The sequence below is a fragment of the Cheilinus undulatus genome, linkage group 13, assembly GCF_018320785.1.
Source record: "Cheilinus undulatus linkage group 13, ASM1832078v1, whole genome shotgun sequence".
Lineage (NCBI taxonomy): Eukaryota > Metazoa > Chordata > Actinopteri > Labriformes > Labridae > Cheilinus > Cheilinus undulatus.
In genome coordinates this window covers 9,810,776-9,872,029 of record NC_054877.1, presented here as the reverse complement: position 1 = coordinate 9,872,029, position 61,254 = coordinate 9,810,776, and the positions used below count along the sequence as shown (strand labels likewise).

At 42.6% G+C, this 61,254-nt stretch overlaps 5 protein-coding genes, 2 long non-coding RNA genes and 4 other non-coding genes across 11 annotated transcripts in view; 9 read left to right on the top strand and 2 right to left on the bottom strand.

Annotated features, from left to right (window-relative positions):
- Positions 1-5,455, bottom strand: part of LOC121519886 (double-stranded RNA-specific editase B2-like) — a 20,373-nt gene extending 14,918 nt beyond the window's left edge. The window contains exon 1 of the mRNA XM_041802985.1: positions 4,697-5,455. Coding sequence (XP_041658919.1) covers positions 4,697-5,455 — 759 coding nt within the window. The remainder of the gene's footprint in view (positions 1-4,696) is intronic.
- A 4,763-nt stretch (positions 5,456-10,218) lies between these two features.
- trnas-uga lies at positions 10,219-10,300 on the bottom strand. Its single transcript has one exon. It is a non-coding gene; the product is annotated as a tRNA-Ser (tRNA).
- A 5,260-nt stretch (positions 10,301-15,560) lies between these two features.
- Positions 15,561-15,642, top strand: trnas-cga. Its single transcript has one exon. It is a non-coding gene; the product is annotated as a tRNA-Ser (tRNA).
- A 939-nt stretch (positions 15,643-16,581) lies between these two features.
- On the top strand, positions 16,582-19,950 carry LOC121520696 (uncharacterized histidine-rich protein DDB_G0274557-like). The gene is made up of 4 exons (XM_041804272.1): positions 16,582-16,643; positions 17,559-17,623; positions 17,812-18,041; positions 18,793-19,950. The coding sequence occupies exons 3-4, from the start codon at positions 17,820-17,822 to the stop codon at positions 19,396-19,398; spliced, it is 828 nt and encodes a 275-aa protein (XP_041660206.1). The 5' UTR covers positions 16,582-16,643; positions 17,559-17,623; positions 17,812-17,819; the 3' UTR covers positions 19,399-19,950.
- LOC121519885 lies at positions 19,623-25,748 on the top strand. The gene is made up of 9 exons (XM_041802984.1): positions 19,623-19,697; positions 19,896-20,192; positions 20,294-20,507; positions 20,670-20,945; positions 21,727-21,989; positions 23,852-23,923; positions 24,118-24,380; positions 24,569-24,826; positions 24,914-25,748. Exons 1-9 carry the CDS (start codon positions 19,623-19,625, stop codon positions 25,746-25,748), a joined length of 2,553 nt encoding a protein of 850 aa, XP_041658918.1.
- Positions 25,749-27,434: 1,686 nt separating this feature from the next.
- LOC121519660 lies at positions 27,435-29,653 on the top strand. Its single transcript, XR_005992728.1, has 4 exons — positions 27,435-27,496; positions 28,410-28,474; positions 28,663-28,892; positions 29,563-29,653. It is a non-coding gene; the product is annotated as an uncharacterized LOC121519660 (long non-coding RNA).
- A 5-nt stretch (positions 29,654-29,658) lies between these two features.
- Positions 29,659-36,033, top strand: LOC121519884. The gene is made up of 10 exons (XM_041802983.1): positions 29,659-30,960; positions 31,063-31,276; positions 31,439-32,023; positions 32,145-32,357; positions 32,507-32,769; positions 34,644-34,715; positions 34,911-35,173; positions 35,362-35,619; positions 35,706-35,878; positions 35,987-36,033. Exons 1-10 carry the CDS (start codon positions 29,659-29,661, stop codon positions 36,031-36,033), a joined length of 3,390 nt encoding a protein of 1,129 aa, XP_041658917.1.
- Positions 36,034-38,210: 2,177 nt separating this feature from the next.
- On the top strand, positions 38,211-40,569 carry LOC121519613. The gene is made up of 4 exons (XR_005992725.1): positions 38,211-38,272; positions 39,186-39,250; positions 39,439-39,668; positions 40,420-40,569. It is a non-coding gene; the product is annotated as an uncharacterized LOC121519613 (long non-coding RNA).
- Positions 40,570-41,248: 679 nt separating this feature from the next.
- On the top strand, positions 41,249-47,276 carry LOC121519883. The gene is made up of 10 exons (XM_041802982.1): positions 41,249-41,323; positions 41,712-41,819; positions 41,921-42,134; positions 42,297-42,492; positions 42,552-42,880; positions 43,002-43,214; positions 43,364-43,626; positions 45,366-45,437; positions 45,632-45,893; positions 47,005-47,276. Exons 1-10 carry the CDS (start codon positions 41,249-41,251, stop codon positions 47,274-47,276), a joined length of 2,004 nt encoding a protein of 667 aa, XP_041658916.1.
- Positions 47,277-48,747: 1,471 nt separating this feature from the next.
- Positions 48,748-48,829, top strand: trnas-uga. The gene has a single exon. It is a non-coding gene; the product is annotated as a tRNA-Ser (tRNA).
- Positions 48,830-60,500: 11,671 nt separating this feature from the next.
- Positions 60,501-60,582, top strand: trnas-cga. The gene has a single exon. It is a non-coding gene; the product is annotated as a tRNA-Ser (tRNA).
- The last annotated feature ends 672 nt before the right edge of the window (positions 60,583-61,254 follow it).

Below are 61,254 nucleotides of genomic sequence, written 5' to 3'. Positions count from 1 at the left end.
GGTTTTGCTCCAGCTGAAGGGGAGCGACCACGCACACTGAAAGCGTGTCTAGAGTGCCACGCTGGGGAGCGCAGCCCTGATCAGCAGGCAGAGATCAGGGGAGATTTGCAAGTTCACGCAGGAAAAGTATGTCAACAGTGGACTATTTTAGGTTTTTGGGGTTAGTTTATCATCCCTCCTGGTATGAGTCCATAATATTATTTCTTACGCCACTGGGTGAGTACATTAGAAGATTAAAAGGTTAATGTTTGCCTAAAGGATCTGTGGTTTTATGTAAAATTCTTTGGTTAAATTTCCTCTAAAGTTAACTCTCTTCTCATCAATGGCGCTGTTGTAGCTCTGTGACCCTCTGAACTCCCGGTGACCCTTTGCTCATGTTCTAGGATGAGTCATAATGTTGATAAAGTGATGATTTAAAATCAGGAGTCCTCTACTTTTTTGACTTCCTGTCTGGAGCTCTCTGATCGATGGTGATAGGCTCTATGCACGCATCACTTACGCATTTCACATTAGGCCCAACCCAAGCTTCCAGCCAGGAGATTGAACTGTGTATGATGGCAGATTTGTTGTGGTTCACCCGTTGTTTGCAGGAGTTACCCTTTCAAACATCATTTCAGCACGTTTGGATCCTATTATGATGAAGAGCAAACCCCAGGGTTAATTTCATCGACTAAAACTATGACTAAAAATGTTCGTCAACAGCCTTTTTTCCATGACAAAAACTAGACTAAGACTTACAAAAATAGATCTGTTATGACTTAAACTGATAAAAACTAAGTTCAGCTTTCGTAAGGTTGACTGAAACTAGACTAAAATGTAATGTAGTTTTTGTCGGACATTCAAAATCAGTGATATTTCTCCACTGTGGCTAAATCTGTCCAAAACTAATGCAGCTGTAGCTATTCTGCCTCTCAGCTGTACAAAGCAGGGACCCCAGGTTTGACAGGGTGCTGAGAACACACTACCATGATTTAGTACTAGATTTAGGCAAGAGAATATGCTTGGACTAAAGGTAAAGACTAAAAAGTGAGGACTTTTTATGGACTAAAACTAGACTACAATGTCTTGAGTAAAAGGGGTAGATTGACTAAAGTGTTACTAAGAGAGATTTTGTCTAAAGACTAAGACTAAAATTAAAAATAGCTGCCAAAAATAACACTGGTAAGCACAAATGACAATCGAAAAGAAACAAAAAAACCCTGACAAAGTAAAGGACGGCTTGCTTTTGGAGAACGAAGACAGTAGGTTCCATTTTGGCAGATTGCGGTGAAGCAGCCGTATGTAGAAATTGCGTGTAAGAGCTTCTGCACATCATAGACCAGGGGTCATCAAGTACATCTGCACAAGGGCCAGATTTATTCTTGACAGAGTTTTTGGGGGCCAGACTTCCAAATAATGAAAAATTAAATCAATATTTTGCTCTAAAAAACATACTTTTTTATAAGTATTTGTATTTACTTTCAAAATGCAGGACATTTTAAGGCATGACCTCTGAGATATATCCTAATCTATAATGCCAAAGACCACAAGGAGACAGGCATGCTGACAGAATTGGCTTGGCTTCTCAAAGAATTATGATTTAGCACCAATATGAACTCATGTTTAACACTTTTCACTACTTCACTGCTTTCTTCTGCCATTTCTGCAACACTTTGTGCCATGTTTAACCCATTTTTGCTATTTTATCACTCTTTAACCCACTTTCCTGCAGTTTCACTACTCTGCCATTGGCTATTTTTGCACCATTTTGCCACTTTTAACCCATGTTTGATACTTTTTGACCATTTTTGACTCTTTAACCCAACTTTTTGCCATTCTTTGACTCCTTTAAACTACTTTTTTGCCTGTCTTATCCCTCCTTTTTCCATTTTTGCCCCTTTTTGTCTATTTTTGCCACTTTTCATTACTTTTGTCACAATTTTTGCCACTTCTCACTCATTTTAATATACTTTTTGCCCCTTTTTCCTTTAATACTGATGGTTTGCCACATTTTAACCTCTTCTCACCACTTTGCTCACAATTTTTTGTCCCTTTGTGCCACTTCACAACCCATTTGGATCTTAATGCCCATTTTTGCCGCTCTGTAACCCCTTTTCACCAATTTATCTGGCCATTTTTGCCAGTTTTAACACATTTTTTAATATTTACTAGTAATGGCTGACAAGTGAATTTCTATAAAAAGAGATCAAATGTGAAGTCATTATAAAACTATTTAAATATTTTTTGCTTTTGGGGTGGATTTCACAGCTGCAGACATTTGAAGCCAAAAGATACTCTTAAAACCACAACATCTTCTTTTCCTGCTTTTCTGAATTTCATAATCTTCTGGGGGCCAGACAGGATGCTTTGGGGAGCCTGATTTGGCCCCCAGGCAGCCAGTTCATGATCAGTGTCATAGACCTATTGCTCCTTTGTTTTTCCCAGGCACACATTTAGGACTCACTGACACTGCTATAAAGGATTTTATTCTGGTGAAATGCTACAAACACGCTTCATGATTGGCTACCTTAATTTAGTGTCCATGTAGACAGTAAATCTGTAAACAGCAGATAAACAGAAACGCCTGGTGCACGTGTAGAAACCAAGTAAAACTTCTTCAAGGTCCTAAAACTTTCTACAGTCATCCTGTTGAGGATGATTATATTCAGCTATAAGTCATGATAAAAATGTAAAATCTGAACTCTTCATGTCATTAACCAGCTAAAACTCCTGAACGTATACCTGAGACATGACCTCTAAGTGTAACAGCCTGTATCTTAAACGTCTTTACTTTTATGTGACACCCATTTTATCAGAGCAGGTGATTCTTCGGAGCGAAACCCCGGCTCGTCGCTCTGTGGATGACAGTGGCACAAGGTCGTGTGTAATGAGTGTGTTAAACAATTATCTGTCGGATTATTATGCTCTTCACACCGCCTTCTCGCTCCACCTCTATCTCCTTGGTCTGCTGCTGCTCCTCCTTCATCCCTAATGTGCTGTAATAATGTTCATTAAAGCGTCACGTCGGCTGACAGACAGTTCATACTGAAGAGGAGGAGGAGGATGCTGAATGATCGGTTTGGGGAGGAGAAGAAAAGCTTCTGCAAATATTCAGCTAAAAGGGAAGGTAGAGTGCTTGTGGTTTCCTACAGGTTAAAATGTTATCATCATCCCACCAAATCTGCCCCAGGGTTTCATCAAGTATTAACATGTTTGCCTAACATCCCTGCATGTTTTGATTGGTTGTGCTCATCTCTGTGGCGTTCAGGAGACAGAACCTCTTGTTTCCTTAAAGTGTGACAGTAAAAGACGTCTTGAAAGATTCTCAGAGACATAATGGAGTTGTTTGGATGCTACAGCTGAGCATACAGGACACCATCCAGCTCTCAGGCCTCAGGACATGACGGCCAGGCGGATGTACGGCACACTCCATTTGGCAGAACCTCAGCCTCATTTATCCCGATCATTTAGAGGACTGGGGTGAGCTAAAGAGATAAAAGATGACTTTAGAGTTGCTGCCTACAGCACTGATGTGTGGCTATAACAGCCTCCACTCTTCTAGGAAGGCTTTCCATAAGATTTTGGTGTGTTTCGGTGGTAATTTGTGCCCAGTCATTCTGTAGAGCATTTATGAGGCCAGGCACTGATGTTGGACCAGAAGGCCTGGCTCGCAATCTCCATACCACTTCATCCCAAAGGTGCTCGATGGGGTTGAGGTCAGGGCTTTGTGTGGGCCAGTCAAGTTCTTCCACACCAAACTCATCAAACCATGTCTTTATGGTCCTTCTTTGTGCACTGGGGCACAGTCATGAATAGAAAAGAGCCTTCGTCAAACTGTTGCCACACGGTTGCACCAGGCAAATAAAATCCTCCACTAAATAACTAGCCAGTGCTCTGTTAACTAGACACTGCCTTACAACTCAGTATTTCAAATGAAAATTGAGTCTAAACGTCAGTTGTCTTATATTAGTCATCATAAACTGATGATCTCAAATTGTAACCTTGGCTAAAGTAGTAAAATCCACCCACTGTGGTTTCCTTTGGAGTAGTACCGAAGAACAACAAAAGCATCCACTGTGTATAGTTCAATACAATCCTCCTCTCATCTTTGGCTCCTCCCTCACTGCTGCTGCTACCACAAGCTAGATTAGCCAGAAAGCTCCAGGCTAGTACTGTACTGTGGGATAGTAAGGTGGTGCTCACGCCACCAGCCCTAATGATCCACACCTTTCTACTTGAAACTGAATACACTTCCACTTCATCAGAGAATTGGTCACGGGTAGATTTACCCACTCGTCGAAGTCTCTGCTCAGCCCAGGCCAGTCCTTGCCCCAGACGGTCCCAGTGTTTATGCTGCTCAGATACCTGCAGTTCTCTTCTTTTTCGTTTCTTTATTACCTACAGCAATGGCCAACTCAAAATCTTTCCAGACTGTTGATTTCCCTGAATGATTTGCTGGAGCTCTAAACTGCCCCAGAGGTAGGAGTTGTTTGACATCATTCATGTTGATCACATGAACCTTCACTGCCTAAATTAGCCATGTGCTAATTAGGTCAGAACATGTGCTGGAAACTCTGGTGTAGGATAAGTTTGAAATATATGAAGCTGTGAAGTTCATCCATGTTTTAACTATTTATTATATACTTAGCTGCTTGCTAAATTCATCAAAAGAAAACCTACAACATGTAAATGGATTAGAAAAGGCGGACCGACTCACCTGAGGTAGCTGATTTTTGGCTCTGCTTCCCTGTAGACCCATCATCCTCCTCTCTGGTCCCAGACTTATGTTGAAAATATCCTGAAGAGCAGCTGCTGCTGCCTTGACTTTGGCCTGCCTCTTACTGTGACCACAGCCCTCAAAGACTCTCCCCTCCACACGCACTACCATGACAAAACTCCTCAGGGGTTTCCCATAAACCCTCTCTGTCAGGCAGATGTACCTGAGTCCTGGTCTGAGCTCGTTGAGGAGCACCACGGGGCTGAGGTGCTCTAAGAATGAAGTGCTAAGAGTTCGTCTTTTTGGATTTTTTGAGACCAGATCCAGAGTGAGCCTGACGAGTCGTCTGTGGTTGAAAACACTGGAGAAAAGCTGTGCTGGGTTATAGTGCAGGAGGTCGCTGTTTTCTCGTAGTGACGGCTCAAACTCTTTGAGTAACGTTTCAGAGACGTCGAGTCTATCTGCTGTGAAATCCGCCTGAGTGCTGGTGAAGTTCCCCATGCTGGCATAAGCCTGGGAGGCGTTTGGAAACTGGATGAATGACCGCAGAGCCAGCTCCGCAGCTCTCGTCTTGGCCTGTTTTTTGGTTCGTCCTATACCTTCAAAGTGTGAACCGTTCACTTCCACACCCACAGAAAACACCGGCGCATGCAGCGGGCCTGTCTTTGACACGATCTCATACTGTAGTCCAGGTCGTAACTCGTTCAGCTGCACCACAGCGTTCTTCTCGGTGATGGACCAGGATGCTCTTTTACACATTGAGGAGTGACTTTGGCAAAGAAGTTGGTCTTTTCCATCCAGTAATGGCAGCTTCCTTTTTAGAGCTCTCGGTCCACATGGGGGGAGAGTCGAGCAAAACGCTGATGGATGATGTTTCCTCAGAAGGTCACAGTCAAGAGGTGGAGGATCAGCCTGGTTCTCCTTCACCTCCAAACTGCTTGTTCCTGTGGACGGACCAAAAGTTGGAGATATGAAGTGAGGCAAACGAAAGCAAAAGGCGCAACAATTTTGCATTTTTATTGAAAATCTGTATATATTTATAGTTTTTCATATGGCACCAGTTTTAAACCAGTACACCCAAGAAGTCTTCTAAGAGGTTACGAGGACAATTGGAGCAACAGTGTGGTGTGCAAATCAACACATTCTGCCAATTATAGTAATAAGATGTGATTAGACTTACAAGTAAGACACAACACAAGCTTCTCAATCAGCATATGCAGTATAAAAAAAAACCTGAACTAGAAAAGCACTCAGAGAGCGCAGAATTCCGCCATTAGCCCTGTCTCCTAACAGTGAAGAATCCTTTAAAAAATTCCTGGATCTGTCCCCATGTGCCCCCCACCACGGCATTTGCTGATTACTCCCTCCCCGGTGGGGTGGAAACATGGTGAGGCAAATCATTGGCTTCGCTACGAGTGCCAACAGACGCACCCATGGTCTCACCGGACAAGTGGAAGTCATAGCAGAGGGTGAATATTCCTCTATTCCTCCCAGCATTGTGAGTATTCTCGCTACAGTTCGCTCTTTTTCTTTGCTACGCTCCGACTCGTCTCCTCGACCAGGCGTGCGTCTTTCAAACTCTGTAAACTCCAAAACTTTGAATAGAAACATCCAAAATGCTGCTGGGATTTAAGTTACTATGTCCGCCATCTCCTGGTGGAAAGTGGTAACAGCGCAGACCTCCACCATTAGCCCTATCTCCCAATAGTACAGAATCCTTAAAAAAATTCCTGAATCCAGATGGTGATCCGGATAACTCCCAAAATGTAATCAGTTCTTCCTTATGCTATTTCTGACATTTCCTGAAAATTTCATCAAAATCTGTCCACAACTTTTTGAGTTATGTTACTAACAAATGAACAAAAAAATGAACAAACGGACAAACCCACCCGATCACATAACCTCCTTGGCGGAGGTAATTAGGGTGCAGACAGTCTAGCCCTTAAGTCGTACTCTACATTGGCACCCTAGGCTCATGTCTGACCTGTGTAGCCTTTCACCACATTTATGATAAAAGGATGAAAAAAGACTTACTTCTAGTGTTTGCATCATCAGCTGATGGTGCTGGGCTTTCCCGGTATTTCTTGGTGCTGGTGAGTGTCGGTAACGCATCGCTCCATTCTGAAAAACAGAATCAGGAAGGTTTAAATCCTCAAGACTTCTCTCCACAGCATGAGCTCACATCTCTAACATAGACCTGTGTAATAACCAGATCACCTTTGACCTTTATAAATCAGCAAAACGTGCCCAAATAAGGCCCTGATTCTGGATGTTTATGCTGTGGAGTTTTATATTCACGTTTAGCCATTAAAGTAATGGCAATGAGCGGAGTTAACTCTTTTATTGTGATTGTATAAATATAATGTGTGAGGCCATTAGAGTTCATACTAAACTGGCGGAGTGAAAATAAAAGACGGCTCAGAGGCAAACAGGGGAACTGAAAAGTTACTTGTCATAGACCACGATTATTCTCTACCATCACAAGGTGAAGTTTTGACTTTACAGTCTGTTCTTTCAGTCAGTATTAAAGCCATCATTGTTGACTGACATAAACATCCTCTCCTTCTCTGAATCACCTCCATTGCCCTTCCAGGTCTCTCCTCCCTCCCACAAACTCATCAGCTCTCTCTCTCTGTCTTCCACACGTTGTGATTCAGGGATTTAGCTTCAGGAAACACCCGCGGCTCTGAGCCGGTAATAGATCGCCTGTTTATCCTGCAAAACCAGTGGCCCCATTTATCCCATTTAGATTTATCAGGAGCCCCGACACCAGTAAACAGCTTTTATGGAGCTGTGCATGTGGGTCAAAATAGACCCCACATAAAGGCATAAACACAGGAAATATGAGTGCAATGTTATGGAATACTAATGATGTTGATAATGATCAAAAAGAGTCAGTTTACTGTTCATTTAAGGAGCATATTTACCTATTTAGCCCATCATTTCAGTTTTGATAATGGCTGCACTCCGGCTATATTCAGGGCTGGTCAGTGGTAACCTTGAAAAGTAGATGGATACACCCGATTCGATGTTTCTCAGGGCCGAATCCATCTTGCAAAGCTCCTATATTAACCGTTTGTGAAGAAATTGACAGGAGCAATCAGGAGTAAGGGGCAGTACTTTCAGGTGTGGTAGAGTCGTGACGTAAGCAAGCAGCGACAAGAGACCGCTGCAATGATGGTTAAAGAGATTAGCATGGATGCTGCAAAAGCACCAGTTTTATCAGAACTTGATGACATTTCTTCGTTAAAAGAAGAACAAAGAACAGCAGTGAGTTTTTTCTTTTCAAAATGACAAAAGACGAGTACTGACATGTCTGCAGTCGCCATGGTTCGCGTTATGCAGTTCTCTACGGAGTTTAGTCCTCGATGGCGGCTACGTCACGTGTTTTGTTGCTCTGATTGGCCCGAAAAGATGTGACAGACAGAGCGTTCATCCAGTCACCCTCTGAGTTTTGTTTTCAAAGCCTCTGCCCTTTCACAAACGCTGTCTATGGGAGGTTTACCAGATGGATGTGTGAAACGAATCCATCTGGTGTGTCAGGTTAGGTCAGTGGTGGGCTCAGGACGTTTTCGGAACAGGGGCAAAATGATTCAACAAAAAGGGCCCCTGTTGTGTTCAGTGGGGGACAATTATTCCAAAAGCTGTCAAATATTTATGGAGAGCTGTCTTCTCCTGAGCAGTGCAGCTGGAGAACCACACTGGGATGCAGTATGCTAGTACACTTTGAATGGAGCATCTGTGAAAGGACACCAGCAGCTCCTTTGCCAGTGCGTTGCTTTTCAGGACCCTCAGGAACTGGAGTCGCTGCTGTGTCTTTTTGATCAGCAGTGTGGTGTTGGTTTTCCAGGTCAGGACATCATTCAGGTGCAGGCCCAGGAACTTGAAGTCCGAGACCCTCTCATTAATGTGTGTGGGCTGAGGGTCAGATCCTCTGCCAGTGCAGCATTGCCATCCACAACTTTGGGTCTGAGTTTGTAGTTGTATGATATTCTGGACTCTTCCTCGCTGTAAGCAGGATTTGAACCTGGTCAGGGAAACCCCATTGGATTTTTGAGTCCAGCACCTTCACAGCTGGTATGGCTTTTTATTCTCAGATAGATTATTTGTGTACTTTAATACATTTACAAACCAACAAAAGAGCAAAGGGGCACCTGCTTGTTAACTGAAAACATTCTGAAACTTTTTCATCACAAGCAAAGAATTCACAGCCGTAACAGGGTCTGAACGTCATTATGCACTGCTGTGATTTTTATGCATGATTTCTGGATTGTTGCGTAATTTCCCTGCCTGTTTGTCCCATTTCTACCCCTGGTGAGAGGTGATTCTAGAGGGCATGCCAATGCAAACTAGGAGTCATTAGAATAATGGACAGCTCAAGCTAAACTCTTCTGCGTTAACCTTGCACCTTGCAGTTATATCAGGCGTGTGATGCCATTAAGTGGAGGGTTTATGTGAGGGAGCGCTGTGAGATGGGATGTGGAGTAATGATGTGAGTCAGGAGCTTGTGAGGGCAGCGGCCGGTGGAGATGTTTTAATGATTGGCATCATCACAGCTAATGGGGTCGTTCATTTTAGGATGAAAACGATGATAACAGTGTTTGTCTTTGGGTAACATTATTAAAACCTTTGATACACTTTCTGTCACAACCATCCATCTCTATGTTTACCACACAAACAGATCTCTTCTGAAGGTGACCCTGAGTTAACTCACTCCCCTCAGTAAACTGTAGGATTAAACTTTATACCTGACTATAATAAAGGCTTTGGAATAATGTCACTAAACCACTTTAAAAATATGATGTGACAATGTTCTTTCCTTATCATCATCAAAGCTTGAAGGAATTCATCCATTTATCCATGCACAAATGCATCCATCCAATCCTAGATACATCCATCCATCCATCCATCCATTCATCCATCCAATCCTAGATCCATCCATCCATCCATCCAATCCATCCATCCACCCATCCATCCACCCATCCATCCATCCATTCACCCATCCAATCCATCCATCCATCCATCCATCCATCCATCCATTCATCCATCCAATCCTAGATCCATCCATCCATCCATCCATCCATCCAATCCATCCATCCATCCATCCATCCATCCATCCACCCATCCATCCACCCATCCATCCATCCATTCACCCATCCAATCCATCCATCCATCCATCCATCCATCCATCCATCCCCCCTTCCAATCCTAGATCCATCCATCCATCCATCCATCCATCCATCCATTCATCCATCCAATCCTAGATTCATCCATCCATCCATCCATCCATGTAAATACACAGACATGGTGACAGAACCCAACAAACCAGCTTGAATGACAGCGTCGAACCCTGTAGAACATCCATCCATTTTCTATAACACTTAACCCATTGGGGGTCACAAGGCACTGGAGCCTATCCCGGCTGTCATTGGGTGAGGTACACCCTGGACTGGGCTCTAATCAATCACAGGGCCCCTGTAGAAGACTTGTTCATTATTTGTGATCAGAAATGAAAGAAAAATCGCTGTGAGCAGGGTTCGAACCTGCGCGGGGAGACCCCATTGGATTTCAAGTCCAACGCCTTAACCACTCGGCCATCACAGCAGACAACATCTCATCTCCAGCAGTAGCAGTATCACCACTCTTAAGAATATTTGATTTGATATAGATCATTAGTGACAGATACTTTATTGTGATTCATCCCTCATTTTGTGTGGGCAGAGGATCTTATCATATGATATTTCTATCAAATTTATTCTATCAAATTAATCCATGTGCCTTTGCCTTTTATTGAGGAGGACTTGTAAAACTTGGGAGAGAAAGTGGAACATGCAGGTCAGACTTGCACCTAGCCTGCTAGCTTGGAGGACTGTCAAGACACATCCTTCAAAGAATCCACCCTCTGTAACCTGTGAGGACTGTTCATCAAGCAGATTTGAAATATTCAAGACAGTCTGGCTGCAGACCAATAAAAGAAATAGAGTAATCAGTCTGCTGACAGGAAAAAAGTTAGTCCTCCATGAAAACATGGACGAAATTTTGATTTCAGAGGTGGGGGGGACACAACTGGTTTGAGTACCGGGGGTATGGTCAATAGGCCTCATTTACATAAGATTATACCTAATTTTTGAGTAAAAATAAGCTATAATAAGCTATAATAAGATATAAAAATAAGATTATCATCACTCTAACATTTGTCACAATGCTCAATCTCATGACTAACATATCTTTATTCTTTCAACCTCACCTGTGAGCCTCCAGTCTCTCCTCCTCTACCTCCTCCTGTATCTCCTCCTCTACCTCCTCCAGTCTCTCCTCCTCCATCTCCTCCAGCCTCTCTTGCTCTACCTCCTCCTGTATCTTCTTCTGGATTTCTATTATCTGTCACCTGACAAAAAAATATTGATGGATGACATATGAACAGTGGGACAATTTGGGATGCAACAATCATTGATTTTGATGGTATAGTCTGAAGAAAAAACTCAGTTTCTCAATTATTATGTCTAATTTATTCACAAACAATATGGATGTATAAAATCTCATTTGTAATCCAAGGTTTTATTTTATTTTTCCCACAAACTTTCATTGTTAGTGTTTTTAAACAGTGGCTGCCTTTCAAAACACAAATAATACATGAAAAAAAAAATCAAAAAGTGTATCTCTTTGGCTTTAAATATACGCTTTTTTAAAATCTCTGTGTTGTTGAGGCTCTACAGTAATAATAATAATAATAATAATAATAATAATAATATTTTATTTGTCAGCTCTTTCAATAAAACTCAAAGACACTTTACAAGAATCAAACAATTACATAATATGAACATATAAATTGCAATACATACATTTATCATAAAGTTAAATAATAGAATATTAAAAAAAATATAAGTAATACTATTACTACTACTACTACTACTAATAATAATAATAATAGGAGGGGAGAGAGTCTGAGTTTCTGATGGATGAGGGGAAGGAGTTTGTGGTGTAATGTGTTCCTCTGAGTAACTTACACTTTGACTTCTAAAGAAGTCTCTTATATCCAGTTTTCTTTTTTCGACATCTTGCCATCTGGCTGCGCCTACTTACCAAACACACATACACATGCACGCACACAGACACACATTCAATGTTAATGTAAATGAAACCTCTGATATAAAAATCCGTCTAGCTGACGTGACCCAGGCAGAACAAATGCCCAACATGTTAACAACTTACAGCAGCAGATGAACGTGGACTCATGGCCAACTAGCTAAACACCGGTGCGCTCATGTGCTATAGTCCAGGCGCTGTTTACAACCAGATGGAGTGACAGCGGGGACTGCCAATCACACGTTAGCAAGAAACGGCAAAGCCAATCGATGAGCTTGTGGGCCAGTGGGCGGTCTAAAGGGAAACAGGCTTCAGCTTGAGCAGCCGTTTTCTGCTTGGTCCTAGTGCTCAACCTGTCTCCATTTAATACAGCGTAACATTGTTTTTGGATGGTAAAAACTGCAGGGGACCAAAACTGCCGTTTTAAAAAGTGCAGGGGACATGTCCCCCCTGCCCCCCCCCCCCCCAAAATTACGTCCCTCCATGAAAACACTATGCTAAGGCTAAACCTGACAGAGCTACGTAAGCTACGTAGATAACATCATTATGATGTTAACAGAGCTGAATCTAAAGGTAATGAGGTAATGAGGCTATATTTGCTTTTAGCTAAAGTAGCTACAAAGCTTACAAAGCTAAATCTAAAGATAACTACGTTTGGTTTAAAACTAAAGCTACGTAGCTAGCTACATTGTTAAATCTAAACTTGACAAACAATGTAAGCTATGTAGCTAACATCATTATGAAGCTCATTATAAGATAATGTAGAAAAATTTGCTAGCTACATGGCTACAAAACTTAGGTAGAAATGTAGCTAAAGCAATCAGAGCTACACTAGCCACATTACATTATTTTGTTTGCTCTAGTTAGTCCTGTTTTAAAAGTAGATATGCAAACAGGAGCTTGTTTTAGCTCTGTTAGCTTCAGCTTTGCTGTAGCTACATTGGCTTGTGTAATAACATTAACTACATCGCTAGCGTCTGAGACTGTGGTCTGCAGCCACACTTCTTCAAAATGAGACAGTCTGGTTCTCAGAAATACCTTTACCCTTCTGGGCCACAATAAAATACCAGTAAAAATATGACTTTAAGCAGATACATTTCTATATCTCCTATTTTGTATTTATTCATTGTACTAATTGAATGCTCTTTTTACTATCTTGCGTGCTTTGTTTACTCTTGCTACTGTAAATTTGGAGTTTCCCCATGCAGGAATAATAAAAAGGAATATCTTATAGTGGACATCACTACTTCACAGAGCTGTTGGGACCAGAGACTTCAGTTTACTGGAAAAGAGAAAACAGAAATTAAAGAGCCAAACTGAAATGTGATGAAAGAGCTCATATGGCTTCGTATTCCTCTGTGCTGGTGTTTATTAACCCTCAGAATCAACATTTCTCTATCCAGCTACTGTTAATGAAGCTTATTTGATGGAATAATGAAATCAGGCATGGCAGTGGGAGAGGGAGAAGCTCCTGCTTACTGTCCACTGTGAGTGTGTGGTCTGACAGCTGTGGATAATCTCATTTGCTAAGCATAATTAATGATGAGTGGATTCATTTACTTTATCGTAGACTGACTTTCCTCAAGGGCAAAGAAATTCTGAAACTTTGTCAAATTATTTCTGCATTTAGCCTCTTTTTATCAGAAATCATTGGTCACGGAAGATTTTTGTTTTATTATAATATCTTAAGAGTTCCTTAAACATTTTACTAGAGGTGATCTGGATTTTGTCCTGGTATTTATGCCTCAGCAACAGCCCAGGGCCAGAAACATTTTTTTCTGACATTTTTAAAGACATGATCACTCAAGAATGCTTCAATGGATTTCCTTCAAGCTTTGCCGTAATGTCGACACTAACATGAGGATAAACTGGCTATATTTTAGAGGAACAAGGTCAAAGATCAAGACCTACCAAGCCCATCCACCCAATCATAGATCTATTAATCCATCCATCCATCCTTCAAACTTTGCTCTAATGTCCACACTGACATGAGGATACACTGACTATATTTTAGAGGAACAAAGTCAAAGATCAAGACCTACCAAGCCCCTCATCTGCAGTAATGGTAAAATATTGTAGTAGTACAACATTAAAAGTGATCAAGGGCCACAACAGCACTTCTCCCTCTAATGCAATAATACTCAGCTCTGTTCAGCGCACAGGTAGATGCTTTAAAAAGCCCTGTATGTTCAGTTCTCAGCATCTTGCCACTAAATCTGTTTAGTTTTAAGTTTCATGTCTCTTCTGATTAGTTGGTCTGTTCTGAAACTGAAAATGCTCCATTTCCTGATATGGCTATTTCAAAACAAAAACATTCAAACAACGCAAAAGTAGGGACTTTTACAGTGAAGAACTTGTCCGAAAAAGCGTATTATTATCATTGAATAAACAGAGCTTTAAGCCAAATGTACAGATGCCTGAGTGACCTGCATGTGTGAATGCAAACAGCTGAGTTTCTCACCCTGACTTTTACCCTAAAATTTCACAGCCAACTCCTGCGCATTTTCACATCCCCAGCATTTCCATTGACCAAAACTGTTAGAAGATTTTCTACTGTGCAGGACAGCTGTAAACAAGCAAGTCAGGAGCTTTTCTAGGAGTTACTCCACAGTTTGTGGAGAGAGTATGACCTTGGCACTCACTAGTGTTGTAGTACTTGAGACCGGTCTCAAGGCCACATATGAATGTCTTGGTCTTATCTTGGTCTCGGACTGACTTGGGATTTTGCATTAAGACCGGTCATCTCATTTTCAGATATTAAAAGTAATTCCAGACTTGTCAGTGGCTTTTAAATACATTCAAGGATTCATTTTTTTTTTAATAAGATGTTCAACACTAGCACTCACCATTATTGATAGATCTGGCTGCTTTCTTAATATGCGGATCAAGAGCAGTGATGGCTGAGAGATAAAAGTGTTGGACTTGAAATCCAATGGGCTCTCCTCATGCAGGTTTGACTCCTGTTCTCAGTGAAATCAAGGCAAGACTGACATTGAGCAGAAAACATGACCTCTTATTTCCACATATTCTGCATCTACTGCTCATTAGGCACACAAGCAAACTGCTGCCTTCCTTGTTAGTCTTTTTAATTCCTTTATATGTGCGCCTGTCCGTCATCCATCCTACAAGTTCTACTTTGCTTTCCACCAGGTCTGCATTATTCCACATGGAGCAGATCAATCTGAACTACTAAATACAATCCAGTGCATAGACTCAACATTACATCTCACTGATGACCTGTGGCACAAGCTACAGGTCACCAGGATGTCAGTGTATGACAAAGCTACTACGACATCATTTAGAAATGTTCTGGGGTGGAAGACCACACAATTTCACATGAAACCAGGCATGATTTAGGGAAAACATACATCTTTACATTCCCCTAATGTAGTCACTCACGTTAGAAGCGAAAAAAAATCATAGAAACATGTCAAAATGAATAGCAAATCAACCCCAGACAGGCAAAATAATCCATTTCACATACTATTCCAGCATCAACTCATCTTATGATCTTGAGTCTCCAGCTGCACTGTGCTGTGCAGCACAGCACAGTACTCCAGACCTGCATGCAGTGTGCAAGTTTGCACATTGTTGGTTGGACGGCGCACACCCGGATTGCTGCACAGGTTGAGTATGTAGATTTAAGGAGAAAGTTGTGAGCTCCAGGTAACGTCTGAAAACAGATGCATTAGGAACGAGGAAAAGAATTATAATAGGGAAAGCACTCAGACCATAATGTCTAAGCTGGATGATTATATGTAAACACCTGAGAAAAAGAGCTGTGATGGCCGAGAGGTTAAGGCGTTGGACTCGAAATCCAATGGGGTTTCCCCGCGCAGGTTCGAACCCTGCTCACAGCGAGTGCAGCAACTCTAAAGACAGAAAAATAATTCCTCCTCCTGATAGCTGTTGCTTTATGGCTAGACAGATGCTTCAGCATCAGAATGGCTATGTACAAACAAACAGCAGGCAGCAAAGGAGAGGGAAACTGGTTGAAAGAGACAAAATTTGGTTAACAGTTGCAAAGAAGTCTAGAAAATTTGTTGATAGTGGCAAAAAGGTTGTACAGATGAAATACAGTTAAAGATTGCAATAAGGCTGGCAAACTCAGTTAAGAGTAGCAAAAAATTGAGAAAATGGGTTAAAAGTGTGAAAAATTGGTGGAAGAGTGGAATAAATGGGTTAAAAGTAGCAATAAAGGTGGCAAAAATGTTTGGAACAGTGGTGAAAAGGGGTTAGAAAGTGACAGGACTTGACAATTATAACATCAGACAGAATTATAGTTTGATACACTTTTCTGCTCCAAAATAAGGGAAACTGTTAGCCAGGATGCTAGCAACGGTGCTGCTGGTCTAACACACATTGACATCACTAATAAATCACACCTGGCTGGGTCCATTCTCTGGGTTTTTCAGCGGCCCAGCTAAATCTGCAGGCAGGCCTAGTTAAACATCATCTTATTTAAATCTGCTTCTTGCAGTTCTTTAGTTTGTCCAGGAAAGCAATTAAATCAACTTCTTCCCCAAAGGAAAGGTCAGATGAATCAATGATGGAGAAATCTGTAGCTGCTACACCATCAGATGTCGCTGCTGTGATGGCCGTACCTGCCAGCGAATGGCCTGCTTTGGCAGATCCTAACAATTCCTAACAAATTCCTAACAATTCGAAACATTTCCTAACAATTCCTAACACTTTACCGACCAAGTCCTAACCAAGTCCTAACAGTCCTAACAGAAGCGGAAAACGGGGTAAAAGAGCGTGTGGATGTGACGTCATCAGAGAGTGCCGCGTCTTCCGACGAGCGGACAACTTTGCGGGAAGTTTAAAGACGGCTAGAGAGTCCTTCGCGATCCGATAAAAGGTATGTTTCAGTAGTAAAACATCAAGTTTATGTATTCCCTTGTATTTCAATAGCTGCTCTTGGTATTTATATGTCGATATAGTTCGTAGTTTGAGCGTATTTGTGACGTTAACCGTCCGTAGTTAAGTTTGTTGTCAGGCGCGTTTACACTCCCGCTTACTTTAAGCTAACGTACGTACATTTTATTTAATTATCATACCGTCATCTATATAATAAAAGCAAACATTTGGCAGTCTATGCTGGCATATATCATTGTAAAACCCAATTGTCTTGGCGTGAATATGTCTCCCACTGGTCTTCAGTAGTAATTTGAAGTGAAAAACCGCTTCCAGATTTTGTAATGTTGACATATGTGTGTATTAGGACTGGGCAGTTAATCACAAATTAGATTAAATCGCAGTAGGTGCAAAGCTTCTTTGACTTGAAATTACCCGTTTAAAACCTTTTTCTGCAGCAAAGATATTATGCATTACATGCCATGCAATCATCCAAGTGCAGTTTTTTAAATAAATAGTCCTACAAAAAATCCTACTTTCTTTATTTTTGTACGTTTTCTAATCAAATATGAGACTGACATGAAAATTATCACTCCCTTCAGCACAAGAATTCATGCAATAGGAGTGGAAATCATCACAATTGGATATTTTTAAAAATTGTTTTACCTAAAATTGTATTGTTATAGTATAGAACGATTTATTGCTTGTGTTTGTTGGAAAATAAATAAGATTAGGAACTTCAGAAATAATTGCATATCAAATCACAATTGCAATATTGGGGGACAAAATTGCAATTTGATTATTTTCTCAAATTGTTCAGCCCAGGTATATATACAATAAAATCTATTCAATTCCATTCATACTGTAATCATACACTTAATTCTCATTATTCCACTTTCTGTGTGTTGTTACTGTGCAGAGCTGAGGTCCGTGTTGGTAGTGTGCCCACCAGACATTTATACAGCCAACTTCTACAGATCAACGGTACATTTTCAGTTATGTTTTTCTAGAGGGTGCACTGCAGAGCAATAGTGGTTGAAAAAGTTTTGCTGTTCTTGATGTTCAGTCAGTGCATTACAGTGAAATAATTAACTGCATATACCTGTACATGCTAACTGTTGAGAAAAATACAATCTATTTTTGCTCTTTGAGTCTCACACTGTGCCTTACAGTTCTAGAAATGACGAAGACAGGAAAACCAGATGAATACTGGGCAGGTGTCTTATCCCTGTATGCCCAAGGCAAATACCGGTTTTCAACAGGCAAGAAGCCAGGGGCCAAGAGGTGGAAAGCTGTCATTCAGCGCATTGACGCTTGTCCATTAACTCCTGTTTTCAACCAGAGAGTCCGTGAATATGACATCTTTGGTAAAAGAATTCCTTGCAGGTGTGGATATCATAGGGTAAGTGATGATCTTTTTTATTTAGTGTAGATATTCTTGTTAAATGGCAGTGTCATAAAATATTGTGTGAACTTTTCTGATCTGCAGTTCCCATATTGAAAATGAAAATTCATTGTTTTCACATCTGTTTTGCTTCCTTAGTACTTGCACTAACCACTAAATTTTATGATGAAGTTAAAACCTGTGATAATGCTAAGGAGAAAAGTAAACTTTATTTTTCCCCGGTCTGCTCTGCAGACAGGCTCATCAGCCACACAGAGCAGCTCAAGTTCAGGGAGAGCTTCAGCAGACCCAGCCACACAGAACAGCTTAGGGAGACCCCCGGTAGACCCAGCCGCACAGAGCAGCTCAGGGAGACCCCCGGCAGACCCAGCCACACAGAGCAGCTCAGGGAGACCCCCGGCAGTCCCAGCCACACAAAGCAGCTCAGGGACTCCTCCGGCAGACCCAGCCGCCCAGTGCAGATCAGGGAGACCCCCGGCAGTCCCAGCCACACAAAGCAGCTCAGGGACTCCTCCGGCAGACCCAGCCGCCCAGTGCAGATCAGGGAGACCCCCGGCAGACCCAGCCGCACAGAGCAACTCAGGGAGACCCCCGGCAGACCCAGCCGCACAGAGCAACTCAGGGAGACCCCCGGCAGACCCAGCCGCACAGAGCAGCTCAGGAGCTTCTCAAAATATAAAATGTTCTCTTTGTAGTGAGGATGTTAATGTTGAACAGTTCACTGAACATTTATCTGACTTTCATGCAGAGGAGAGTTGTGACCTGTGTGGGAAAAAGGTCAGTGGTGCAATTGGGCTGCTTCTCCACATTGAAGAAGGCCATCTTGTGGAAAGCAGTGTGTGTAATGCTTCACAAGAGCAACTACCACTATCACCAGTACAACATTCACAACATCCACTGCCACCACAACCACAACGTCCATCACTGCCACCACAACCACAACGTCCATCACTGCAGCCACTACAGCCGGCCCCACCAACGCCACTACAGCCGGCCCCACCAACGCCACAACAGCCGCCTCCACCAACCCCACTACAGCCGCCTCCACCAACCCCACTACAGCCGCCCCCACCAACGCCACTACAGCCGCCCCCACCAACGCCACTACAGCCACCCCCGCCAACGTCACTACAGCCGCCTCCACCAACCCCACTACAGCCGCCTCCACCAACCCCACTACAGCCGCCCCCACCAACGCCACTACAGCCGCCCCCACCAACGCCACTACAGCCACCCCCGCCAACGTCACTACAGCCGCCCCCACCAACGCCACTACAGCCACGACAGCTGCCATCAAAATTGGCTCAACATATTCCTCTCCCTTCTCCTCCCCCTGCCACATGGTCATATTTGAGGCCACCTGAAGTTAACTGGGTGAGTTTTCTCCCCAGCCATTTCTTGCGGGTCATCAAACCAGCTGACCGGGAGTGGATTGCCCAGTGCCTGTATGAGCCCACTGGACAGTTGAGGCAACAGTTCACCCAGAACTGGTTCAACCCACCCAATCCACCAAAGCTGACAGCTGCAGCACCTGATCCAGGGAAGTACTTTATGCAGCGAATGTTTCTGTGGGCACCCATGCGCATGTGGGGCATTCCTCTCAAGTGCCATCAGTGCAACGCAAAAATGCACCACTCGGGGATTTACACCAAAGTAAGGGAGGTAATTGATGTTGACTCAAGATATTACTTGGTTGGTGGTGACTATCCCAGATGCAGTAGATGTGTGATCCCTGTTTGTCCCTGGAGTTCAGAGGTATTAAGCCAGTTAGACCCTGCACACAGAAACAAGTTTCCTGCAGTTTTAACAACACAACTTGCCCTGGACAGGAAGTGTGTGACTCTGCTTAAGCCTCGAACTCTGGGAAACAGCTCCAGCTACCTCCAGCAGGCATTAGAGGAAGCACACAGTGAGGAGTGGGCAAGGCGGACCATTGAGTACTTGTCTGACTGTGAGCTTCATAAGAAGAGGAGTACTCTAACGCAGAGTGTGGAAGCCCATTACCAGCAGCCACCACCTTTTAACCTCCCGCTGGCACAGTGGTTCGAGTCAGTTCATGCCAATGAAATAGTGGGTCATCTCAATGAGATGAAAGGTGTCATTACTTCAACATATGGCAGAATCTTGAAGCTCGACTCCACTAAAAAGGTACTGGCAAATCTATGTTAACTTTGAAAAATCTTGTTTTATCATCAATCATAATTTTTCCTTCATAACACTGTGACACTGAAATATTGTCTTTTCCCCAGATCACTAAGAAACTGGCTGGCAACATTTCAGACACAGCTACCTGGATGACCAATGTCAGCAATGAATGTGGTCAGATACTCAACTGTGTGCTGACTACTGCAGAAGGAGCTGGCCTGGATGAAATGTGCCAAGGGATTGTTCAGCGCTACAGGGATGCTGGGGAGCCAGAACCAGAGGTCATTTACGTTGATCGAGACTGTTGCAGTGAGAGAGGTTTGTCAGATCCGTAACTTTTCTTACGATGTCGTATTTTTAAATGGTATACATTCAGTAATACTTTGTATTTATGGTCAGATGCTGATTTCCATAAAACACATTGGAGATGTAGATATGCTCTTATTAAAAAATGTCGGGCCCTCTTGTTCTTCCATTCAGGTGAACCACCGGTCCTTGTTTTGTTTCGGCCATGGAGCACAAAGGTCAGGCTGGACATCTTCCATTTCATGCGGAGATTTACATCTGGTCTCACCACGGAGCACCATCCGCTTTATGGGACCTTCTGCTCAAAGCTGTCCAGCTGTATTTTTGAGTGGGACAAGGATGACATCAGTCTGAAGGATGCCAAGCGGTCAGAGCTGAAGAGGAAACATGGTGGTCATCCCCAACTGAAGCACAAGTTCTGTCCAGCATCAGCTCCAAGGAACTTGCAAGGCACTGCAGGAGGAGAACTCGAGGGGTGGAGGAAACAAGAATCTCAATTCAGGGCTTGTTGTCATCCATGTGGAACTGACGGACACATCGGGTTTGCGGTTAATTAACCCGGACAGCATGACACATGTGTGGGAGGTGCAACAGAAGCACTTGCCATGCATCCAAGATCCTCCCGGCATTGAGCTTTATACCAAACTTGGCTCAGGTGTGCAGAAGGGAGACCAGGTTTTGGATGTGCTGAGATGTGGCAGGGGTCCTCTTCTGTTGAAAGTTTTCATCGCCACCAGTGTACCTTCATTCCAGGTGAATCAAAATAAATAGTCCTGTTCATTGATAGTGGTGCATTATAGTTATGCACATCATTGAATGAATGCCACGATTTCACTGATCTTAATCATGTGTTTTGTTTGTTTGTATTTTGCAGGATGGAGATCCAATGCGATGCACACACAAATGTACATGCTTGAGGGGGGGTCCCGATGGAACATCAACCGTGCTCGAAGCTGTGCATCTAAGAAGTGCATCGCACTCCAGACTCTATGATGTCCGCCTCATGTGCAACCTCAGTTCCTCAGTAATCGAGTTCTTGGCCAGTCACTCATTCCAGAGTTTATTCCACCGGGAGACCGACTGGTGAGATGTTACAGAAGATGATATTACCAACAACAAACAAACATCTCTCCCTGTTCTTGTATATTAGAATGAAAAATTGTGTTATTTTTTGAATGACATACATTCTTTTCTTTTTCAAATTTTTTCACATGTTGCCTGTCGTCGATAGATGAGCACATCGCTGTGGAGTATCTGCTGGCTCAGTCTGGCAGAGGAGACATGCTGCAACCGCAACCCCACAAGGAACTGGACATCACACTGCCAGACATGCAGGATGAAGTTGAGGAGGACGACTATCCTGATGCCACCATGAGTGACCCATCTGACATTCTGGCTGAAAACCAACCTGTAGCCCTCATGAGAGAAGATCACCCAGACGTGTCATCTCCTCAGACTCCAGTTGTTGATTTTGGACCCTCCACATCACCTCAGGTGCACTGACTACAGGAGCAGCATTAATATTATAAAACATGAATTAGTTATGGTCACTATTTGAATATGTGTTTACCTTGGCTCGAAGAAAAATATTTACCTGTGGAAAGAAAGAATACTCACTGGCAATACTAGCTATCAAAACACCTGTAAAGAGAAACATGGTTATCTGTGGAAAGAAAGATTACTCACTGGCAATACTAGCCATCAAAACACCTGTAAAGAGAAAAATATTTACCTGTTGAAAGAAAGATTACTCACTGGCAATACTAGCTATCAAAACACCTGTGAAGAGAAAAATACTTACCTGTGGAAAGAAAGATTACTTACTGGGAGTTCTATCTATCAGACACCCGTAAAGAGAAAAATACTTACCTGTGGAAAGAAAGATTACTCACTGGCAATACTAGCTATCAAAACACCTGTAAAGAGAAAAATACTTACCTGTGGAAAGAAAGAGTACTCACTGGCAATACTAGCCATCAAAACACCTGTGAAGAAAAATACTTACCTGTGGAAAGAAAGATTACTTACTGGGAGTTCTATCTATCAGACACCCATAAAGAGAAAAATATTTACCTGTGGAAAGAAAGAATACTCACTGGCAGTACTAGCTATCAAAACACCTGTAAAGAGAAACATGGTTATCTGTGGAAAGAAAGATTACTCACTGGCAATACTAGCTATCAAAACACCTGTAAAGAGAAAAATACTTACCTGTGGAAAGAAAGATTGCTCACTGGGAGTACTAGCTATCAAAACACCTGTAAAGAGAAAAATATTTACCTGTGGAAAGAAAGAATACTCACTGGCAATACTAGCTATCAAAACACCTGTAAAGAGAAAAATACTAACCTGTGGAAAGAAAGAGTACTCACTGGCAATACTAGCCATCAAAACACCTGTGAAGAGAAAAATACTTACCTGTGGAAAGAAAGATTACTCACTGGCAATACTAGCTATCAAAACACCTGTAAAGAAAAATACTAACCTGTGGAAAGAAAGATTACTCACTGGGAGTACTAGCTATCAAACACCTGTAAAGAGAAAAATACTTACCTGTTGAAAGAAAGATTACTCACTGGCAATACTAGCTATCAAAACACCTGTGAAGAAAAATACTTACCTGTGGAAAGAAAGATTACTTACTGGGAGTTCTATCTATCAGACACCCGTAAGAGAAAAATACTTACCTGTGGAAAGAAAGAATACTCATTGGGAGTACTAGCTATCAAAACACCTGTAAAGAGAAACATGGTTACCTGTGGAAAGAAAGATTACTTACTGGGAGTTCTATCTATCAGACACCCGTAAAGAGAAAAATATTTACCTGTGGAAAGAAAGAATACTCATTGGGAGTACTAGCTATCAAAACACCTGTAAAGAGAAACATGGTTATCTGTGGAAAGAAAGATTACTCACTGGCAATACTAGCTATCAAAACACCTGTAAAGAGAAAAATACTTACCTGTGGAAAGAAAGATTGCTCACTGGGAGTACTAGCTATCAAAACACCTGTAAAGAGAAAAATATTTACCTGTGGAAAGAAAGAATACTCACTGGCAATACTAGCTATCAAAACACCTGTAAAAGAAAAATACTAACCTGTGGAAAGAAAGATTACTCACTGGGAGTACTAGCTATCAAAACACCTGTAAAGAGAAAATACTTACCTGTTGAAAGAAAGATTACTCACTGGCAATACTAGCTATCAAAACACCTGTAAAGAGAAAAATACTTACCATAATACCTGAGCTGATGTTAGAATTTGTCTTTTTTGGGTTCAACATTCATAAACCAGTGGATTTTGCAATTTGTGACTGCCTTTTCTTTTAACTACTTTCCTCTCACATATGTCTCAGTCTCTCACAGTCCCCTCCGGTCCTGACAGTCCTGGCAACGACGCCACAAGTGGACCTTGCACATCACAGCAGGTAGTAAAACTAATTGTCATTCAGTGATATTGTGATCCATATTTGATTAAAATGACCAGAAAATCTCACCAAAAATGTAAGATAGTTATGTACATACTGCACAACTGCAGATCTTAAGTGTCTATACACTGAGACCAAGACTAATTTCCATGAGTGTAGAAAAAACAGCGTTGTGTTTCTGTCCTCACTTTTAGGATAGCAGATGTGATGCAAGGGGCTTTCCAGGGTGGGAGGATGTTGACAACTTGGCGGAGTTTCTTGTCAGCCTCAACCGCACAATCACAGCCTTATCAGCTGGAGAAGTAAATGAGATTGTGCGATTGTATTTCCTTCTGCATCCCATGGACAAATCTCCCACCAAATACACCCTGAAAAGTAAAAAGAAGACCCTTCCAGGGCCGTGGAGAGCTTCCAGGAAGCGCAGTGGCTCTGCTCCAGGTCAACAAGCAGCTGAGAGGTGAATTACATAATTAACAATCAATGTTGCATGTATTAAAAGAATTTGATAACAAACTCTGACAGATTGCAATCAATAATGGATGGACATTAAACAGTTGATAAGGATTTATGCAAAGCATGTTTAATCAAAGTTACAGACCTGCTTTGTGCATTTTGTTGTATTTAACACATTGTCTTTTCATTCAGATTGTTCATGACCCATGGCCAGGCAGCCCAAAGACCAGACACCAACAGAGTCTCTGAGTGTGTGTGCATCAAGCTGTGCAAGGAATACCAACAGGCAAGAAATCGTCCAAAGGACTGCAAGGATAAAACCTTGCCCATACCACAGTCCATTGTCCAAACATACAGCCATATTAAACAGCTGCTTGAGGACAGCCAGGCAATTCAGGGCCAGACCAACTTGGTACTAGTTACCATCAACACCACCACTGTTTCTTCCTGGTGAGATACATTTTTGATTTTCTCCATTTTTCATTGCTGTAATGGCTTTGTATGGCTCAAAACTCCTCTGTATTGCATTTTCCCCAGGTTGCATGAAAGGCAAAAAAGAGCCGGCAGGGACTCGTTACTGCAAGGTGTACAACTTCCTCAGAATATATCTGTGGCCAAGGAACCCATGCCAAAGCCAAAACCACTCCCTACAGCACCTGTAGAGCATGGACACTTGTGCATGGAGTTTCAGGAGCCAGAAAATCGCAAGGGTGAGGCAGTCATTCGCCCCCGCCGTGCCAACAGAATAATCATAGCACAGGACTATCTGTCAGATCCAGATCTTGGTGCTAGATCTGACTCTCTCACTAACCCCTCCCACCAGCAGAGTCAGCATCCCCCAGCTCCATGTTCGGCCTGGCCATCCTATGAGCAGAGACCACTTTCACAAACATCATCTTCTGCCTCATACTCATTAAGCACTGCACCGGCCCAATATCCTGATTATTGCTCACAGCCACAGAGCTTCATGCCACCACCCTCACCTTTTGGCCCATGGATGTACAACACACCACCACCCCTTTACCCAGGCTGGACCTCTCAGCCATTACCATACCCCTCTCAACAATACACCCCTTCAGCTTTGCATCCTCAATGCATGGTGCCTTTCTCATCAGCAACAGCACCATCATCATCCAACCAGTCAGCAGACTCTTCAAATCGCCATAGAAAATGGAGGCTGAAGAAGGCTGCACTTGAGGATGAGGAGCAGCAAGAGGAGAGCCACTCAAGCGGCACATCAAAGACAGCTACCCCTATCCATGTGGAACGTGTGGTCAGCCCAAAAACAAGAGCCCGGGTCACACACCAGTCAAGGGGAAGTGGTTCTGTCCTGCATCTGGTCAGACTGTTACAGAGTGCAAGCAGACTCTAGAGCAGTAATTTTTTTAAGATGATAGCTGCTAGTGTTGTAGTACTCGAGACTGGTCTTGGTCTCGAGACCACATTTTGAAAGTCTTGGTCTTGTCTCAGACTCGAGAGCATTTTTACTCGGTCTCGTCTCAGTCTCAGACTAGCCGGACTCGGGATTTTACATCAAGACAAAACCTAACCCTCCTTGGAAATTTTTTCGAGTGGCTTATGTGTCAGACACTTGCAAAACTCAGACATCAGTCCATCTTATTTCTGGTCAGAAATATCTCTGAACACTTACTTTAGGCCTCATTCACCTAACAAATCTAGATAAAAATCTCATTTTCAGATTTTTCAGATAATTTGGGACTTGTCAGTGGCTCTTAAATACAAGGATTTAACTTTTACAAGAAATTAGTTAAAGAAGAAATTAAGATTTGAGATTTTGCATGTTGTGCTTTGGCAGAAACCTTGTTTATATCTATCAGATTTATTAAAAAGAAAACTAAAATTAAAGAGAGAACGCGCTTTAACTGTGGCATGCTTTTTTAAAATTGATTTTTCTGGTCCTGGTCTTGGTCATGTCTCGGTCTCGGTTCCCAAAAGTCTTGGGCAAGTCTTGGTCTTGGGCAAGTCTTGGTCTCGGATAATGTGGTCTTGGTCATGTTAGTTAATGTTCGGTAACACTTTATTTGAAGTTTTATTCACAAGACTGACATAATGCTGTCATAGTCATGACATGACACCTGTCATTAACATGAATAGGGCCTCATGAATGTTGCCATTAAGTGTCATTCACTAAATTATGACACCTTTACCGCAAAATTGACATTTTTTCGGAAGGCATAATCACGATAATTTGAAATTTGTGGTAAAGGTGTCATAATTTAGCAAATGACGCTTAATGGCAAAATTCATGAAGCCCTATTCATGTTAATGACAGGTGTCATGTCATGATTATGACAGCATAATGTCAGTCTTATGAATAAAACTTCAAATAAAGTGTTACCTAATGTTCTGTATATATGTACAATATTGAATTTGTATCATTTATATAATAAATAGTGTTCTTTTGTATCTGTTATATAATAGAAGTTTAATGGTGTAATAGTTTGTTTCTTGTGTTTGAGTGATGTAGCTGTCATTTCCAATAAGGCATAATAATAATCATAATAATAAACTTGTTTTTGACAGCTATACTTCTCTTGTCGTTCCCATTGAATCTCATCAGTACTCCTCAATAACTTTATTGTTTATGAAGTTCTTAATCTGTAAAACTATTCAAAGAATAACAACACAAGTAAAAGGATACATAAAAAGAGAAATACTTTTATTGTAAAATTTTGAGGAAGAAGTTAATGTAAAGGCTACATTCATATTTTTATACAGAAAAGCACGAAAGGTGTGTATGAAACCCACCTTCTTCTTCTCCTTTTTCCCCTTCCCCTTTCCCCCTCCTTTTTCCTTTTTCCCCTCCTCATGGCAGTCCCTTTTGCCCCATTTTTGGCCGTACCTGCCAGCGAATGGCCTGCTTTGGCAGATCCTAACAATTCCTAACAAATTCCTAACAATTCGAAACATTTCCTAACAATTCCTAACACTTTACCGACCAAGTCCTAACCAAGTCCTAACAGTCCTAACAGAAGCGGAAAACGGGGTAAAAGAGCGTGTGGATGTGACGTCATCAGAGAGTGCCGCGTCTTCCGACGAGCGGACAACTTTGCGGGAAGTTTAAAGACGGCTAGAGAGTCCTTCGCGATCCGATAAAAGGTATGTTTCAGTAGTAAAACATCAAGTTTATGTATTCCCTTGTATTTCAATAGCTGCTCTTGGTATTTATATGTCGATATAGTTCGTAGTTTGAGCGTATTTGTGACGTTAACCGTCCGTAGTTAAGTTTGTTGTCAGGCGCGTTTACACTCCCGCTTACTTTAAGCTAACGTACGTACATTTTATTTAATTATCATACCGTCATCTATATAATAAAAGCAAACATTTGGCAGTCTATGCTGGCATATATCATTGTAAAACCCAATTGTCTTGGCGTGAATATGTCTCCCACTGGTCTTCAGTAGTAATTTGAAGTGAAAAACCGCTTCCAGATTTTGTAATGTTGACATATGTGTGTATTAGGACTGGGCAGTTAATCACAAATTAGATTAAATCGCAGTAGGTGCAAAGCTTCTTTGACTTGAAATTACCCGTTTAAAACCTTTTTCTGCAGCAAAGATATTATGCATTACATGCCATGCAATCATCCAAGTGCAGTTTTTTAAATAAATAGTCCTACAAAAAATCCTACTTTCTTTATTTTTGTACGTTTTCTAATCAAATATGAGACTGACATGAAAATTATCACTCCCTTCAGCACAAGAATTCATGCAATAGGAATAAATCATCACAATTGGATATTTTTAAAAATTGTTTTACCTAAAATTGTATTGTTATAGTATAGAACGATTTATTGCTTGTGTTTGTTGGAAAATAAATAAGATTAGGAACTTCAGAAATAATTGCATATCAAATCACAATTGCAATATTGGGGGACAAAATTGCAATTTGATTATTTTCTCAAATTGTTCAGCCCAGGTATATATACAATAAAATCTATTCAATTCCATTCATACTGTAATCATACACTTAATTCTCATTATTCCACTTTCTGTGTGTTGTTACTGTGCAGAGCTGAGGTCCGTGTTGGTAGTGTGCCCACCAGACATTTATACAGCCAACTTCTACAGATCAACGGTACATTTTCAGTTATGTTTTTCTAGAGGGTGCACTGCAGAGCAATAGTGGTTGAAAAAGTTTTGCTGTTCTTGATGTTCAGTCAGTGCATTACAGTGAAATAATTAACTGCATATACCTGTACATGCTAACTGTTGAGAAAAATACAATCTATTTTTGCTCTTTGAGTCTCACACTGTGCCTTACAGTTCTAGAAATGACGAAGACAGGAAAACCAGATGAATACTGGGCAGGTGTCTTATCCCTGTATGCCCAAGGCAAATACCGGTTTTCAACAGGCAAGAAGCCAGGGGCCAAGAGGTGGAAAGCTGTCATTCAGCGCATTGACGCTTGTCCATTAACTCCTGTTTTCAACCAGAGAGTCCGTGAATATGACATCTTTGGTAAAAGAATTCCTTGCAGGTGTGGATATCATAGGGTAAGTGATGATCTTTTTTATTTAGTGTAGATATTCTTGTTAAATGGCAGTGTCATAAAATATTGTGTGAACTTTTCTGATCTGCAGTTCCCATATTGAAAATGAAAATTCATTGTTTTCACATCTGTTTTGCTTCCTTAGTACTTGCACTAACCACTAAATTTTATGATGAAGTTAAAACCTGTGATAATGCTAAGGAGAAAAGTAAACTTTATTTTCCCGGTCTGCTCTGCAGACAGGCTCATCAGCCACACAGAGCAGCTCAAGTTCAGGAGAGCTTCAGCAGACCCAGCCACACAGAACAGCTTAGGGAGACCCCCGGTAGACCCAGCCGCACAGAGCAGCTCAGGGAGACCCCCGGCAGACCCAGCCACACAGAGCAGCTCAGGGAGACCCCCGGCAGTCCCAGCCACACAAAGCAGCTCAGGGACTCCTCCGGCAGACCCAGCCGCCCAGTGCAGATCAGGGAGACCCCCGGCAGTCCCAGCCACACAAAGCAGCTCAGTGACTCCACCGGCAGACCCAGCCGCACAGAGCAGCTCAGGGAGACCCCCGGCAGACCCAGCCGCACAGAGCAGCTCAGGAGCTTCTCAAAATATAAAATGTTCTCTTTGTAGTGAGGATGTTAATGTTGAACAGTTCACTGAACATTTATCTGACTTTCATGCAGAGGAGAGTTGTGACCTGTGTGGGAAAAAGGTCAGTGGTGCAATTGGGCTGCTTCTCCACATTGAAGAAGGCCATCTTGTGGAAAGCAGTGTGTGTAATGCTTCACACGAGCAACTACCACTATCACCAGTACAACATTCACAACATACACTGCCACCACACCCACAACGTCCCTCACTGCCACCACAACCACAACGCGTCCATCACTGCAGCCACTACAGCCGGCCCCACCAACGCCACTACAGCCGGCCCCACCAACGCCACAACAGCCGCCTCCACCAACCCTACAGCCGCCTCCACCAACCCCACTACAGCCGCCCCCACGCCACTACAGCCGCCCCCACCAACGCCACTACAGCCCCCCCCGCCAACGTCACTACAGCCGCCTCCACCAACCCCACTACAGCCGCCTCCACCAACCCCACTACAGCCGCCCCCCCCCACGCCACTACAGCCGCCCCCACCAACGCCACTACAGCCACCCCCGCCAACGTCACTACAGCCGCCCCCACCAACGCCACTACAGCCACGACAGCTGCCATCAAAATTGGCTCAACATATTCCTCTCCCTTCTCCTCCCCCTGCCACATGGTCATATTTGAGGCCACCTGAAGTTAACTGGGTGAGTTTTCTCCCCAGCCATTTCTTGCGGGTCATCAAACCAGCTGACCGGGAGTGGATTGCCCAGTGCCTGTATGAGCCCACTGGACAGTTGAGGCAACAGTTCACCCAGAACTGGTTCAACCCACCCAATCCACCAAAGCTGACAGCTGCAGCACCTGATCCAGGGAAGTACTTTATGCAGCGAATGTTTCTGTGGGCACCCATGCGCATGTGGGGCATTCCTCTCAAGTGCCATCAGTGCAACGCAAAAATGCACCACTCGGGGATTTACACCAAAGTAAGGGAGGTAATTGATGTTGACTCAAGATATTACTTGGTTGGTGGTGACTATCCCAGATGCAGTAGATGTGTGATCCCTGTTTGTCCCTGGAGTTCAGAGGTATTAAGCCAGTTAGACCCTGCACACAGAAACAAGTTTCCTGCAGTTTTAACAACACAACTTGCCCTGGACAGGAAGTGTGTGACTCTGCTTAAGCCTCGAACTCTGGGAAACAGCTCCAGCTACCTCCAGCAGGCATTAGAGGAAGCACACAGTGAGGAGTGGGCAAGGCGGACCATTGAGTACTTGTCTGACTGTGAGCTTCATAAGAAGAGGAGTACTCTAACGCAGAGTGTGGAAGCCCATTACCAGCAGCCACCACCTTTTAACCCCCTCCCGCTGGCACAGTGGTTCGAGTCAGTTCATGCCAATGAAATAGTGGGTCATCTCAATGAGATGAAAGGTGTCATTACTTCAACATATGGCAGAATCTTGAAGCTCGACTCCACTAAAAAGGTACTGGCAAATCTATGTTAACTTTGAAAAATCTTGTTTTATCATCAATCATAATTTTTCCTTCATAACACTGTGACACTGAAATATTGTCTTTTTCCCCAGATCACTAAGAAACTGGCTGGCAACATTTCAGACACAGCTACCTGGATGACCAATGTCAGCAATGAATGTGGTCAGATACTCAACTGTGTGCTGACTACTGCAGAAGGAGCTGGCCTGGATGAAATGTGCCAAGGGATTGTTCAGCGCTACAGGGATGCTGGGGAGCCAGAACCAGAGGTCATTTACGTTGATCGAGACTGTTGCAGTGAGAGAGGTTTGTCAGATCCGTAACTTTTCTTACGATGTCGTATTTTTAAATGGTATACATTCAGTAATACTTTGTATTTATGGTCAGATGCTGATTTCCATAAAACACATTGGAGATGTAGATATGCTCTTATTAAAAAATGTCGGGCCCTCTTGTTCTTCCATTCAGGTGAACCACCGGTCCTTGTTTTGTTTCGGCCATGGAGCACAAAGGTCAGGCTGGACATCTTCCATTTCATGCGGAGATTTACATCTGGTCTCACCACGGAGCACCATCCGCTTTATGGGACCTTCTGCTCAAAGCTGTCCAGCTGTATTTTTGAGTGGGACAAGGATGACATCAGTCGTCTGAAGGATGCCAAGCGGTCAGAGCTGAAGAGGAAACATGGTGGTCATCCCCCAACTGAAGCACAAGTTCTGTCCAGCATCAGCTCCAAGGAACTTGCAAGGCACTGCAGGAGGAGAACTCGAGGGGTGGAGGAAACAAGAATCTCAATTCAGGGCTTGTTGTCATCCATGTGGGAACTGACGGACACATCGGGTTTGCGGTTAATTAACCCGGACAGCATGACACATGTGTGGGAGGTGCAACAGAAGCACTTGCCATGCATCCAAGATCCTCCCGGCATTGAGCTTTATACCAAACTTGGCTCAGGTGTGCAGAAGGGAGACAAGGTTTTGGATGTGCTGAGATGTGGCAGGGGGTCCTCTTCTGTTGAAAGTTTTCATCGCCACCAGTGTACCTTCATTCCAGGTGAATCAAAATAAATAGTCCTGTTCATTGATAGTGGTGCATTATAGTTATGCACATCATTGAATGAATGCCACGATTTCACTGATCTTAATCATGTGTTTTGTTTGTTTGTATTTTGCAGGATGGAGATCCAATGCGATGCACACACAAATGTACATGCTTGAGGGGGGGTCCCGATGGAACATCAACCGTGCTCGGGAAGCTGTGCATCTAAGAAGTGCATCGCACTCCAGACTCTATGATGTCCGCCTCATGTGCAACCTCAGTTCCCTCAGTAATCGAGTTCTTGGCCAGTCACTCATTCCAGAGTTTATTCCACCCGGGAGACCGACTGGTGAGATGTTACAGAAGATGATATTACCAACAACAAACAAACATCTCTCCCTGTTCTTGTATATTAGAATGAAAAATTGTGTTATTTTTTTGAATGACATACATTCTTTTCTTTTTCAAATTTTTTCACATGTTGCCTGTCGTCGATAGATGAGCACATCGCTGTGGAGTATCTGCTGGCTCAGTCTGGCAGAGGAGACATGCTGCAACCGCAACCCCACAAGGAACTGGACATCACACTGCCAGACATGCAGGATGAAGTTGAGGAGGACGACTATCCTGATGCCACCATGAGTGACCCATCTGACATTCTGGCTGAAAACCAACCTGTAGCCCTCATGAGAGAAGATCACCCAGACGTGTCATCTCCTCAGACTCCAGTTGTTGATTTTGGACCCTCCACATCACCTCAGGTGCACTGACTACAGGAGCAGCATTAATATTATAAAACATGAATTAGTTATGGTCACTATTTGAATATGTGTTTACCTTGGCTCGAAGAGAAAAATATTTACCTGTGGAAAGAAAGAATACTCACTGGCAATACTAGCTATCAAAACACCTGTAAAGAGAAACATGGTTATCTGTGGAAAGAAAGATTACTCACTGGCAATACTAGCCATCAAAACACCTGTAAAGAGAAAAATATTTACCTGTTGAAAGAAAGATTACTCACTGGCAATACTAGCTATCAAAACACCTGTGAAGAGAAAAATACTTACCTGTGGAAAGAAAGATTACTTACTGGGAGTTCTATCTATCAGACACCCGTAAAGAGAAAAATACTTACCTGTGGAAAGAAAGATTACTCACTGGCAATACTAGCTATCAAAACACCTGTAAAGAGAAAAATACTTACCTGTGGAAAGAAAGAGTACTCACTGGCAATACTAGCCATCAAAACACCTGTGAAGAGAAAAATACTTACCTGTGGAAAGAAAGATTACTTACTGGGAGTTCTATCTATCAGACACCCATAAAGAGAAAAATATTTACCTGTGGAAAGAAAGAATACTCACTGGCAGTACTAGCTATCAAAACACCTGTAAAGAGAAACATGGTTATCTGTGGAAAGAAAGATTACTCACTGGCAATACTAGCTATCAAAACACCTGTAAAGAGAAAAATACTTACCTGTGGAAAGAAAGATTGCTCACTGGGAGTACTAGCTATCAAAACACCTGTAAAGAGAAAAATATTTACCTGTGGAAAGAAAGAATACTCACTGGCAATACTAGCTATCAAAACACCTGTAAAGAGAAAAATACTAACCTGTGGAAAGAAAGAGTACTCACTGGCAATACTAGCCATCAAAACACCTGTGAAGAGAAAAATACTTACCTGTGGAAAGAAAGATTACTCACTGGCAATACTAGCTATCAAAACACCTGTAAAGAGAAAAATACTAACCTGTGGAAAGAAAGATTACTCACTGGGAGTACTAGCTATCAAAACACCTGTAAAGAGAAAAATACTTACCTGTTGAAAGAAAGATTACTCACTGGCAATACTAGCTATCAAAACACCTGTGAAGAGAAAAATACTTACCTGTGGAAAGAAAGATTACTTACTGGGAGTTCTATCTATCAGACACCCGTAAAGAGAAAAATATTTACCTGTGGAAAGAAAGAATACTCATTGGGAGTACTAGCTATCAAAACACCTGTAAAGAGAAACATGGTTACCTGTGGAAAGAAAGATTACTTACTGGGAGTTCTATCTATCAGACACCCGTAAAGAGAAAAATATTTACCTGTGGAAAGAAAGAATACTCATTGGGAGTACTAGCTATCAAAACACCTGTAAAGAGAAACATGGTTATCTGTGGAAAGAAAGATTACTCACTGGCAATACTAGCTATCAAAACACCTGTAAAGAGAAAAATACTTACCTGTGGAAAGAAAGATTGCTCACTGGGAGTACTAGCTATCAAAACACCTGTAAAGAGAAAAATATTTACCTGTGGAAAGAAAGAATACTCACTGGCAATACTAGCTATCAAAACACCTGTAAAGAGAAAAATACTAACCTGTGGAAAGAAAGATTACTCACTGGGAGTACTAGCTATCAAAACACCTGTAAAGAGAAAAATACTTACCTGTTGAAAGAAAGATTACTCACTGGCAATACTAGCTATCAAAACACCTGTAAAGAGAAAAATACTTACCATAATACCTGAGCTGATGTTAGAATTTGTCTTTTTTGGGTTCAACATTCATAAACCAGTGGATTTTGCAATTTGTGACTGCCTTTTCTTTTAACTACTTTCCTCTCACATATGTCTCAGTCTCTCACAGTCCCCTCCGGTCCTGACAGTCCTGGCAACGACGCCACAAGTGGACCTTGCACATCACAGCAGGTAGTAAAACTAATTGTCATTCAGTGATATTGTGATCCATATTTGATTAAAATGACCAGAAAATCTCACCAAAAATGTAAGATAGTTATGTACATACTGCACAACTGCAGATCTTAAGTGTCTATACACTGAGACCAAGACTAATTTCCATGAGTGTAGAAAAAACAGCGTTGTGTTTCTGTCCTCACTTTTTAGGATAGCAGATGTGATGCAAGGGGCTTTCCAGGGTGGGAGGATGTTGACAACTTGGCGGAGTTTCTTGTCAGCCTCAACCGCACAATCACAGCCTTATCAGCTGGAGAAGTAAATGAGATTGTGCGATTGTATTTCCTTCTGCATCCCATGGACAAATCTCCCACCAAATACACCCTGAAAAGTAAAAAGAAGACCCTTCCAGGGCCGTGGAGAGCTTCCAGGAAGCGCAGTGGCTCTGCTCCAGGTCAACAAGCAGCTGAGAGGTGAATTACATAATTAACAATCAATGTTGCATGTATTAAAAGAATTTGATAACAAACTCTGACAGATTGCAATCAATAATGGATGGACATTAAACAGTTGATAAGGATTTATGCAAAGCATGTTTAATCAAAGTTACAGACCTGCTTTGTGCATTTTGTTGTATTTAACACATTGTCTTTTCATTCAGATTGTTCATGACCCATGGCCAGGCAGCCCAAAGACCAGACACCAACAGAGTCTCTGAGTGTGTGTGCATCAAGCTGTGCAAGGAATACCAACAGGCAAGAAATCGTCCAAAGGACTGCAAGGATAAAACCTTGCCCATACCACAGTCCATTGTCCAAACATACAGCCATATTAAACAGCTGCTTGAGGACAGCCAGGCAATTCAGGGCCAGACCAACTTGGTACTAGTTACCATCAACACCACCACTGTTTCTTCCTGGTGAGATACATTTTTGATTTTCTCCATTTTTCATTGCTGTAATGGCTTTGTATGGCTCAAAACTCCTCTGTATTGCATTTTCCCAGGTTGCATGAAAGGCAAAAAAGAGCCGGCAGGGACTCGTTACTGCAAGGTGTACAACTTCCTCAGAATATATCTGTGGCCAAGGAACCCATGCCAAAGCCAAAACCACTCCCTACAGCACCTGTAGAGCATGGACACTTGTGCATGGAGTTTCAGGAGCCAGAAAATCGCAAGGGTGAGGCAGTCATTCGCCCGTGCCAACAGAATAATCATAGCACAGGACTATCTGTCAGATCCAGATCTTGGTGCTAGATCTGACTCTCTCACTAACCCCTCCCACCAGCAGAGTCAGCATCCCCCAGCTCCATGTTCGGCCTGGCCATCCTATGAGCAGAGACCACTTTCACAAACATCATCTTCTGCCTCATACTCATTAAGCACTGCACCGGCCCAATATCCTGATTATTGCTCACAGCCACAGAGCTTCATGCCACCACCCTCACCTTTTGGCCCATGGATGTACAACACACCACCACCCCTTTACCCAGGCTGGACCTCTCAGCCATTACCATACCCCTCTCAACAATACACCCCTTCAGCTTTGCATCCTCAATGCATGGTGCCTTTCTCATCAGCAACAGCACCATCATCATCCAACCAGTCAGCAGACTCTTCAAATCGCCATAGAAAATGGAGGCTGAAGAAGGCTGCACTTGAGGATGAGGAGCGCGCAGAGGAGAGCCACTCAAGAAACGGCACATCAAAGACAGCTACCACTATCAATGTGGAACGGTGGTCAGCCCAAAAACAAGAGCACTGGTCACACACAAGTCAAGGGAAGTGGTTCTGTCCTGCATCTGGTCAGACTGTTACAGAGTGGAAGCAGACTCTTGAGCAGTAATTTTTAAGATGATAGCTGCTAGTGTTGTAGTACTCGAGACTGGTCTTGGTCTCGAGACCACATTTTGAAAGTCTTGGTCTTGTCTCAGACTCGAGCATTTTTACTCTCGTCTCAGTCTCAGACTAGCCGGACTCGGGATTTTACATCAAGACAAAACCTAACCCTCCTTGGAAATTTTTTCGAGTGGCTTATGTGTCAGACACTTGCAAAACTCAGACATCAGTCCATCTTATTTCTGGTCAGAAATATCTCTGAACACTTACTTTAGGCCTCATTCACCTAACAAATCTAGATAAAAATCTCATTTTCAGATTTTTCAGATAATTTGGGACTTGTCAGTGGCTCTTAAATACAAGGATTTAACTTTTACAAGAAATTAGTTAAAGAAGAAATTAAGATTTGAGATTTTGCATGTTGTGCTTTGGCAGAAACCTTGTTTATATCTATCAGATTTATTAAAAGAAAACTAAAATTAAAGAGAGAACGCGCTTTAACTGTGGCATGCTTTTTAAAATTGATTTTTCTGGTCCTGGTCTTGGTCATGTCTCGGTCTCGGTTCCCAAAGTCTTGGGCAAGTCTTGGTCTTGGGCAAGTCTTGGTCTCGGATAATGTGGTCTTGGTCATGTTAGTTAATGTTAGGTAACACTTTATTTGAAGTTTTATTCACAAGACTGACATAATGCTGTCATAGTCATGACATGACACCTGTCATTAACATGAATAGGGCCTCATGAATGTTGCCATTAAGTGTCATTCACTAAATTATGACACCTTTACCGCAAAATTGACATTTTTCGAAGGCATAATCACGATAATTTGAAATTTGTGGTAAAGGTGTCATAATTTAGCAAATGACGCTTAATGGCAAAATTCATGAAGCCCTATTCATGTTAATGACAGGTGTCATGTCATGATTATGACAGCATAATGTCAGTCTTATGAATAAAACTTCAAATAAAGTGTTACCTAATGTTCTGTATATATGTACAATATTGAATTTGTATCATTTATATAATAAATAGTGTTCTTTTGTATCTGTTATATAATAGAAGTTTAATGGTGTAATAGTTTGTTTCTTGTGTTTGAGTGATGTAAGCTGTCATTTCCAATAAGGCATAATAATAATCATAATAATAAACTTGTTTTTGACAGCTATACTTCTCTTGTCGTTCCCATTGAATCTCATCAGTACTCCTCAATAACTTTATTGTTTATGAAGTTCTTAATCTGTAAAACTATTCAAAGAATAACAACACAAGTAAAAGGATACATAAAAAGAGAAATACTTTTATTGTAAAATTTTGAGGAAGAAGTTAATGTAAAGGCTACATTCATATTTTTATACAGAAAAGCACGAAAGGTGTGTATGAAACCCACCTTCTTCTTCTCCTTTTTCCCCTTCCCCTTTCCCCCTCCTTTTTCCTTTTTCCCCTCCTCATGGCAGTCCCTTTTGCCCCATTTTTGGCCGTACCTGCCAGCGAATGGCCTGCTTTGGCAGATCCTAACAATTCCTAACAAATTCCTAACAATTCGAAACATTTCCTAACAATTCCTAACACTTTACCGACCAAGTCCTAACCAAGTCCTAACAGTCCTAACAGAAGCGGAAAACGGGGTAAAAGAGCGTGTGGATGTGACGTCATCAGAGAGTGCCGCGTCTTCCGACGAGCGGACAACTTTGCGGGAAGTTTAAAGACGGCTAGAGAGTCCTTCGCGATCCGATAAAAGGTATGTTTCAGTAGTAAAACATCAAGTTTATGTATTCCCTTGTATTTCAATAGCTGCTCTTGGTATTTATATGTCGATATAGTTCGTAGTTTGAGCGTATTTGTGACGTTAACCGTCCGTAGTTAAGTTTGTTGTCAGGCGCGTTTACACTCCCGCTTACTTTAAGCTAACGTACGTACATTTTATTTAATTATCATACCGTCATCTATATAATAAAAGCAAACATTTGGCAGTCTATGCTGGCATATATCATTGTAAAACCCAATTGTCTTGGCGTGAATATGTCTCCCACTGGTCTTCAGTAGTAATTTGAAGTGAAAAACCGCTTCCAGATTTTGTAATGTTGACATATGTGTGTATTAGGACTGGGCAGTTAATCACAAATTAGATTAAATCGCAGTAGGTGCAAAGCTTCTTTGACTTGAAATTACCCGTTTAAAACCTTTTTCTGCAGCAAAGATATTATGCATTACATGCCATGCAATCATCCAAGTGCAGTTTTTTAAATAAATAGTCCTACAAAAAATCCTACTTTCTTTATTTTTGTACGTTTTCTAATCAAATATGAGACTGACATGAAAATTATCACTCCCTTCAGCACAAGAATTCATGCAATAGGAGTGGAAATCATCACAATTGGATATTTTTAAAAATTGTTTTACCTAAAATTGTATTGTTATAGTATAGAACGATTTATTGCTTGTGTGTTGGAAAATAAATAAGATTAGGAACTTCAGAAATAATTGCATATCAAATCACAATTGCAATATTGGGGGACAAAATTGCAATTTGATTATTTTCTCAAATTGTTCAGCCCAGGTATATATACAATAAAATCTATTCAATTCCATTCATACTGTAATCATACACTTAATTCTCATTATTCCACTTTCTGTGTGTTGTTACTGTGCAGAGCTGAGGTCCGTGTTGGTAGTGTGCCCACCAGACATTTATACAGCCAACTTCTACAGATCAACGGTACATTTTCAGTTATGTTTTTCTAGAGGGTGCACTGCAGAGCAATAGTGGTTGAAAAAGTTTTGCTGTTCTTGATGTTCAGTCAGTGCATTACAGTGAAATAATTAACTGCATATACCTGTACATGCTAACTGTTGAGAAAAATACAATCTATTTTTGCTCTTTGAGTCTCACACTGTGCCTTACAGTTCTAGAAATGACGAAGACAGGAAAACCAGATGAATACTGGGCAGGTGTCTTATCCCTGTATGCCCAAGGCAAATACCGGTTTTCAACAGGCAAGAAGCCAGGGGCCAAGAGGTGGAAAGCTGTCATTCAGCGCATTGACGCTTGTCCATTAACTCCTGTTTTCAACCAGAGAGTCCGTGAATATGACATCTTTGGTAAAAGAATTCCTTGCAGGTGTGGATATCATAGGGTAAGTGATGATCTTTTTTATTTAGTGTAGATATTCTTGTTAAATGGCAGTGTCATAAAATATTGTGTGAACTTTTCTGATCTGCAGTTCCCATATTGAAAATGAAAATTCATTGTTTTCACATCTGTTTTGCTTCCTTAGTACTTGCACTAACCACTAAATTTTATGATGAAGTTAAAACCTGTGATAATGCTAAGGAGAAAAGTAAACTTTATTTTTCCCCGGTCTGCTCTGCAGACAGGCTCATCAGCCACACAGAGCAGCTCAAGTTCAGGGAGAGCTTCAGCAGACCCAGCCACACAGAACAGCTTAGGGAGACCCCCGGTAGACCCAGCCGCACAGAGCAGCTCAGGGAGACCCCCGGCAGACCCAGCCACACAGAGCAGCTCAGGGAGACCCCCGGCAGTCCCAGCCACACAAAGCAGCTCAGGGACTCCTCCGGCAGACCCAGCCGCCCAGTGCAGATCAGGGAGACCCCCGGCAGTCCCAGCCACACAAAGCAGCTCAGGGACTCCTCCGGCAGACCCAGCCGCCCAGTGCAGATCAGGGAGACCCCCGGCAGACCCAGCCGCACAGAGCAACTCAGGGAGACCCCCGGCAGACCCAGCCGCACAGAGCAACTCAGGGAGACCCCCGGCAGACCCAGCCGCACAGAGCAGCTCAGGAGCTTCTCAAAATATAAAATGTTCTCTTTGTAGTGAGGATGTTAATGTTGAACAGTTCACTGAACATTTATCTGACTTTCATGCAGAGGAGAGTTGTGACCTGTGTGGGAAAAAGGTCAGTGGTGCAATTGGGCTGCTTCTCCACATTGAAGAAGGCCATCTTGTGGAAAGCAGTGTGTGTAATGCTTCACAAGAGCAACTACCACTATCACCAGTACAACATTCACAACATCCACTGCCACCACAACCACAACGTCCCATCACTGCCACCACAACCACAACGCCCATCACTGCAGCCACTACAGCCGCCCCCACCCACGCCACTACAGCCGGCCCCACCAACGCCACAACAGCCGCCTCCACCAACCCCACTACAGCCGCCTCCACCAACCCCACTACAGCCGCCCCCACCAACGCCACTACAGCCGCCCCCACCAACGCCACTACAGCCACCCCCGCCAACGTCACTACAGCCGCCTCCACCAACCCCACTACAGCCGCCTCCACCAACCCCACTACAGCCGCCCCCACCAACGCCACTACAGCCGCCCCCCCCCACGCCACAACAGCCACCCCACCAACGCCACTACAGCCGCCCCCACCAACGCCACTACAGCCACGACAGCTGCCATCAAAATTGGCTCAACATATTCCTCTCCCTTCTCCTCCCCCTGCCACATGGTCATATTTGAGGCCACCTGAAGTTAACTGGGTGAGTTTTCTCCCAGCCATTTCTTGCGGGTCATCAAACCAGCTGACCGGGAGTGGATTGCCCAGTGCCTGTATGAGCCCACTGGACAGTTGAGGCAACAGTTCACCCAGAACTGGTTCAACCCACCCAATCCACCAAAGCTGACAGCTGCAGCACCTGATCCAGGGAAGTACTTTATGCAGCGAATGTTTCTGTGGGCACCCATGCGCATGTGGGGCATTCCTCTCAAGTGCCATCAGTGCAACGCAAAAATGCACCACTCGGGGATTTACACCAAAGTAAGGGAGGTAATTGATGTTGACTCAAGATATTACTTGGTTGGTGGTGACTATCCCAGATGCAGTAGATGTGTGATCCCTGTTTGTCCCTGGAGTTCAGAGGTATTAAGCCAGTTAGACCCTGCACACAGAAACAAGTTTCCTGCAGTTTTAACAACACAACTTGCCCTGGACAGGAAGTGTGTGACTCTGCTTAAGCCTCGAACTCTGGGAAACAGCTCCAGCTACCTCCAGCAGGCATTAGAGGAAGCACACAGTGAGGAGTGGGCAAGGCGGACCATTGAGTACTTGTCTGACTGTGAGCTTCATAAGAAGAGGAGTACTCTAACGCAGAGTGTGGAAGCCCATTACCAGCAGCCACCACCTTTTAACCCTCCCGCTGGCACAGTGGTTCGAGTCAGTTCATGCCAATGAAATAGTGGGTCATCTCAATGAGATGAAAGGTGTCATTACTTCAACATATGGCAGAATCTTGAAGCTCGACTCCACTAAAAAGGTACTGGCAAATCTATGTTAACTTTGAAAAATCTTGTTTTATCATGAATCATAATTTTTCCTTCATAACACTGTGACACTGATATATTGTCTTTTCCCCAGATCACTAAGAAACTGGCTGGCAACATTTCAGACACAGCTACCTGGATGACCAATGTCAGCAATGAATGTGGTCAGATACTCAACTGTGTGCTGACTACTGCAGAAGGAGCTGGCCTGGATGAAATGTGCCAAGGGATTGTTCAGCGCTACAGGGATGCTGGGGAGCCAGAACCAGAGGTCATTTACGTTGATCGAGACTGTTGCAGTGAGAGAGGTTTGTCAGATCCGTAACTTTTCTTACGATGTCGTATTTTTAAATGGTATACATTCAGTAATACTTTGTATTTATGGTCAGATGCTGATTTCCATAAAACACATTGGAGATGTAGATATGCTCTTATTAAAAAATGTCGGGCCCTCTTGTTCTTCCATTCAGGTGAACCACCGGTCCTTGTTTTGTTTCGGCCATGGAGCACAAAGGTCAGGCTGGACATCTTCCATTTCATGCGGAGATTTACATCTGGTCTCACCACGGAGCACCATCCGCTTTATGGGACCTTCTGCTCAAAGCTGTCCAGCTGTATTTTTGAGTGGGACAAGGATGACATCAGTCGCCTGAAGGATGCCAAGCGGTCAGAGCTGAAGAGGAAACATGGTGGTCATCCCCAACTGAAGCACAAGTTCTGTCCAGCATCAGCTCCAAGGAACTTGCAAGGCACTGCAGGAGGAGAACTCGAGGGGTGGAGGAAACAAGAATCTCAATTCAGGGCTTGTTGTCATCCATGTGGGAACTGACGGACACATCGGGTTTGCGGTTAATTAACCCGGACAGCATGACACATGTGTGGGAGGTGCAACAGAAGCACTTGCCATGCATCCAAGATCCTCCCGGCATTGAGCTTTATACCAAACTTGGCTCAGGTGTGCAGAAGGGAGACAAGGTTTTGGATGTGCTGAGATGTGGCAGGGGGTCCTCTTCTGTTGAAAGTTTTCATCGCCACCAGTGTACCTTCATTCCAGGTGAATCAAAATAAATAGTCCTGTTCATTGATAGTGGTGCATTATAGTTATGCACATCATTGAATGAATGCCACGATTTCACTGATCTTAATCATGTGTTTTGTTTGTTTGTATTTTGCAGGATGGAGATCCAATGCGATGCACACACAAATGTACATGCTTGAGGGGGGGTCCCGATGGAACATCAACCGTGCTCGGGAAGCTGTGCATCTAAGAAGTGCATCGCACTCCAGACTCTATGATGTCCGCCTCATGTGCAACCTCAGTTCCCTCAGTAATCGAGTTCTTGGCCAGTCACTCATTCCAGAGTTTATTCCACCCGGGAGACCGACTGGTGAGATGTTACAGAAGATGATATTACCAACAACAAACAAACATCTCTCCCTGTTCTTGTATATTAGAATGAAAAATTGTGTTATTTTTTTGAATGACATACATTCTTTTCTTTTTCAAATTTTTTCACATGTTGCCTGTCGTCGATAGATGAGCACATCGCTGTGGAGTATCTGCTGGCTCAGTCTGGCAGAGGAGACATGCTGCAACCGCAACCCCACAAGGAACTGGACATCACACTGCCAGACATGCAGGATGAAGTTGAGGAGGACGACTATCCTGATGCCACCATGAGTGACCCATCTGACATTCTGGCTGAAAACCAACCTGTAGCCCTCATGAGAGAAGATCACCCAGACGTGTCATCTCCTCAGACTCCAGTTGTTGATTTTGGACCCTCCACATCACCTCAGGTGCACTGACTACAGGAGCAGCATTAATATTATAAAACATGAATTAGTTATGGTCACTATTTGAATATGTGTTTACCTTGGCTCACTGTAAAGAGAAAAATATTTACCTGTTGAAAGAAAGATTACTCACTGGCAATACTAGCTATCAAAACACCTGTGAAGAGAAAAATACTTACCTGTGGAAAGAAAGATTACTTACTGGGAGTTCTATCTATCAGACACCCGTAAAGAGAAAAATACTTACCTGTGGAAAGAAAGATTACTCACTGGCAATACTAGCTATCAAAACACCTGTAAAGAGAAAAATACTTACCTGTGGAAAGAAAGAGTACTCACTGGCAATACTAGCCATCAAAACACCTGTGAAGAGAAAAATACTTACCTGTGGAAAGAAAGATTACTTACTGGGAGTTCTATCTATCAGACACCCATAAAGAGAAAAATATTTACCTGTGGAAAGAAAGAATACTCACTGGCAGTACTAGCTATCAAAACACCTGTAAAGAGAAACATGGTTATCTGTGGAAAGAAAGATTACTCACTGGCAATACTAGCTATCAAAACACCTGTAAAGAGAAAAATACTTACCTGTGGAAAGAAAGATTTCTCACTGGGAGTACTAGCTATCAAAACACCTCTAAAGAGAAAAATATTTACCTGTGGAAAGAAAGAATACTCACTGGCAATACTAGCTATCAAAACACCTGTAAAGAGAAAATACTAACCTGTGGAAAGAAAGAGTACTCACTGGCAATACTAGCCATCAAAACACCTGTGAAGAGAAAATACTTACCTGTGGAAAGAAAGATTACTCACTGGCAATACTAGCTATCAAAACACCTGTAAAGAGAAAAATACTAACCTGTGGAAAGAAAGATTACTCACTGGGAGTACTAGCTATCAAAACACCTGTAAAGAGAAAAATACTTACCTGTTGAAAGAAAGATTACTCACTGGCAATACTAGCTATCAAAACACCTGTGAAGAGAAAAATACTTACCTGTGGAAAGAAAGATTACTTACTGGGAGTTCTATCTATCAGACACCCGTAAAGAGAAAAATATTTACCTGTGGAAAGAAAGAATACTCATTGGGAGTACTAGCTATCAAAACACCTGTAAAGAGAAACATGGTTACCTGTGGAAAGAAAGATTACTTACTGGGAGTTCTATCTATCAGACACCCGTAAAGAGAAAAATATTTACCTGTGGAAAGAAAGAATACTCATTGGGAGTACTAGCTATCAAAACACCTGTAAAGAGAAACATGGTTATCTGTGGAAAGAAAGATTACTCACTGGCAATACTAGCTATCAAAACACCTGTAAAGAGAAAAATACTTACCTGTGGAAAGAAAGATTGCTCACTGGGAGTACTAGCTATCAAAACACCTGTAAAGAGAAAAATATTTACCTGTGGAAAGAAAGAATACTCACTGGCAATACTAGCTATCAAAACACCTGTAAAGAGAAAAATACTAACCTGTGGAAAGAAAGATTACTCACTGGGAGTACTAGCTATCAAAACACCTGTAAAGAGAAAAATACTTACCTGTTGAAAGAAAGATTACTCACTGGCAATACTAGCTATCAAAACACCTGTAAAGAGAAAAATACTTACCATAATACCTGAGCTGATGTTAGAATTTGTCTTTTTTGGGTTCAACATTCATAAACCAGTGGATTTTGCAATTTGTGACTGCCTTTTCTTTTAACTACTTTCCTCTCACATATGTCTCAGTCTCTCACAGTCCCCTCCGGTCCTGACAGTCCTGGCAACGACGCCACAAGTGGACCTTGCACATCACAGCAGGTAGTAAAACTAATTGTCATTCAGTGATATTGTGATCCATATTTGATTAAAATGACCAGAAAATCTCACCAAAAATGTAAGATAGTTATGTACATACTGCACAACTGCAGATCTTAAGTGTCTATACACTGAGACCAAGACTAATTTCCATGAGTGTAGAAAAAACAGCGTTGTGTTTCTGTCCTCACTTTTAGGATAGCAGATGTGATGCAAGGGGCTTTCCAGGGTGGGAGGATGTTGACAACTTGGCGGAGTTTCTTGTCAGCCTCAACCGCACAATCACAGCCTTATCAGCTGGAGAAGTAAATGAGATTGTGCGATTGTATTTCCTTCTGCATCCCATGGACAAATCTCCCACCAAATACACCCTGAAAAGTAAAAGAAGACCCTTCCAGGGCCGTGGAGAGCTTCCAGGAAGCGCAGTGGCTCTGCTCCAGGTCAACAAGCAGCTGAGAGGTGAATTACATAATTAACAATCAATGTTGCATGTATTAAAAGAATTTGATAACAAACTCTGACAGATTGCAATCAATAATGGATGGACATTAAACAGTTGATAAGGATTTATGCAAAGCATGTTTAATCAAAGTTACAGACCTGCTTTGTGCATTTTGTTGTATTTAACACATTGTCTTTTCATTCAGATTGTTCATGACCCATGGCCAGGCAGCCCAAAGACCAGACACCAACAGAGTCTCTGAGTGTGTGTGCATCAAGCTGTGCAAGGAATACCAACAGGCAAGAAATCGTCCAAAGGACTGCAAGGATAAAACCTTGCCCATACCACAGTCCATTGTCCAAACATACAGCCATATTAAACAGCTGCTTGAGGACAGCCAGGCAATTCAGGGCCAGACCAACTTGGTACTAGTTACCATCAACACCACCACTGTTTCTTCCTGGTGAGATACATTTTTGATTTTCTCCATTTTTCATTGCTGTAATGGCTTTGTATGGCTCAAAACTCCTCTGTATTGCATTTTCCCCAGGTTGCATGAAAGGCAAAAAAGAGCCGGCAGGGACTCGTTACTGCAAGGTGTACAACTTCCTCAGAATATATCTGTGGCCAAGGAACCCATGCCAAAGCCAAAACCACTCCCTACAGCACCTGTAGAGCATGGACACTTGTGCATGGAGTTTCAGGAGCCAGAAAATCGCAAGGGTGAGGCAGTCATTCGCCCCCGCCGTGCCAACAGAATAATCATAGCACAGGACTATCTGTCAGATCCAGATCTTGGTGCTAGATCTGACTCTCTCACTAACCCCTCCCACCAGCAGAGTCAGCATCCCCCAGCTCCATGTTCGGCCTGGCCATCCTATGAGCAGAGACCACTTTCACAAACATCATCTTCTGCCTCATACTCATTAAGCACTGCACCGGCCCAATATCCTGATTATTGCTCACAGCCACAGAGCTTCATGCCACCACCCTCACCTTTTGGCCCATGGATGTACAACACACCACCACCCCTTTACCCAGGCTGGACCTCTCAGCCATTACCATACCCCTCTCAACAATACACCCCTTCAGCTTTGCATCCTCAATGCATGGTGCCTTTCTCATCAGCAACAGCACCATCATCATCCAACCAGTCAGCAGACTCTTCAAATCGCCATAGAAAATGGAGGCTGAAGAAGGCTGCACTTGAGGATGAGGAGCGCGCAGCAAGAGGAGAGCCACTCAAGAAACGGCACATCAAAGACAGCTACCACTATCAATGTGGAACGTGTGGTCAGCCCAAAAACAAGAGCACTGGTCACACACAAGTCAAGGGGAAGTGGTTCTGTCCTGCATCTGGTCAGACTGTTACAGAGTGGAAGCAGACTCTTGAGCAGTAATTTTTTTAAGATGATAGCTGCTAGTGTTGTAGTACTCGAGACTGGTCTTGGTCTCGAGACCACATTTTGAAAGTCTTGGTCTTGTCTCAGACTCGAGAGCATTTTTACTCGGTCTCGTCTCAGTCTCAGACTAGCCGGACTCGGGATTTTACATCAAGACAAAACCTAACCCTCCTTGGAAATTTTTTCGAGTGGCTTATGTGTCAGACACTTGCAAAACTCAGACATCAGTCCATCTTATTTCTGGTCAGAAATATCTCTGAACACTTACTTTAGGCCTCATTCACCTAACAAATCTAGATAAAAATCTCATTTTCAGATTTTTCAGATAATTTGGGACTTGTCAGTGGCTCTTAAATACAAGGATTTAACTTTTACAAGAAATTAGTTAAAGAAGAAATTAAGATTTGAGATTTTGCATGTTGTGCTTTGGCAGAAACCTTGTTTATATCTATCAGATTTATTAAAAAGAAAACTAAAATTAAAGAGAGAACGCGCTTTAACTGTGGCATGCTTTTTTAAAATTGATTTTTCTGGTCCTGGTCTTGGTCATGTCTCGGTCTCGGTTCCCAAAAGTCTTGGGCAAGTCTTGGTCTTGGGCAAGTCTTGGTCTCGGATAATGTGGTCTTGGTCATGTTAGTTAATGTTCGGTAACACTTTATTTGAAGTTTTATTCACAAGACTGACATAATGCTGTCATAGTCATGACATGACACCTGTCATTAACATGAATAGGGCCTCATGAATGTTGCCATTAAGTGTCATTCACTAAATTATGACACCTTTACCGCAAAATTGACATTTTTTCGGAAGGCATAATCACGATAATTTGAAATTTGTGGTAAAGGTGTCATAATTTAGCAAATGACGCTTAATGGCAAAATTCATGAAGCCCTATTCATGTTAATGACAGGTGTCATGTCATGATTATGACAGCATAATGTCAGTCTTATGAATAAAACTTCAAATAAAGTGTTACCTAATGTTCTGTATATATGTACAATATTGAATTTGTATCATTTATATAATAAATAGTGTTCTTTTGTATCTGTTATATAATAGAAGTTTAATGGTGTAATAGTTTGTTTCTTGTGTTTGAGTGATGTAAGCTGTCATTTCCAATAAGGCATAATAATAATCATAATAATAAACTTGTTTTTGACAGCTATACTTCTCTTGTCGTTCCCATTGAATCTCATCAGTACTCCTCAATAACTTTATTGTTTATGAAGTTCTTAATCTGTAAAACTATTCAAAGAATAACAACACAAGTAAAAGGATACATAAAAAGAGAAATACTTTTATTGTAAAATTTTGAGGAAGAAGTTAATGTAAAGGCTACATTCATATTTTTATACAGAAAAGCACGAAAGGTGTGTATGAAACCCACCTTCTTCTTCTCCTTTTTCCCCTTCCCCTTTCCCCCTCCTTTTTCCTTTTTCCCCTCCTCATGGCAGTCCCTTTTGCCCCATTTTTGGCCGAGAGGTTAAGGCGTTGGACTTGAAATCCAATGGGGTCTCCCCGCGCAGGTTCAAACCCTGCTCACAGCAAATCAAGCCTTTGGAATTTCTAGGGAGGAGATGATCTTCATCTGAAATGCTGCTGTTGGCTGATATAAAAAACAACGCAGTTCTACCCAAGTACTCCTCCACTTACAATCAAAATATCCATGTCAAACATCCATTTCCTCTGTGCACAGTGAGATCAGACGACAGACATTTTCTAAATTTAGTCCCCTGCAGAAACTCATCCAATCACACTGGAGCAACAAAACCATCCGAAGCTCGACGTCTGCTTTCAAATCAACAGACTGATGATCATTAATAGGAAATGAGTGATGAAATTATAGCCTGAAACATATGGCAATGTGCAATAGCATTGCAATGAGAGATAATGACAGTGATAATCTACAGCTGCTGACAATGGCCTCGTTTCAACCTTTAATGCCCTCGCCTGCTGCTTCACTGTCTCTTCATCAGCCTCCAAGATGCTCTCAGTCGTCTTTAAATGAAGACTTTGTTTTCTGTGATTCATTCTTTTTATCTTTTGGAGTGGGCAATAAAGGTCTGTGTAAATTTCTGAGCATCTTTCTCTGTTCTAGCATCCATCCAATCCTTATTAAGGCAGATTTTCACCATTTTACTTCAACAATTATACTCTTGCTGGTGCCTTTCCTGCACTTTTTCCTCATTTTCCCTCTTAAATTCCAGCTCCATCCCCCGTACTGGTAACAATAAAGGTGAGAGGCAAAAAAAGGTTTTTAAAAAAGGAGTAAGTAATGTGCTATTTTTGTTTCTAGTTGAGTCATTTCACAGAAGAAAAAGAAAAACGACTAAAGGAGGGAAAAGGAATCACACAGGAGCTAAAGAATGCAGACATTCTCCTGATTCCCTGTAGTTTCTTTTTGCAAATTCAGCCCATGTTGGCTTCAAAACTTCAGCCTGCAGTGAAAGCAGCATGACGAGCTGCAGAGGAATCAGGACCTCTTTACTCTTGCAGAGTTAGTGCCGCACTTTACCCGCCGAGCATCCCTGCAATTAAGCTAAATGGCCACACAAACCATATTGCTAATGTTTCCATGAAGCCAGAGCCCCAGAGAAGTGGAGAGATTGCAGAATCCATCAGTGAAATTACACACAGACATGCCCCACTAAGTTTGACTGCACAAGGCAGCTCACTTATCCAGAATGCATCCAATTTACAAAATATGTCCAAAAGACATCCAATATGAAAATATGTCCAAACCCATGACGCACTCTCAAAAACCCCTGACAGAGCTGCAGCAGAGAGCAGCCGTCTGTTCCATGCTGGAGAATTATAATCCTCGCTGAGAACGGGACAATCAAACATTTTTCCGATAAATGAAGCTTTGTTACATGAGACTAAAGCAGCAGAAGGGGTTTAACAGACAAATGGTAGTTTGCAATCTGTACAAAGACAAAGATGTTTCAGTCTTAAGCACCACTCAGTAGCTGCAAAAACTTTTTTCTGTTATCATTACTTTAAGTGGGGTGAACATAAGATAACTGAGCTAATCTTGAGCCTGCTGACCACATTTTTGACAGAATTGTGACCAAAGTCAGCAAAGGCCTGATTACCTGATGGTTCTGGTGATCATCTTGCCAGATTTTCTTGTGGTGTGAGGTGTGTTCAGACCCTCTGCCAGCAGATGGCAGCAGTCGTAAAACTGCGTGATGCAGCTAACATCTCACTCCTCATATTAAAACAAGTTGGTACTCACAGTGGCGTCGCTAAAGCCCTTTTCACACCGCCACGCAGTAACTACCCTGAAAACCGCCTCCCTGCAGGAGGAGTCCCCTGAAATGCCAAGCGTTTTTTTAAAGTGGCTGCTGCCGCCGCGGTACGAGGCAGCAATGATGTAGAAGTGCTTTGGTGAGTGTCGCAGCAGAGCCCGCCAACAAATCCATCACAACCCCCCCTCCCCAAAAACACGTAGAGTACCTCACAGTCTCTGCATATTAACATGTATTTTGTACTATCGTTTTATACTATAAAACGAAGGGAAAAATATGCTTCCGTCATCAAAATAATTCCCCCTAGAAAATACGTTTCATTGGCTGGTTCCACAATTTTTCTTCTGGTTGTCTTTGTATGATGGTAGTGCCGTGTTGTAGAGCTCAGGATATTACGGCACCAACATTATGAGCTCCTCCATTGTTTGCTTTGACCCGTGAAGCCTGCTGTTTCCATGTTATCTCCCTTCTTTGATGTGATTGGCTGCTGCCAGGCGGCTGCCACCAGAAAGTTTAACATGCTGAACTCTGAGCAGCAGGGCAAAATCTGTGCACATTCACATGGGTGGCTTCTGGGTCCTACCGCTGCAGTTAAAACCGCTTTCTGTCTGCCACCCTTCCCTCATTAAAATGACTGGAGGCGGCGAGTTGCTGCGGTGTAAGAAGGGCTTAAGGATTTTGGGCCCTCAGGAAAAAAATAACACAGGGTCCCCTACCGCCCTATTGGAGAGCTGCAGGGTCACACCTTCACATTAGTATGTAATACTAACAAAGGCACGGGCCCCTCAGTGTAGAGTGAACACAGAAGTTTAAATCAGGCTTTGGTGCTTCATTTCTGCGCTTTTGAAATTCAAACACTGACCCCTCTTGGTTCATGGCATTGCTTTAATGTGCACACAGCTGGACCCAAAGATTGTCACTCCTGGTTGAAGACAAACTCAAGTCTATCCTTTCATTTTCTATACTGCTTATCTCAGCTGTCATTGGGTGAGAGGCAGGGTACGCCCTGGACTGGTTGCCAGTCAATCGCAGGGCTGACATACAGAGACGGACAACCAGGCACGTTCACACTCACACCTACGGGCAATTTAGAGTCACCAATTAATCTAATGAGCATGTTTTTGGGGGTAGGAGGAAGCCAGAGTACCTGGAGAGAACCCACGCATGCACAAGGAGAACATGCAAACTCCACACAGAAAGGCCCTGACCAGGAAGTGACGGAATCTGCACCAGCGTGCAGCCCGCCAAACACAAGTTCCCATGGAAAACTCAGCTGTGAGAGGGGATGTCTACCATTAGTGAGAAACAAGCCTCCACCTGTTTATAAAATAACATCTGTCCATAAAACATCTCATAGTTGGATACAGTGCAACATCAGCTAAGAGCATTCTGGCCTTAAAACAGAAGGCTTTAAGGAGCTACGCTCAGTGATGATTTTCTGGGAGCTTTTATTTTCAAACAACGCTTTCTCTGCAGAGCTGATGTGGAAAAAAGGCCAACAGGTCATTAACGAGAGTAGAATGGGCTTAGTGCACTTTGAATAACCATTGGACTAAATACAAAAGCCATCATGGAGTAATCTGCAGCATTTACTGAGGATTAGCATGCAGAGAACAATGCCAGATTAATCCTAAAAGGCTGACCTGTTGCCCCGATGACTGTAATTATGATTAAAGCCTGCTCCAAGCATAATGAGAAGTTTCATTTATGCACATAATAATACAACAGAACCGACAGAAAGAAGGTAGAATAGCTTTAGTGTCTATAACAGGGCCTCAGAGCCTTCTTTTACCAATCTAAAACATGCACTGATATTATTGACTTATTTAACTCCCAGAGATGTAAATCCTGTGCAAATATATGGTTAAATTTATTCCTCCGGGTGTAAAGGAGGAGAAAACCAACTTTCAGTTTATGCAAAAAAAAGTCATAAATAAATAAAAAGTGATTTGCCAGCCAAAAGAGAAAATCTTTGATGTTTTTTAGATTTTATAAAAAAAATATGAGGATTGATATTTTTTTAAACAATCATGCTATTAACATCCAGTGAGGCCTCTTTACAGGCCATCAGATAGTGATGTTTAATATAAATTCCTCACTCCAGCATGATCAAGTTTGACTTTTCCATTTCTGAGTCAAAGGCTAAGAATAAAACTCACATGTGTGAAAGCATATAAATAAAGTGGATTTAATGTGATTATGGGGATTATAAAAATATGATTAGAGATGTCATCACATATCCCTCATTAGTATTTCCATGATGGAGGGCCTCAGCGTGCCAGATTAGAGATCATTTTGTGCAGCCTTGCAGGTTTTATGCAGAGAGGAGTTCTGACTCTCTCATGCTGAGTTCAGCGAGCTCTCATCCTCACAATGTCAGAGCAAACAAAAAAACCTGGATGTGTTTGAATCTATTCTGATAAAACATGATTTTTCTCCTCTCAGAGTCAGTTTAACAATAAAACCACAGTTTTATTGTCCACAAAGTTAAAAACAGTTTCTAAAGCCACAACACAGTCATAGGCTTGTGTTCAAAACTTTGATTTAATGGTGGACATATTTGAGAAAGTTCCCAACAGGTCCACTATTGGGACTCACTGCCACCTTCTTCATGACGAATCCTGACCCAAATATCAGAAACTTCTCAACCACTCAGTTTTATTCAATTAAAATCTAAAATGAAACAGTAACAGTTTAAAAGATTAAATGTAACTTAAAAATTCTAATCATTTGACAGCCCTTACAGCAGGTTAATTGTGGTTGTTTTCTAGAGATCCAGAGAAATTCATGCATTATCATGCGACTGAACGATGCTTGTTGTCTTGGCAAAACAGAGTAAAATAAAAGACAAAGATGTTTGCTCCCTGGCGGAGCAGGGGTTAGCTCTGTTGCCTCACATTAAGAAGGTTCCTTGGTTAGCTTCCCAGTCAGGGCCTTTCTGGTTTGCATGTTCTGCCCATGCATGCGTGGATGGATTTTGGCCCCCTTTTGGTTTCCAAATATCATAAACATTCTGTCCAGATTTTCTTTCCAGGCTCATATTTGCAACTCACTTTTGGGTCCTGACCACAGACCATCCATCCATCCATTTTCTTCCGCTTATCTGGGGTCGGGTCAAAGAGGCAGCAGGCTAAGTAACCTGCAACCTCATTCTTTTGGTCATTACCCAGAGTTCATGACCAAAGGTGAGGGTTGGGATGAAGAGTGACTGGAGTTTTGCCTTCCAGCTCAGCTCCCTCTTCACCACAACGGTGCAGTACAACGTCTGCAATTCTGCAGATGCTGCACCAATCTGCCTGTCGATCCCGCGGTCCCTTCAACCCTCACTTGTGAACAAGGCCCTGAGGTACTTGAACTCCTTCCCTTGAGGCAAAGACACTCTCCCCACCCGGCAGGAGCAACCCAATGTTTTTCAGCAGAGAACCACGGCTTCGGTTACCTGACACACCAGGATTTGTCTCACACATCCATCTGGAAAACCTCTCATAGACAGAGTTTGGGAAAGGGCAGAGCTTTTGAAAAAAAAAAAAAAAACTCGGAGGACGATTGGATGAATGTTCCGTCTGTTAAATCTTTACCGGCTAATCAGAGCAACAAAACACGTGATGTAGCCGCTACCAAGGAGTCAACTCTGTAGAGAGCTGCATAACAGGGACCATGGCGACTGTAGACATGTCAGTACATGACTTTTGGCATTTTTGAAAATAAAACAACTCACTGCTGTTCTTTATTCTTCTTTTAATGAAGAAATGTCGTCAAGGTCTGATAAAACTGGCGCTTTAGCAGCATCCACGCTAAAGTCTTCGCCATAATTGCACCGGCCTTTTGTTGCTGCTTGCTTACGTCACGACTCCGCCGTGCCCGAAAGTACTGCTCCTCGACACTGATTGGTCCTGTCACTTTCTAACCGGGCCCAAACGGTTCAGATGGGAGCTTTGCTTTGGACTCGTCATTGAGAAACACGGAAATGGGTGAATCCATCTGCTTCGCAAGGTTACAGCTTCAGACTTGGAGGGGCTGACCCTCATCCAGACCGCTTCGCTCTCAGGCACAAACCAGACCATTGTTTTTAGACTTTCTTTTCCCAAAGCACACCATCTCCATATTCATGCAACACCTCCTTTTTAACATGCCTTTATTTGCATCTTTTTCTGATGCATATTTGTGGTAATAATGCATGGTTGTTCAAATTCACAACATATACATCAAGACGTTCCTGGCCTTCACCATTTGGGAGCAACTGAAGTTCACAAAAACACACAAAAATGTCTGTTTTGCAAGCATTCATTTCAGCTATATCTGCTGCAGTCACATTTATTGATTAAAGCAATCTGAAAGCAAATCCTAGACTTTTTGCATCTATTATTGAGTATTTTTACAACAAATTGTCCCAAATATGTAGCGTTAGAAAATGCCAGAAATGCCACAGAAAAATCATAGTCTTCTAAGAGGCTTTCTAAGAGGTTGTCTACTTTTTTTGGTAGTTTGTGATAATGCAAGTTTTAAAACAATATTTATCATATCTGTTGGCCTGTTGCTGGGCAACCAGAGCAGCTGGCAGCAAGAAAGATGCACTCTTGAGTTATATCTTGGACTTGTAGTGTTTTTTATAATTAAGTTGACAACATATGTTGAAACCTATGGAAAAAAAGAAGATGGATGGTCCAGGACACCTCTGAGAGAGAGAAACCCCCAAAAGGTGAAAAAGAAGACCTTGGTCTCAGCTACAACTCCTGGCTAGCTAAGCCCCTTAACACCTGTTGTCGCATATTTGATACATACTTTTATGATACCTCTATCGAATCAATATGCTCAAAAATTACTCAAAAAACTTCTGAATACAATCTGATCAATGATAAAAATGCTCCCAAGTGGATTATCAGTTACCAAAAACACCTAATGAATGAAATGAGATAATAAAAATATATTTGTTAAATTTTATGGAAATTTGGATTTTTTAAAAATTTCAGTAGAAAGATGAATGAACATTTTAGTTCCAAAAAAGAATTTTCTGGCTTTTATTTGTGTTTTCAGGCTTTATGGGGTTAAAAGCTAACAGCAACTGCCAGTAACTGCTATAGAACACTGCCTGATCAACAGGAGACTATTGAATGCTACCTACTGTGGTAGCATGGGGCAGCGCGTACGAACGCAGCGGCAAGGTGCTCCATCACTAGCAGCAAAACAAAGCCCTACACTTATACCAGATCTGACAGCATGCCCATGGAGTTTACATCTTTACCAACGGAGAAAACCCAGAGAACAGGACGTGCCAAGACTGAAAGGTGGAGGATGCGGAACAGCACGACACCTACAGCCAGGTGGGGAGGAGGCAGAGATGGCGTTGTGCGAGAAGGCAGAAGTGGGGCAAACAAGCCGGGCTCCAGGCTAGGCTAAGAGCAGCCCCACACAAACCTGTCGCACTGAGCATCTTTCTCCCGGGTGTCCGCTCCCTCGCCAGCAGGATGGACAACGTGGGGCTGCAGATTTCTAATCACTGATTGGACGACTGTGTTTGCTGCACAGAAGAGACTGCCAAACGTAATTTTGTTGTGTTTTTACAATGCAATGACAACAAACGACTATCGACTATCGACTGTGCAAACACATGTCAAAGTATCTTAAGGGGCTATAGTCAAAGTAATCATGCATGGTTGCACAGATTCTTAAGGCAAAACAATTTTAACTGAAGGCACATCAGTGTTTCTTGCCACATCATTTGAGAACCACTGCCATAGACTGTACAGCATATTGGTCCAAGCCTGAGTGGCGTCAGACATTTGGTTTCTGAAACCACTTTTGAAGCCAATCCACAATAGCATCCATACTGTAAACGCTGCCTTAACCTGAGACTCTCATTTCTAACTTTCAGCCCTATTTCTCAAATTTTAGTTCCCCTTCCTTGCTCCTAGAAAGAGTTTCTAAATGAATAAGTTGACCCTACAGTTTCCTGATCTGTCATCAGTTGCCGTGCTTCTGCAAGCAGCCTCTGGTAGACACTCAAACTGCAGGTGTTTGCACTTTAGTTTTCAACCTTTAATTATGCAACTTGTTTCTGACCCACCGACCGAGAAGCATCGATTTAAAACATAAAACATGTTGTTTAAATGCCTCATAGTAAAAAATGCCAAGCTTCATAAGACTACAAACATCTGTTTCACAAGACAGGTGACAAGGAGCACAAAGAATCAAAAAGTAAAAGCAATCATTTTCCCAAATGCATGGAAAACATACTGCACAAATCCTGCTGGAATATAATTAGTTATTTAGGTTTAAAATCCAGATATCAGTGTAAAAAAGTCACTTTAAATAAAGCAACGGATGATGACGTTATTTGAGTAGATTACACATTATGCAGATGATCCACAACTAAATGTATTTATTAGGACATGAAGTTTAACTACTTAATCAGCCCTGCTGATATAAATATAGTAGCGATGTTTCACAGGTGATCAAAGTTTATTTTAAAGTTAGAAATAAAGTCTTTAAAGCTGCACTGACTCAAGAGATAAAACATACCAAGAGAGGGCACTTTAAAGAGGACCACAAGAGACTTAACAACATAAAAACATGCTTTCCAACTTCACAAAACATGCCCGCTTTGACAAACCTTTTCCTTTGCACCTCCTCCTCCTCTTCCTCTTGGTCTTCCCCTTCATCTCTCGCTCTGACCTCTCCATGTTTCTGCTCAGAGTCCCGTGTACAGGAGGCATCCAGGAGACTTCTCCCTCTGTTCAGTTCTCCACTGGTCTGTCCCGAGCCGCTGCTTCGCCCTCGTCTTCCTGCACGCTCAGAGAGGATTCAGAGAGCAGCTCTGCAGCGTGAAGCCCCTCACAGTGACTGGCTTCTCCCCCCTGCTGCCGGCTTTAGGAGGCAGACGGCTGTGACATCATGAAGAGGGGAAGAGCTCTGGTTCACCCTGGGATTCATCCTCACTCGTACGAAGGAAAAACAGGAATTTAACCCTGATGGATGGACACAGTGGAAGTAATGGAGCTATAGCTGGACAGCTATTCCACCAGTTTGGTTCTGATAGGATATCTTCAGAACTATTCTGTGTCTATATAACTCTAGTAGTGGATGAGAGGTGGGGTATAGGCTGGAGTGGTCCCCAATCACAGAGCTGAACTACAGAGACAGACTAACCACGCTCACACACACCTACCAGCAATTTAGAGTCCCTAATTAATCTAATGAGCCTTGAAGCTGGAGGTGGAACCCAAAAAAGGCCCAGCCCAACCAGGAACTGAACCAGGAACCTTCTTGATATGAAACATCACTAGAAAATATGGTGATCATGGCTTAAAGTCAAAATGTCAAACATGCAGCTGTGCTTCATGTTTTAAACTTTATCATTTGCCTATACTGATGAATGCAAGCATGATATACACTGATGAGCAGAGCCAACATCGGCCCATGTAGTTGTCAGTCCAAGCTGAACCTGGACGTGTCTTTGGAGCAGCTACAGCCAGGAGAATTCAACAAGTCTTTGTTTCTTTCTGGGTTTTTTTTTAGCAAAGTGTTTTGAAGGAGAAAGTAATTTTTTTAGCACTTTAATCTTTAAACCTTTTTGGTAATGTTTCTGTATGCAGAAATCCCTACCTGCCCCCCATGTGGAGCTCTCTGCTGCTGCATGATGTCATCTACAAAGAACCTATCAGAGGACATCTTTGTTGCACACCACACTTTCTGGTCTGCTGTAAATGTTTCCACTCTTGTGTTAACGCATCAAAACTTGGTGCAATTATACAAAAATGTAACAAATTTGTGACCTTGCAAAGCAGATGAATTTGCCAGGCTGACACCAGGCAGATCTTTCTTCCAAAGCTCCAATCTACAACCTTTGCTCGAGACCCAAAAAGGTTTGGACTAATCACTGTTGATGGGTGGGGTTTAGTTGTACTGTTAGCCAATAGCAATGGCTGCTGCAGGTGTAGCAGTTGGCTTTTATGTGTCTATAGCTTAGCATCAGTTTTTTTCTGAAGTGGACCACATTTCCTTACTAAACCAAGAGCAAAGCGCTACGTTGACAGATGTTTTTGCTCTTTAGTTGATCTGCTTCCCCATGATCATCATGATCATTTCTGGTGGGTTTATGTGTACAATGGCTGCTACTGCTGTAGCAATTAGCTTGTATGTAGCCATAGAAAAGTGGCAATTCAATCAGACCTTGACAACATTTCTTCCTTATGACAAAGAGAGAGCAAAGAGCACATCTAAAGTTTCTCTCAGCAGAGAAGATTTTTTTTTTTTTTTTTTTTTTTTTGCATGTCTCCTGATAGGTTTAGAAATTTTGCCATCAACAAGCTCTTGTTTTTGGTAAACTATGGCAGCAGTGTAAGCCTATATTGCTCAGATTACTACTGGAGCTGCGCATGTCTACTAACTCAGTTTGTCTAGTCATACTGATTGGCCTGTAATAAATGTGAAAGACAGAACGTTTGTCCAATCCTTCGAAGTATTTTTTGAAAAGTCCTGCCCTTCCCAAATACTTTGTACGGGAGGTTTCAAAGATAATCCATGCAATGGAAATATGAAAGTCTCTCTGGTGTGTCAGGTTAACAAATTTGGACATGTGTAAAAACACCATTACAGTTTCAAGCAGTGGTATAAAGCTTTTGACACTTTCAAACATGCACACACTCCTGAAAACTTCCTGAATGTTCCAAACTGAGCTAAATGTTGACACGGCAATAAGACAAATTTTCTGCTCCATCTTCACTCAAAGCAAATCACATCAAAGCTGACTGTAGCGGCGGCCTTCACTGCGTTGATTACCTTCGATGTAGCTTCAGCATAGCGCCAGCTTTACTAGAACTGGATCACGTGTCTGTATGAAATAAAGAAATAGAACAACACGAAAAGCTTTTCATGATGTGAAAGATGTTTTTCCCTCTTCTGCTGACCTGCTTCTGCAAGAGTTTGTGGTTGTTACAATGGGAAAGGGTTACCCGCAACTGGTGACCCACTGACCTCTCGGTGACCCTTTGCTCTCCCTGCGGGACGAGATGTAATGTTGACATAGTGATGATTTGCAATCTGGAGTCCGTGCATGATGTTTTATTTCCCAGATTAATGTTAAATGCTTTGTTTATATAGGCCTCAGTCGGAAAAGGGTGGAATGCCCTCTCCAGGTTGGGAATGAGATCCTGCCCTAAGTGGAGGAGTTCAAGTATCTTGGGGTCTTGTTCATGAGTGAGGGAAGAATGGAGCAGGAGATGGACAGGAGGATCAATGCGATTTCGGCAGTGATGCGGTCTCTGCATTGTCTGTTGTGGTGAAGGTAGAGCTGAGTTGAAAGGCAAAGCTCTCAGTCTACGTTCCTACCCTCACCTATGGTCATGAGCTGTGGGTAGTGACTGAAAGAACGAGATTGCGGATACGGATGGCCGAAATGAGTTTTCTCCGCAGGGTGTCTGGGCTCTCCCTAAGATAGAGTGAGAACCTCGGCCGTCCAGGAGAGACTCAGAGTAGAGCCGCTGCTCCTCAGTGTCAAGAGGAGCCAGATGAGGTGGCTCGGGCATCTGGTCCAGGTGCCTCCTGGACGCCTCCTTGGTGAGGTGTCCCGGGCAGGTCCCACTGGGAGGAGGCCCCGGAAAAGACCCAGGACACACTGGTGAGACTATGTCTTTCAGGTGGCCTGGGAACGCCTTGGGATCCCCTTGGAAAAGCTGGACGAAGTGGCTGGGGAGAGGGAAATCTGGGCTTCCCTGCTTAGGCTGCTGCCCCCGTGACCTGACCTCGGATAAGCGGAGGAAGATGGACGGATATATGAAACAATCAATCTGGCATGTCAGTACTGGGTCTTTAGCACTGTGGATACCTTGTCTGGGGGAGTAGGCGGAGCTACTCCTTTCCCCCTATCAGGCATTTAAACAGGTTAGTTTCACCTAGTCTTGCTGCTCTCTGGTTGATATTGTAAATGCGTCAAAATAGACATAATTTTGACATAAAACTCAATGAAGTACAAGCTGTGATGGCCGAGAGGTTAAGGCGTTGGACTCGAAATCCAATGGGGATTCCCTGCGCAGGTTCGAATCCTGCTCACAGCGAGGAAAGCTTTGATGCTTTGCTCAAACTTGAAGCTTCTTCATGGCTTTAATATGCATGTAACCCATCCTTGAGTCAGAATGAACATTTGTGCAAAGTCTATAGATAATCCTTCAAAGCATTTTTGAGTTATCATGTTCATCAAATGGACCAGAAAAAGCATTACTCTCCAGCCTAACACCATTAACATGTAATCTGATCCAGACTGATGGGTTTGACCAAAGCAGTGAAAACTGTGACGAAAAACATGAAAATAACACATTTCTAAAAGCTGATACCAAATGTTCGGCTCCAGTCTGAATTACCCCCTTCATTTCCATATCATTACACCTATTTTTCCTAATACCTCACCTGTACATCTAATTAACAGTGTTGGAGTAATCCCTGCCAATCACCCTCTTTAAACTGATAATCTTGCTCCATCTCATCCACGCTCAGATCCAAATCATCTCCTCCTTTTCCCTTCTCCTCAGCATCATTTCATTGTCTCTATCATCTCATTTCATCAGAGCACTCCTCCTCCTCCTCCTCTCAGACCTCTGCTGTGTTCTCATCCTCTTCGTTTGCATGTTTCCGCTGACTGACTCTCTCTTCAGAGGATTAGAGTGATGCTGTAGCTCTTTGTTTATCTCCAGGTGTGTGCCGAAGGTGCCGTGCCGCTGAGCCTCGAGGAT

Bases quoted from the DNA above. Each gene is read 5' to 3' on its own strand.
- LOC121520696 (XM_041804272.1), top strand. From the start codon at position 17,820: ATGACGAAGACAGGAAAACCAGATGAATACTGGGCAGGTGTCTTATCC. The intron at 18,042-18,792 runs GTAAGTGATGAT...ACTTTCATGCAG, and splicing joins GCAGGTGTGGATATCATAGG to AGGAGAGTTGTGACCTGTGT.
- LOC121519885 (XM_041802984.1), top strand. From the start codon at position 19,623: ATGCGCATGTGGGGCATTCCTCTCAAGTGCCATCAGTGCAACGCAAAA. The intron at 20,508-20,669 runs GTTTGTCAGATC...TCTTCCATTCAG, and splicing joins AGACTGTTGCAGTGAGAGAG to GTGAACCACCGGTCCTTGTT. The intron at 24,381-24,568 runs GTGAATTACATA...CTTTTCATTCAG, and splicing joins GGTCAACAAGCAGCTGAGAG to ATTGTTCATGACCCATGGCC.
- LOC121519884 (XM_041802983.1), top strand. From the start codon at position 29,659: ATGCTTCACACGAGCAACTACCACTATCACCAGTACAACATTCACAAC. The intron at 32,770-34,643 runs GTGCACTGACTA...CATATGTCTCAG, and splicing joins GACCCTCCACATCACCTCAG to TCTCTCACAGTCCCCTCCGG. The intron at 34,716-34,910 runs GTAGTAAAACTA...CTCACTTTTTAG, and splicing joins GACCTTGCACATCACAGCAG to GATAGCAGATGTGATGCAAG.
- LOC121519883 (XM_041802982.1), top strand. From the start codon at position 41,249: ATGCGCATGTGGGGCATTCCTCTCAAGTGCCATCAGTGCAACGCAAAA. The intron at 42,881-43,001 runs GTGAATCAAAAT...TGTATTTTGCAG, and splicing joins CCAGTGTACCTTCATTCCAG to GATGGAGATCCAATGCGATG. The intron at 45,438-45,631 runs GTAGTAAAACTA...CCTCACTTTTAG, and splicing joins GACCTTGCACATCACAGCAG to GATAGCAGATGTGATGCAAG.